Here is a 72,089-nt window from a genome sequence, read left to right as displayed (position 1 = left end):
TCTATCGCCATAGTCACGCCGTGGAAAAAAAAAAAAAAAGGTCGTCGTAATGTTCGTCAAATTTTGTTTCCTTTTTTGCTCTGGCTTTCCTTCGAATTACCTGCATATGATAAGGCATTCTTAGTAGGAATTTTAAACAATAGATGGGAGGTCAAATAACTTATATTTGTATATTTACAGGGTGTGGCATTAAACATTACCCATTTTCAGAATGGGATAAAACACCTGATGTACACAGCAATCAATGCAACTGAATATGTGAAGTAAGTCAGTGTCTTGGACTTACGGTAATGTGTACAAGAAGAAGAGTTAGACGTTTCGCAATCTAGTTAAAAATTCCGCAACGAATTTGTAGAGTTTTTAGAGTTTTGTTAAAGCAGGAAACGTGAAAAAGGTGCATTTCCCTCGCCGGGACTGGAACCTGGACTTCTTGAATACGTGCCGAGTGTGCTACCGTTACACCACAAAAGCATGCAGGAAGGAGCAAGAAACTACTTAATAACCTATTTCATTTATGATTGTCATATGAACCCTTGCTGCAAAAATTTGTTAAAATGCCAGAAGAAATGGCATTTTAAATGTTAATGTTATATTCAACTATGCTGTTTTATAATATCCAAAATTATTAAAGGATTCTGATCGTAGTTGTTTGGCAATGATGTGTATTTGCAATGATGTATTTCTGTCAGATACAGTTTTACCAAAATTAGAAACAAAAATACATCGCCGAAGTGTTAAAAAAATGTTAAAAGTGTTAAGAAAAGTAATAACGCTACTTCTCACTGTGAATAATGTAAGAGCCTAACGAAGCACAAACTTGTGCGCCATGCAATATTTTATGAAACACTAGCAGTTTCGCTGCCAACCTTCGTCTGCCTTTTAAATGTACCGGAAAAAATGGCTGAAGGGAACACCAGACGTTAAATTTAAAAACTGCGTAGAATTTTACTCTGCAGAACAACTTCATGAAAAAAAGTTATTACATATAACACAATTACAATGAAATAAGCAATATCCCTTAATACAAATATTAATTATCCTAATTAATAAATTAACCAACTTCCCTTTGCAAAATCTTAAGAACTCAAATGGTATAAAGGAGGTTAAGAACTTTGTTTCCTAAAAAATCACTCAAAACTTTTCAGTATCTTAAAAACAGTGAAATGAGGAATAAATAACATAAGAGAATACAAAAAATTCCGAAAAGCAAAGTATAATTCATGATATTTTATCTTATATTTTCAAGAGAAAAAAATTACAATGAAATCTATATCTCTTAATACAAATATTAATTATCCTAATAAAAAAAATTAACCAACTTTCCGTTGAAGAAACAAAATCATGCAAAACTTTTCAATATCTTACAAACAGTGAACTAACCAAAAAATAACATAAAGCAATTCAAAAAACATATAATTCCGCGCACAATTTTACTCTGCAGAACAACTTTATCAAAAAAATCAATAAAAATGTATTTTATATATAAATGACAATGAAATATGCCAATCTTTTAAAAACAGTGACATAAGAAATACGATGAAAAATTGTTGCCAAACCCATATTTCTAAAAGAATGAAACTATTCAAAATGATGCGATTTCATCAAAAATCTATCAACAACAATAAGAAAGGAAAATTGTTGCCAAAATCACATTTTTAAAGATGTGAGAAGTGTACTCGGAAGCTTCATGTAAAAAATTTTTTTTAAATACCAAATATTATCATTTTTCCAAAATTCTTTTTGTAAAAGCAGTCGCAAAGATGAAAGTTTAACGTGTCCAAAAATTAAAGAAAAATAAACTGTACATTTTTAAAAATAAAGTTTTTTAGAAAAAATCCCGTTGAAAAGGTGTTAAACTCCCTTTGTTAAATAAATTCGTATTGAATCGATTTATTGAAACACGAAATTTATTTTAAGTTCGTAAAATAGCTAAGTGCCTACGATTCATGACGATGTGAAAATGGAGTGTGTAGAGTAAAATCACGCTTTCCTATATCCCATTATGTCTCAAAATGACGCGATTTCGTCACAAAACATAAAATAAAAAAAATTCTAATTCTAATTTCGAAAAAATCGCTTCGAGGTGCACTGGTTCTTGTCTAGATGCACCTATGCACCAAATTTCGTAGCCGTGGGTCTATTAGCTTACGCGCTGCGCGAACGAAAGACACACAGACAGACTCTTTCTTTTATTATATGTAGAGAAGGTAATAGTGAATAACCCGTAATGCCTGAAATTCTTCCAGCATATGCGTGTCTGTTGATAGCTTTTTTTTCCCGTCGGGATGACATTAATCCGTTAGGCACCCAGACTTAGGTCGAATGTCATCTCGACGACGAAAAGTATCCTGCAAGTTCTGCGTTAAAAAAGAATATTATAAAGAGTACAATATACATTTTAAACTATTTCGGTAATTAGAAAGTAAAAAGAACTCAAACTGGCAAATCAAGCCTCCATCAAGATAAAATGCCAGAAATAAAACAGGTCGTAAATTAAGCAAGCTAAATATGGTAATTATCAGTTCAGAATTCTACCACCATTGTATTTTCCAAAATTAAAATTCTCTAAACGTTTCAATTTTTAATCATATATCGAGACACTTGACTACAATCAGGAAAATTTATACATCGGGAAAACAGCGAACCGCTATTTCGTAAAGCAAAGCCTTCTGAGACTGGAACATTTTTCTTTGCGTGAGAATTTCTCCCTAACAGCAAGCACACTGGCGTGGAGCAGAAGAAACTGTGGAATTGAAACAATAGAATGATTTGGTTTAATGAACGCCACAGACGCTTACTTCCGAGTCTTTTTTTTTAATTCGTTTATTATTATTATTGTCTTTCTCGGTTGCTTTGCGCGAAAGATCCGTGCGCGCAAGCACGTGACCGCCTGAATCGGGAAAAGAATCAACTGCGATCTGGGTCAGCGGGTTGCTGTCGGACTTTCCAGCCCTGTGGCATCAGTATCTTTTCAAGAAAGACAGGCACGCCAATGGAAATCTTCCAAACGATCCGCTTCAAAAGATTCCTTCCTCCTTGCCAGAACAGGTTGAAAACACGCTCAGGTGGTTTAATTAGTGATGGAAACAGAATGTTGCAGGTGGTAGAAGCAATACCAAGTTTGTATCTCCTAAAGCAGGAAAAAATAATCTTCGGCGACCAGCGGTTGTGTCCACAGATGGGTAATCAAAGTTCTAGGGATGATCAACCTTTTCCTAAATATAAGCTACTCTGCCTCCCTCCTTTTTTTAAGCTATGATCGCTCGTCACATTTTGCGAACTTGTCCGATTGGATTGTCTTGCTCCTTTTGGTACTTCTCTTCTTCCCCTTATCTCCGTTTTCTCATCTGAGATTTTCTCCACGTACGGATTTATTTATGTTAAGTGCCCTTGGGCTTTAATTCTGGAACCGGCAACATTGCTCTTCGCAATAGCTCGGTCAATTATAGAGTCTAAGTCCTTTTTTTCACCCTTTGTGAGTTGCCGATGCATGAAAAAAAAATATAAAACAACAATAGAATGTTTAGTTATTATAGAAGTTTAATTTTCGATCAATAAGTTATAATGGTTGGTCAAATCCAGGTGGTAATGAATTATTTATCCACCATAGTCGTACGCTACTATGAAACTATTAGGTTCTTTGGAGCATGTAATACAAAAATTACCTATACCTTCTCCAGAATTTGATCTCAGAATTTCCCGACTGCTAACCGGACGGAGTATCACTTACGCCTGAGAGCACGCATATGGGAAAGTGATAATCATTGATAAATATTTAAAGAATTATGGCATTCTCCCGGGCGTGCTCTCGCTGTGTAAGCGGTTAGTACATCTAGCCGGTAATGGAAGACTTTGGGTTGAATTCCGATGAGAGCTCGCTGGATTCCTGATGTTTCTCGATTCCAATAAGCATCATGGTCTTTGCAGTGGAATGAGAACTAAAAATGTCTTAGGCAATAACTCGTCGCTGTCTGGATTTGGTTGATAGTATCTCCTGCCTCACCACAGCAACCTTTGAGCCATTAGCATGTGCAGTTAGGTGCTCATGGTTTCGAATCTCGTAGGAGAACACAGATGATTTTCCGTGTTAATTGCTTCGGAAAATCTAATGGGCTGTACACTGCAAATCAGCATATTGTGAAATTAGCAGGAAACTATTTCATAAATGCACAAAATATTGGGGATCTTTCAATTATTGAAAACAATTATAAGTACATTAGAGATTTAAACAATAGATACTTATCAGCAGGTTTACAAGTACCCCATAAATACATGGGGTTTACATATGCTCTTATATATATATGAATTCTAATCTTTCATATGACTACTGAATAAAACCTTAAGACCGTTATGTCTTTTATACATATTCCTTCTGTTAAGCAATTAAAAAAAAAAAAAACAACGTAATAGCAGGGTTATTGTGTGACATCTAAACTCAATCTGAAACATTCTGCTCTACAAAAGATTCTCATTGATAAGACTGCTGCCTTATTGTTATGGGGAGATATGTTACAGTATCTAAATATGGTGTTATACTGCATTGAAGGAATGTTACTTGATTATTATTTAAATATATTATAAATAACACGAATAACTAAATGTTCTGTAAATTACCTAAATTATGGATATTAGAAATAAGATAAAGATCTAAATTATCAAATATATAAATAAATAAATAAAAATATAAACAAAAAAAAATCTGAAAGGTTTCAGGTTTTTACATTACATCCAAAGGCGCGTTTTTTTTAACGTTTTGTGTGTTACCTTTATTTATTAAATGTCATGCTCTTCGCACTTAAACCATAAAATTCAATTCAACAGCAATATCGCCAAATAGTGTTAAAATGAGCATAGCTATAGAATTTACGATACTAGATTTCGAGCGCTAAAGATAAGAATTTTTTTTTTCGTACCGTGTTGCCACTGCTCGCTGAACAAATTCCAAATTAGGACTTCCAGATGCCCATATTCGGTGGAGGATTACGTTATTCAGGATGGCTCTACGTACCAATTTAATCACAATGCGAGAAACATACATACATTCAGGCAGATTCTTCATTATTTACTTTCTTTAAATAAAACACAGGTCTGTAATATTTGGTGGCAACAATTTGAAAAGTGAAACGGACATTTAAAGTTTTCGACGAAAAATGCCAAAACGAAATTAATAGGCTTTTAGACAGTTTAGTTTAGATGCACTTAAAAATTAAATTAAAGACTTTAATGCACATTTATGAAAGCTGCAGTTATTCCAAGTCGTGTGAAAGATAAATGAAAGATCATAGTTATCCTAGAACAGAAGAACTTGCTAGGCCATAAAAATGGTAAATAGCCTGGGAGAATAAAGTAACAAATCTGACGGCAAGTATATGAAACGGAAAGACTAAGCTATCAATGCTTTTAATTTTAATCCGTAAGAATGATTTGTAATAACGATAAACTTCCTCTTCCTTCTTTGTTTGGTAATCCTTTTCATATTTATTTATTTATTTATTTAGTCTTTTCACATTGAATTAAATCCTATTAAAAGGCATTTTTATTTCACCAAATTTCATTACTGTACTACTGCGTCACCGTAATATTGGCGTAATTACAGACGAATAACCATTTTACTTCCTTCAATCAACGCTTGTTTTATTTAGCGGTAAAAAATTATTTTGATGATATACAAGTAGTGGCATGTCTTACAAAAAAAGTTCCGCCATTAATACTTCAGAAATTACTGTGAATGTATTACTTCCATTCAAAAACTAAGAAAGTTAGAAAACTGAAACCGGAAAAAAAGAGTTGTATCGAACTTTTGATTTTTATGACAATAAAAAGGAAAAGAAGAATTGCAATATTAATGAAAAAAATTTCATTGTACTTCGCAACTAAAAAGAATCTAATAAAAACATAGCAGTAACAGAGTTTTTTACATATTGCTTGAATGTCAGAAAAAAATAAAATATTTGGCAATGAATTCTTTATTTTTTTTTTCTTTACGTAAATGGTACTTGTCAGCCAATTAAAAAAAGAGATACAGTTCTTAAAGCAATTTATTACTTTTCCCCACCATTCATTTGGATCCAGTCGTTTTTTAGGTTCAGAATATTCATTAAAAATAAATTTCTTTCGCAGTTGAAAGAATTTTTTCCCTCTTCGCGTTTATTCTTTCCTGTCGAAGAAAAGTAACAAGAATCTAAATCATGTAATAGTTATTTCAATTGCCTTTATTTTTTAATTTTTTGAGTTTAAAATCGTACAATGTGGCATAAAAATTCTTCCTATCTATCTGTTACTTACCGTAAGTAGGATTTAGGACTATTTTTCTTCCTTTTAAGGGGACTCATACACCTTAAAACCCATAAGATGTTCGAATAGGTGACTGTTGCAAGAATTGGGATAACTTAATTATTTTAAAAGCAATTACTACCAACTTTTTACAGCTGACTACATAATATAGCTGCTTTCTGAAATAGTAATCAGAAAGTTTGCGTTGCCACAAATATTTTTATAATTTAATCCGCTTTGTGACAACATTTTTCGTCATGTTTCCAAATTGCGCGCAGTTTAAAACATTCTGTTTCATAATTTAATTCCATATTTAATATATAGCTTTTATAACATTTAAAAACTACTGTGAACCTCAAATTCTAAAAATATCATGTTAAATTTTTATTTTATTTTGAGTTGAGTTTATAAAATGTATTTTATTAAAAATTTTTTTAATGTTTTCGTCCATAAAATTTTTCAATATTAAAATATTCTTCAGATTGTTGGTTCAGTTAGAAAATAGTGCCCATATAAAGAATTCCATGAAATTTCAAGTAGGTACCATTAGCCATTTTTAAAATATCGTGCGCGCAAGGTGGAAACATGGCGAAATATTTTGTCACAAAGAGGATTAAATTACAAAAATATTTGTGGCAACACAATCTTTGTGGTTACTAGTTTCCAAAGCAGCTATATTATGTAGTCAGCTGTAAAAAGTTGGAAGTAATTGCTTTTAAAATAAATAAAATATCCCAATTCTTGCAACAGTCAGATATTCGAAGATCATGAGGGGTTTAAGGTGTACGAGTCCCCTTAATGTATTATATCGATTTATTGTTTCTTCTCTTTCGTAAAAAATTACGATGGTTATTAATAAGCACTTCAACACGAGTATTATTGTTTTTGCTTTCAATAATATCGAATCCAACGTTAATAGACGTTGTTGCTCTTCGATGATGAATAAGATCTTCTATTTATATTCGATAATTCATAGAACATGGTACTGAGTATAGCATTTAATCATTTAAAAGGTCATTTTATCTGAGTTAATTAAAATTTTTAAAATTTTAATTAAATTTTTGCAAATTAAATTTTTGCAAAAAATTTTTTAATTTTTGCAAAAAATGTTTTTTTTTATTTTTTAAAAAAAATTATAAATAATTTAAAATTTTTGCAAAAAAAAAATTAAATTTTTGCAGAAAACCTCATTTACGAATGTCATGAAAAAAGGGGATTCTAGCACTTTATGATTGAGAACAAAATTTCTGATTTTACTTTTTGTATAGAGCATCGTCCTCATTAAAAATAAAAAAAAGCTAAGTGTTTACGAAATTTGTAGTAACAAATAGATTTTAGGCCTCTTTTAAAACTTTTTTACCGGGAGGGAGTTCAAACAATAATGTGCGTTATTAATATTTTTATATTTTTTTATTGCCATTCTGCCTTTGAAAAAATGCAGAAGCAAACGGAAGACTGTAAAGTTGAATTCTTAAGTAATTTTGCAGTAAATATATAAGTTTCATAGGTTGACAACAGCACACATTATTTTTGTTTAAAAAATGAAACGAAATAGTTACACGAACGTTTAGCTCTGCCAACGGCTGAGCGGTAAAGTTGCTGAACACTGGTAGTTCGGTTCAAGGTTCGAATCCCAACGAACGGGCTGGCTGCATGGGCGCTTTAGTGGTTTTCTCCACGTGTAACGTGTATACGAGCCAGTTTTCCTTTTAAAGTCTGCCATGAAGGCATCCCACCCGTTACGCAGAGAGCCCTCCTGTGCTTTGCCGTAATAAAATAAAACAAACCAAATCGCGAATGTTTTTCTAACATCCAATTTTTTATGTAATTTCATTTCTAATGCTAACCGTTTCTTCTGCTTCTGTACTATACTAAAGTTTGAATTTTTTAGACAGCAGTTTTCTTTTTATTTATTTTCAAATTATATTTAAAAATAGAGCAGTTTTTAGTTTTCTTGAAAATTCAGTTTTCATTTTCAGAAAAACAATGATTACATTTCAGTTAGGAACAATCCAGTTCCTTTTTCAGTCTAAACTATGCATGTCTTAAGACATGCAGTAGTAGTAGTAGTGCACAAAGTAGTGCAAGTTATGACAATAGCCTGGACGTTCTTGCACAGCAACAAGCCTGCCCCGTAAGAAATCTACACGTTTAAATACTTTATACGTCTGTGCACTGTGTACCTGTGCAGAGCGCACTTTGAGAAAATATATGTAAATTCATACATAAGAAAGCTCCGTGGTCAATAATTATAATTAAATTATAATAATCGCACATTATTAAAGGAGCTTACCCAGTGCGTATGGTTCACAGGTCTCCAGACAGTTACTCCAGCTCTTATTTACTCTCTGTTTTGACTCTTTAATTTTGAATGAGCCTGTATTTGTATAGACGATGGAATCGAAGTCCATCCTTGGCATTCATCATTGTCAACTGCCGTTTTTTATGGTTGTTGTTTTTGTTTTTAGGCATGGAAACATGCATTCCAGAACATGACTAACAAAGTTGAAACGTAATGTCATTATAGGCCGGAGGGTGTGGCCGAATTTTTCGTTCAAAGAACAGATGTTGAATGAAATAGTGCAAGCTTGTTGAAGCGTTCTTTTCCTTTAAACATGGAAAATAAATTCTGACATTAGTTCTTGTTTTGCATTTCATTTTAACCGACTGGAGCCTTTTTTTCTTTATTTCATTTTCTTAACAGCAAATGTTAGATAGACAGATAACGAAAAAATAAAACGAGGATTTTCTCTCTGATCTGTGTGTTATTCTTAAATAGTCACGTAATACGTATTATTTGTTGATGGAAGAACGATGGTGCCTTTCTATAATGTACATACCTCTGCTTCAAGACAACAATCATTTTACGTATGTACCATTTACGTATGTATATCATAATATATCACATCCTAAATGTGTAATGGATCTAATTATATATGAATGCACCACAGTTATTGTATGTATCCCTTCAACAAACATTCCACGCTAAAATTGTTTTGTGTTCGCCACACAAATAGCCAAGTAGAGATTCGAAAATCCAGGCGTTAGACCGGAGTTTAAGTTTCTAGCTGCACAGATTTTTTTTGTGGCTTTCTCTATGAGTTAATGTAAGCCAATTTCCCTAAGAAAGTCCTACACGAAGCTATTCCTTTCCTTAGGCAGATAGCCCTTGAGGGCTTTGACGTAATTGAGTAACCCGGTCCTTAGGACAATAATCACTGCATGCCTTAATCAATGACCCTACTTAGTAAAGTATGGCCAGCATAATTAATGAATTTATAGCTTTTCTTATATCACAATGAATCACCTTTCTTGATCACAATACAATTCTGCGTACAGCATATGGCCAGGACCTCTGTCAACCAGAGTAATAGGGCTTACATGCATTACTTGCACTGACATATGCACTCTAATGCTCTACCATCTAATCTCTGACTGCATAGGGAGCAGAAGAAAATTGAACACCATTGTTATAACCTATTAAATGTTTTTTTTTTTTTTTTTTTTTTTTTTTTTCTTTTAAAAAATGTATGTTATTTCAAATGTACTTCAAATGCCAGATATTAAACAGTTGCCCCTGTATGGCCATGTATCCACACTTATAACTATTAAATAAACTGCAGGGGAGGACGCGGGACATATGCCTGTTAACCTCTGTTAAGCTTCAGGCGTCCCCGTCCTCCGTCACCTGTCACCTGCCTATGCAATGCTGATGGACGGGAGCTCCAAAGACCAAATACTTACTTATTACACCTTCCGCCTTAGAAAAGACATTTATTCTTACATTTATGCTTTTGGAAGCATCAGTTGTTGAACTTTTCAAGGACAGTCTTTTCTCAATATGATTTGTGTACACTATTAATATCAGAACTCAGTTATTTCAGAAAGTCCTCTCAAGCGGTTGATGTTAAAACAAGAGGGGCGGGAGAACCTCGGACCACCCCCCGGGGTGTTCTCCCTCAAAATTGGAGGGGAAAGTTTAACAGTTAGCTAAGTTCAGCAATACCTCAATTACCTGTGGTACTACGGAGGTGCTGGCCTAGCTTCTACCTGTACCTGTACCTGCCTCGGGACGATTCAGGCAAAATACTAGACAGATAGATGACTTCGTCTGTAATCAAGAAACTTAAAAGCTTAATTCGATACTTGTATGTCCAGTGGCCTACTCTTAACTACTCTCTGAAATTATATTTTTAGCCTACACTGCAATTGCGGTTAATGATGAAGTGCAAGGAAAATTTTCATCACTAACCGCAATTCGAAATTAAACGTTTCTTGACTAGAGATTGGATGATCGAGAAGATCATGTCCAAATGGCGTAAATTCTCGTAAAGGCTCTAGTAATTCTGCGGAACCTCGCAAATTTTCATAAAGAATTACTCTGGTAATTTCCCTGTCAATCCAAAAGATTACTTGTGCGGTTGATAGATAAAGTAAGAGGAGTGTAAGACATTTCGATGCCGCTTCCTAAGACATTGTTTGGTAAAAGTAGAGTGGTGACTTAAAATTAATAAAGTAACAACCTTGTGTTTGGCGTAGATTTAGACAAAAAACTCAATCGATTTCGAAGGCAAACAGGTCCCTCTTCATCAGGAGCAAGGAATTAGTAGAAGGAGCATTAGAGGGGTAAGTTTATAGTTGCACACATTGAGCTACAGCTGTGTAGAAATTTTGGTCTTCTGGGTACGAAATCCTGAAAAGTGAGCCGATTTCGCCGGCAATCGAACTCGAGCTCTTTTAGTTTGCTAGCTGGGCATTTTATCGGTTGCATGAAAGTCCACATTACTACAACGCCGGAAAAAATGTCTTTAATTCATTGCATGCCCTCTCCAAATTGAAATGAAGCGCATTCGACTAGATCTAGACGTTCTTGACTTTTTTTAGTTTTATATCTAATTGATATAATTGATATGTATAGTGAAAAATGAGCAATGCCCTCGCCGGGACTCGAACCATGGACCGCTGGAATACCCTTCGAGCGTGCTGACCACTACACCACGAAAGCATGCTAAGAAGGCTGGAGAAATACCTTATATACACCCTTTGAAAGCGCGACTGGGGTTTAGGGAACCCAATCGCCAAATCCTCGTGGTGAAGAATCATCATTTACCACCTTTTAGTTCGGGCGCCACTGTAGAGATATTAGGTTATTTGGAAGCAGTCAGAACAACGAAAGCAAATCTCAACGGAAGCTTATTTGGAAGCAAATCCAAAACAAACAATACTCGCTTAAGCGGGAAAAATTCAGATGTTCAGCTTCGTAACTCGCGAACTGGCTGTTTGGCGCCAAAATATTGCAGCGACATCTAGCTGCAGAAAATGAAAATAATCTACGGATACGCGGCAGTGGAAACGCTGGTACGGATGCCGTAGGCGTGTCTTCAATTGACGCAACGCATTGGTGCGCAGTAGTGGAAACGGGCCTTCAAAAGAAATAGCCATCGAATTAATAATAATAATAAAAACTAGAAAAACTAAAAAAACTAATAAAAACTTTTGTAGAAACAGATTTAGTTGTTGGAAACATAAGCCTGTTACTCTATAGAGACATTAGTTTTTTTTTGGGGGGGGGAAGCAGGAGACATGAAAAATGATCAATGGCTTCTCTGGGACTCGAACAACCGACCTCTCGAATACGCGTTGAGCGTGCTGACCACTACACCACGAAGGCATGCTAAGAAGGCTGGAGCAATACCTTATAATGTAATCAAGAAATTTTAAAAGCATGACCACCATACAATTAGTAAAACATATTTCTTAAAGCGTATATTATATACACAGGTACAGGAAGATCATTTATAATAACACAAAAAAAGCTGTTGCTTCATTCTGCTTCCAAGATGGTCATCATTAAAGGAACTACCATAGGTGGGTAGTACATCTAACTGGCAAGTGGAAGATCCGCAGTTCGTACCCCGCGCTGAGCACTTTTTATGTTCCCGATCAAAGTCTAATCTTTACTACAGTAGTATCCGAGATGAAAAAGTGATAGACGATAATACTTCACCACCTGTATTCTGTCGACTGGGTCTCGTGTTCCTCCCCCGTTTCTTTTTAAGCAAGGGAGAGGGGTTGTAAGGAATTATTGCCTACACTTTGCATTCTCTCATGTTGTAAGTGGTTAGCACGTTGTGCTGGCTACAGGATATCTGAGATTCCATTCGCAGCAAAGTTATAGATGATTTTTCAGGCTTCCTTGTCCGAAATATCTAATAGTTTTTATCACGCTCGCTATCTAGGAATCTACTTGTTCTATAGATGTTACCATTCTATGCCAGAAAGGATCTTTAATTTATCATAAAAGCAGGCCAGACCAATTGCTAATTCTATGAAGTGCTGTCATTTTACGCCACGTAAGATCGTCGTCTTTCAAATTAAAACTGCGCATTGTTTAATACAGTGCTTCGCAACTGGTTTGCCGCGGCACACTGGTGTGCCATGAGTAGGATATAGGTGTGCCGAAATCAAATACATGTATTTGACATTTTGCAATTTTTTATCATGTATTTAATACACAATGACAATTTTTTTTCCTTAATAATGTCTATTTTAAATGTTTTTATATATTTCACTGTTGTGTGGTTGTGTGTGTGATTGTAAGTGTGTCAGCATTTGAATTTTTTCGGCACTTCCTTGATAACTCGGAACTGTTTGGTGTGCCACGAAATTCCAGAAAGATTTTTTGTGCGTCGCAGGTGAGAAAAGGTTGCGGAGCACTGGTTTAATAAACCGGATGGCTTGTAACCCACAGCTTGTTACCATGTATACCTTCATTTTATTTTTAAACATATGTGTCTAATTAATATAATTTATAATGCACGTAAGGTCATCCGTAGTAATAGGTTAAGATGGCTGAGCCATGTTAGATGACACTGAAAAAGACTTAAAAAATCTGAAAATTAAAATTTTGAGAGGAGTCGCTGCAGATAGAAGACGTTGGAAGAAGCGCGTGATTGAAGCAGACGAAGCCTGTCGTGGTCGTGAACAAGAAGAATTAATAACATTTCTAAAAAGTGTTTAATGTTTAATGGACTTAATAAACGCTATTTCTAGCACCATGTTACACAACTAGACAAGAAAAATCTTTTTTCACGTTGCACAAAGAAAGTAGTAAATTGAAGATGCCAACCCAAACCGAGTGATCTTCCGGATTTCGAACACCATAAACCCTTTGACAATTCCCATGTGTTTAAAATCCATCCTTTGACAAGTGAGAAAAAAGTGGCGGAAAAAGTGTATTCCGAGAAACAAAATGACGGGCGTAGCGTTCCATCTGAAGGGACTCCCCCGCAGACAGCGCGCTCTGTTATGACACACATTCCCGAGTCGCTTGACCTTAATTTCTAAATGATATTCGAGAATGATACTTTAAAGTTCATATTTTATTTTTACTCCTTCGTGTCGCAACCCGGCAGCCGCTTAGAGTAAGAATCGCGGCCTACTCTTGACCCATCCGTGTTCGCCAGGCCTTGACACAAAGGGTTCTGCGTGCGCTAGTTTGGGGGGCCGAAAGTAGCAGGAGACGACCAGCCCTGCGAATGACATCGTCTTCTTTTTTTTCCCTTTGCAGTGCACTGCTGTCTGGGGTGAAACCGAAAGCGTGGAAGAGGGCCTTGAACGAGAGAGATTATGCTAGTTATGTAACGGGATGGCATCTGCTGCAACGTCACAAACAATCAGGCAAATAATCGTTTGGCCTCTTTTTTTCCGCTTAAGTGGAAGCAAAACATTTTGAAGTTTCTGAGCAGTGGTGACGTAGTTCAGTTTGATGGATTCTGGTGTGATGATTCAACAAATGTTTCTCGACCAACAATGAAACTGTATCTATTTGGATATCAGACTGATGGGCATTGTATCAGACCAACCGAGTTCTTGAAAATGTATATATAAAATTTTCATTTTCTTTATTCATCATGGGCTGAATATGATTCTTTCCCCTTTTAAATTAAAGCCTTGGATGTCTCGTCCAAGATATTAAAGCTGTGTGACAGTTTAAACCTCCTGTGAAACTTATTACATTATGTAACACAGACACCCTAAGTTTTCAATCTTCATCCGTGCTAACTTTGCTGCCATGAATGTTTTGCTAAATGAAACGTAATTCATCATCCCAGACTCTTTAATTTTTCGTACACTACAGACGCAGAGATTAGCTGTTACCTAAAAGTTCTGAAATGTCTTCTAATATTAATTTCAAATGTAATGATAGCTGAAAATCAGAGACATGTTTGGGAAAAAATTAGGTAATATTTAAGCTCCCTGAAGAAGAGGGATTTGTATTAGATTCCCTCGAAACGCATACAATTTAAGCATAAAATTAATATCAACTCAAAGTTGAATTTTGCTTTATTTTAAAGACTGAGTTAGGTTTTTTAACGCAGCGAGGTATGCCATCAAAAAACTGTGTAAAATTTTAATGTTAACATTCTAAAACTTTGAAAAAAAATTATGGCTTTTAACTATATACTAAATAATGAAACGGATGGATGATATATACGAATATATTATACGAAAAGGCAGTTCCGAGAAAGAACACGATTTTATTATGATGTTAATTCCCCAAATTAAGTCCGATTGAATATGGCTTGATTAACAAGATAGTAAGGGGTATATATAGGCAATTATCGCTTTAAAATTTTTATATTTCTAATTTCTTTCAAGAATATCCCAAAATGACACTTTTTTTTTTTTTTTTTTCTTGTGTTATCCCAAAGCGACCATTTAAAGCAAAAATCTTAAATTTTTTGGAATCCTAAACAGAAAGAATCTCTAATCAACAGAAGGTAAACAGAAGTCAGAAAGGATTTCTAAACATTCGAATCTCGAATGTTTTTGGAATCCTTCATATAAGAATTAGTAAAAGCAGCGGAGAGACCTTGCGAGATCTAGTCGTTTTGGCTATCATGAAATGCAACTAGATCTACTTAAATGTTAATTTTGCGACTTCTCGAAAACAGTACGAAAGGGGAAGGGTGTAAAATACCCTATTATTGAATACAATAGTTTACAGATGGCACGGACTTGCGTTCTTGCAGTCACCGACTACTTGCGGTGTGAAACTTAGAAGATAAAGTAACCCTACATTTAAAGAGTAGTGCAAGACTACACAATTCAGCGTAATCTATCAGATTGATTCAAAACCTACATCGGCAGGCTAATAATTCGGCTGCAAGAATGTAAAGCCGATAGTTATTCAAGCTGGAAGAAATAACAACGTGCGCTTACAATAACGAAACCACGCTCTAACTAAACTTTTTGCTATAGCAGTTTAAATACACTCCTTCATCCTAGCTAATTTATATCCGAGCGAGGAAACGCTAAGGTAATAAGAGAAAGCAGAAAAGGCTGACAAATTAAAATAACTATTAGTCAAAATAAATGAAACCCTACATCCTTAACTTAATATAAAAGATTTTTAACCTGAACAATATTTGAAATATTCGCAAAGTGAGGAAAAAATGTATGTAAATGAAATGCACCAATCAGCTTTCGATTTTGTGGGGTAATATCGGGGATGGAGTTTGGCCTCTGGTTGCGCTTAAAAAAATTAATAAATAAAATAATAATAATAGAAAAGAATCTGAAAGGTTTCAGTTTTAAAATTACGCCCAAAGGGGCGTTTTTTAAACATTTTGTGTGTTACCTTTATTTATTGATGAGGGGCCCACCAGCGGGACCAAGCGGTCAAATCGTTGAACACTGGTAGTTCGGATCCCTTAGAAAGTCCTCCACGAAGGCATCCCTCCCCTTAGGCAGATAGCCCTAGTGTGCTTTGCCGTATTCACAATACATACACCTTTATTTATGAAATATCATGTTTTTCGAACTTAAACTATAAAATTCAGTTTAAGAGCAATATCGCAAAATAATTTTAAAAGGAGCATATCTTTAGAATTTCCGATACACAGTCTCGCGCACTGGAGATAGAGGTGTTTTTTCTGCACAACGTTGCCATTGCTAGGTTTTGAAATCCTTGAGTCTGTTAATCGAAAATTCGTTAAAGTTTTACAAAATATGAAATAGATAATAAAACAAATTCCAAATTTCAAATTTGAACTAGCAGATGCCCATATTAGCAGGAGGATTACGTTATTCAAAATTGGATTTGTCATAAAGCGAGAAACATACATACATTTATGCAGATTCTTCATTATTTAATTTCTTTCAATATAATGCAGGGCGATAATATTTGGTGGCAACAATTTGAAAAGTGAAACAACGCTTGTAGTAAATCAAAGCAAAATGCCAAAACGAAATTAATAGTTCTTCTGTGCAAATTAAACCTTTGGATTTAAAAAAAAAAAAAAAAAAAAAAAAAAAAAAAAAAAACAGGAGATAGAGAAAGAAAGAGAAACAATCCGAATAATTTGTAGAGTCATTAGGTTAATTGGACACAGAAAAGATAAAAAATATGCAACGTCCTTCGCCGGGAATCGAACCACGGACCTCTGGAATACCGGCCCAGCGTGCTACCGTTACACCACGAAGGCACGCTAGGGAAGTGGGAGAATTACCTTATATACTCCCCTTTTTAAAGGGTGACTAGTGTTTTAGGGAACCTAGTCGCCAAATCCTGGATGCGGAGAATCATCATCCACAACCCTTTTAGTTCGGGCGCCACTTGTAGAGACATTAGGTATTTTTTTTTAAAGCAGACAAGATGAAAAATAGCAACCGCCTTCGCCGGGAATCGAACCATGGACCTCTGGAATACCGGCCCAGCGTGCTACCGTTACACCACGAAGGACGCTAGGGAAGTGGAAGAAATACCTTATAAATTAATATCTGTAAAAATGTTGTTAAACAATTTACATACATTTTTAAAGAAGCTCATTTACTAAATTTAATAACTGAATCAGTATTCAAAACAAAAAGTAATTTTTCCATCGAATAAACAGAATTGCCTTTTTCTTTATCTTTAGAGGGATCCTCAGTCCGATCAAAGTGCTGTCGATGATTCAGGACCTGAATACAATTCTAACTTTAATCTTCAGGTTCATTTTCTTAGTACGTTTTGATAAAAATAATAATGCAAGAGTTAAGAATTTTATACATTATTCCATAATCTTTTTAACTCAAAGCAAAAGTAAGGGGGGAAAAGGGTTATTTCAAGATATAAATACTAAAGATGCAACGACAAATTTTCTGCTGGAAATTAAGGATGTGGCATTCAATACACCAAGAAAACGTACTGTTGATTCGATTCTTACCGATATTGCAAAAATTATGTATTTTTTAATAAACTCTTCTAGTGGCCATCAATAAAATTCATCCTTTAAAAGTTTCGATTTAATATACAAAATAGGTTTTAAATTAAGATTCGGACATTTCGTAATGATGAATAAACCATGAAAATCCCGATTTTTGGTATCTTGAATGGTTTTCAGAATCGTGTCATTTGTGTATTTGAATATTCCATCTCCAATAGAAATAGTATTACTGTTGCAAATTCGGGCAAATAACGTTAAAAATTAACTCAGGGGAGAAAATATTTTAAGACATAAATATCAAACATAGAACACTACATTATCTTCAGAAAATTAAACGTGTGGCAGAAGATATTATTAACCCAGTGCAACCAAGCGATGATATTGTTAGCACTTCCTTTTTGTTGTTGCCGTGACTTATGTCACTTGTCTGATAGTAACACCAGAACAAGCAGACGAAATTCATCGTGGCAAGGAATGCAAGATTGCGTCTGCCGTTGGCAACAATTTTGGGCACTACAGAGGCTGTTCGCACATTTTTTAGACGATTTTGGTAGGCTGTAATAAAAAATCGTTTGCTGCAAAAGAAGTAATTGCAATTGTACTATGTTTTTAAAAGTCAAAATTATCGTCTGTGGCTTAAAAATATTGTTTTTATTCAAAATGGCGAATTTAACAAAGCAGTGGTTCGAAGGCTACATTTACGCTCTTTCCGAAAAGAAATATGCATATTCCATTATCCAAAAACGATGTGAGAGTCATGGTTTTGTGATATCTAAAGCGTCGATAGGTAATATCATCAACAAGAAAGGAAAAAAAAAAAAAGTCAAATTGGAGCCTCAAGTGGGACAAAAATTCAAAACAAGTATCCAAGGAAAAAACGGACATCTTGGACTATTGCAAAGGTACGTTGTTTAATGTCATGTTGTTAATGTTTAATGTTTAATGTCTAGTCAAAGGACAGTTGCAAAATCATTAAAATGCTCGGTGTCCACTGTAAACAAAATGATAAACGTTGATTTAAATCTTAAGAAAGCGAAAAAACGCAACGTGCATCGTCTTCTTCCATAAGCATATCGCTCAACGCAGGACACGCTGCAGAATTCTATATGAGAAACACTTATCCAAAGAAAAATGGAAAACGGTTGTCACAATAGATAAAGCATGGGTGTATTTAAATGAAAGTAACAAAAAGAGAGCAATTTATTATCATAAAAGGGGAGAAAAAAATTTAAGTACATGTTTCAAAGAATCGAAAGAAAGTTTTTCTAAGGGATTCATGATTGTTGCTGGTTTTTCTTATAATGGCAAGTTAAAAATAAAGAGAGTGCAAAAAAATGTCAAGATAAACTCCAAATACTATCAGGAATATATTTTATCGCCAATTTTTCTGAATGAAATACCATCGCTTTACCCACAGTGCCATCCATCTGTGAGACTCCAGCAGGACAAAGCTAGCAGTCACACATCAAAATCCACTGTAAATTTCCTAAAAGAAATGGAACAAAAAACTAGTATCAAGGCCATACCCTTCACTGATATCCCTACTAAATCTCCCGATGTGTCACCACCTATGGGTTTTTGTGCTTTCTGACTTTTAAAAACTGCATTATCCAAACGTTGTCCCAAAACCCTAACAGGACTCTGGAAAGCTGTTCGGGAGGAATGGGATAGAATACTTTTTCTGCTACTTCAAAAGGCATTATTATCCTGGAAATTGCGGTGTCGAAAGATAGTTCAGAATAAGGGATGTTAAATAGAGCATTTAAAACACAAGGATTTTATGTAATTTAGTTTTGTGAATACAATATACATCGTCTAATAAATGTGTGAACAGCCTCTGTATAAACAGGTCGCAGTACGACTTAGTTGACTCCGTTCCGCCCTCAATTTTGAAGGAAAGCAGCCCGGAAGACATGTCAGAGCGTCTTTCATTCCTCTTCCCCTACCACCAACCTTTCGAGGGCTCTTTCGGCTCGCCGCATATTTAGTGTACCCCTTTCCGCACAGACATTATACATTTACAAACATCCATGCCTTCTCCGGGATTCGAGCCCGGGCTCCTCGGTTCGGCAGTCAGCTGAGCTAAAAGCTACCCCGGTTGGGTGGTGCCCTTCTTTTTTACTTCCATTTACAAAGTAAAGGCAGAATTGTACTCGTGAAAATTTTCGAGTGTCAGATTTCAACGGAAATATCCAGTTCGCTTTTTTCCAAATCCATTTTGATTATTTTTTTTGCGCAGAATCTGTACGCTTGCATAGAATAAAAGGTTCGTTCCAAAATGGATATGGATTGTAAAATAGATTTCAGAATGGACTTTTTTGGGATGTCTGTACGTATTTCGCATAATTGTATGTGAGACTGCTATAACATTTATTTGTGCACCTCCCCTTTTTATCACAATGCGAGAAACATACATAAATTGATGCAGATTCTTCCTTATTTAATTTCTTTAAATATAAGACAGGTACAGGTAGAAGCTAGGCCAGCACCTCCGTAGTACCACAGGTAATTGAGGTATTGCTGAACCTAGCTAACTGTTAAACTTTCCACCCCAATTATGAGGGAGAACACCCCGGGGGTGGTCCGAGGTTCTCCCGCCCCTCTTTTTTTTTTTTACCATCAACCACTTGAGAGGACTTTCTGAGATAACTGAGTTCTGGTATTAATAGTGTACACAACTCATATTGAGAAAAGACTGTCCTTGAAAAGTTCAACAACTGATGCTTCCAAAAGCATAAATGTAAGAATAAATGTCTTTTCTAAGGCGGAAGGTGTAATAAGCAAGTCTTTGGAGCTGCCGTCCATCAGCATTGCGTAGATAAATGAAACTGTTGGAACATTAAAATGAAATAAAAAAATAATAAATAAATAAAACAAATAAAATAAATAATGAAAAATAAAAAATTATAAATAAAATAAAATAAAATAAAAAAGACAAATATCATTTAGTAACATATGGAGATGAATATAAGACATTATATATTTAAATATAAGACAGGGCGATAATATTTGGTGGCAACAATTTCAAAAGTGATTCGTCGTTTATACTGAATCGATGCAAAATACCAAAACGTAATTAATAGCCCTTCTGAGCTCATTCTCCTTTGGGATAATAAATTTTAAAAATATTAAAAGAAAAACTACACTTATTTATCGCAGAAGGTTAAATTATTTGGTATACTGTTTAAATTTTTGTATCCAAAAGAAATTATTCTCCAAGTAAACTTTGCTTGAAAACGCAGATGAATTGTCAATAGTATTTTTTGTTCATTGTAATATGATTGATTATCCCCCTTTCCTTTGTTTTTTTAACTCTCCTCGGATTAACCGCAATTTTGAGGTATCCATATATGTCGTCCCCTGTATTCCACTGGTAAATTGAAAGCCAATTGTAAATGCAGCCTTTTTTCAGGCCAAAATTCTGGTCATACTACAGTCAAATAGCTAGATGTGTAAAGCCACACATAAGTAACAGACAGCTCATATCCTGTTTTATAAACATTAGTAAATGCATCTGGACTTAGACTTTGAGAAACAAAACCCTATCGCATGAAGGCAATTACAACGTACAAAATAACTATTCTGTTGCCAACATCATCAGGATCTTCATCTGTGTTTATAAATCTGAAAGTCATCGTTCTCTAGGCAAGTAACCAGCGCGAACCTTGAGCGCAAAAGAAGACGTAGATGACGTTCTTCGAACAGGATCCTCATCTTTTTCCAGGTCACGCCGACAGGAAGCGTTTCTGTTGGAAACAATGATTCGCAGATGGATACATTTTTGAAAAGGTAAATACCCGTTCGAGCAGAGGGAAAACCGGTTTCTTACGTTTATTGATACCTCTTCGAGACCTATTTTTGGAGACCCGACCTTCTTTTGAGCCGGCGATGAACCTTTCCAAGAAGAGAAGAGGAAAAAAACAAGTAAATAAAATCTCCAGATGAGATTTCTTTAATTCCGAAAAATATCGTTAATGAGAGGTAAAAGGATTAAAAATTCTAGCCACCACTAAGCAATTCCAGTGCTCAGCGATTTTAACCGCTCGGCCGCTGATGGGCGTCTTTTTTTTAGTTTTCGAAGATTATTTATTTTTTAAAAGCTGTGAGGTTAAAAAATATTTCATTTGAAGTAAGGAAATTATTTTCGGAATCTCTTACAATTGTTCTTTATAATAAAAAAATCTTTAGGGAAACTGAAAAGTGAACCCTCAGTTAGGTTTAAGTATAATTATTACAGTTGTTATTGCAGTTTAAATTTTTAAAAAACGCAAAGAAAATTTATTTGCGTAAAAAACATAAAATGTAATCATCTTATGCTTAAAATTTATAAAATTAAAATTTTTAGTGCCGAATTTCAGTTTGGGGATGAATTCAAATGAACAAATTTAGGGCTAAATTTTATTTTTTAAAAATTAAAAAAATTCTAAAATTTTCTTTTTTTTTTTTTTTTTATTATTTTTATTATTTTGTTTAAACGATAATATACTTTTTATTATATATATATATTTTTCTTTATGTGTAATTTTATGTTCAAAAAAGAAACAAGTAATGTTAAAAAAAAAAAAATTAAGTCAATTCCTACTTAGGTCAACAAAGAAAAAATTTTAAAATACAAAAAATTTAAATTAAAAATTTTAAATATTTTTAATGTGTGAAAAAACTGTATTAACATCAAGTGTCATCCACTACAAGTTTAAAAAATGTATTTGAACTGGAGTGGATGAACAAAAAGTATTTTATTAACGCTTGAAAATTTGAACAAGATACAGGGAGAGTGTGAGCTATAGGAACTTAAAAAAAGAAATGATAAAGAAACTACAAATTTTGAAACTATTTTTTAAAACAATTCTTTTATAGTGTTCTTTAATGTTATTCTTTAGTAAAGATTTAATTTTACGACTTGCAACAGGAAATAATACTTTTGTTTAAGAATTTAAGAACATAACACAATTTATAACTTTTAGATTAAAAGAGTTATATAATTTTAATTATAAGCACTTATTTGGAACGTTAGATTGTATTGAAATTTTCAGATGTCAATTTTTTCCTCTAAGAAAATTTAAAATAAGAATGCAAGTGCAGGTTGACGTAAGGCCGACACCTGTACTTCCAAGTAAGCTTATTAGGTATCGCCGGTTCTTGCTGACTGCTAAGTTTGTGCCTCATGCTGAATCATTGGAATTCTTAGGCATAACATCCACGGGAGGCGATCTGAGGATCTTCTGCCTCTCTTACCGTACGAACTTTTCGCCGTGTATTTTGAGTGTACCTGTGCCGCACATTATACGCTTACAAACATCCATGCCTTCTCCGTGATTCGAAAGTGGGCCTTTTGGTACAGCAGTCACCTTCACTAACCATTTTACCTGGGCCTAACCATTCCACTAACCATTTTGTGTGGCAAAATAACGACAATCCAGTATATTTTAAGATATTTCAAAGACTCGTCTGATAAAGCATTTCATCATGAACTGCATACTGCAATTCAATCTGCAGCAAATAAAGCCATGTCAAATAATTTCAGGACAATGAGAATCTATTCAGACAGCCAATCCGCATTATATGCCCTGAAGGACAGAAACAATAAGAACCAAATGGTTCAGGATGTTCAAAATACAATAAGCGCCCACACAGAAATCCAGTTTTTCCTCATTTGGGTGAAAGCCTACATCGGGAACGACGGCGACGAGGCGGCTGACCTTCTTGCAAAGGATGCATTGACTAACATCAACAGTGAGGTGATTCATGTCCCGTAGCCCAAGTCCCATATAAAATTTACACTGAATGCAATTGTCGACTCAAAGTGGCAAGAAGAATGGGATTCTGCATTGCAAGGCAGAAGTGTCCACGATTTTTTTCCCAAGAACTGACAAAGAAGCACTGCACTATGACCATGTTCTGAATCAGTATATAACAGGCCACGGTCTCTTCCACGCCTACTTCCATGACAGAGGCATGTGCCCCACGGATCTCTGCATATGTGGCGAAAGGGGTGACCCTGATCATTACATTTTTGACTGTAATCTAACAGACGGTAAACATCTGATTAAGCCTAACAACAATCTAATACCATTTAAGAAATGCGCAATAAAGAACAGACATCTTAGGGCCAAAATCAGAGACGTTCTTATACATATCCAAGGACTCAGACTGGATGTTTGTCATATCTAACGCTTAATCATCTCCATATATTGCTAAAATATATTTATTTAATTTTTTAAAATTTATTATTCCAATAATTTCATTTTTCTATGCAATGCTGATGGACGGGATGTCCAAAGACTTGCTTATTACACCTTCCGCCTTAAAAAGGACATTTGTTCACACATTTAGACTTTTGGAAGCGTCAGTTGTTGAACTTTTCAAGGACAGTCTTTTCTCATTGTGATTTATGTACATTATTAATACCAGAAATCAGTTATCTCAGAAAGTCCTCTCAAGGGGTTTATGGTAAAAAAGAGGGGCAGTAGATCCTCGGACCACACCCTGGGGTGTTCTCCCTCAAAACTGGGGTGCAACGTTTAACAGTTAGCTAGGTTCAGCAATACCTCAATTACCTGTGGTACTACGGAGGTGCTGGCCTAACTTACACTTTTACCTGTACCTGTATTTTAAAATATTGAAGGGTTCCGAATGGGGTAAGCAGCCCGAGGGTCTGGTTACGTGGATTAAAAGGTACATAACCTAAGGCCTTAGGAATCGAAAGCACCATATTACGCTATAATACTAGTAAGGGAAGCATCTTATTTTTGTTTTGTTATAAAAACTGACTACGGAAGACTGCACGGGAAAATATTGTGCTTAGGAAGTTACTTTATCTTCATGGATTTTCGGTATTTCAAACGGGGTGCGAATCTACAGGGTGAGCCAGAAATGAGATTTTATGTACGTATTTGATCGCAACGTGTGCCGACGGTACTACGGCTAACGGAAGTGAAGTAATGCAATCGGAATGTCAAGCGTTCAAACGCAACACAGTAATTCTAACCACACTCGTTTCATTGCCTTGAACTGATAGACTGTTTTGAACACTTCCAGGTCTCGTCGATGTTGCTGCCGCTACTAGTCCTTTTATATTTTCTTTCTGGATGTCAGCAGTTGTAAGAAATTGCCCTCATCTGACTTGAATCTCATTTGAAATTTTTATTAAAAATATGTGAAGTTTCAAATTTAACATATTGTTCACCCCTTTCCAGTACGATACATAGTAATGTACTATATAAGCCACTCTGATCGGTAAAGTGGTTAGGGCTGCTTGCTGCCGTATCCCTTACTGGGTTCGGATTCAAATACAGGAGAAGGCATGGGTGTTCATAACGACATAGGCTCGTTGCGGCATAAGCTGCACTCAAAATATTCAGCATGCCGATGGATGGTCAAGGGCGCTAGGATAAGAGAGGGAGACTCTTGGACCCGTCTCCTGGGATGCTCTCCATCCAAATTGGAGAGCTTCGGTAAAGTCGTACTATTATATAGTACTCGATGCCCATGCCAACAACGGATTCTTGCATCTTTTCTGTAGCACAATTGCTGGACTTGTTCTTATTAGGTTACACAGGTGAGAAAAGCCAGCTCAACGCTGTATCAACTCCAGACATGTAGCTATGCTTCTGAAGCATCCTGCATATCCCAGTATCTTCGTTAAGTAAGTAATTTTAGGCTTCCCTGCCTCGTGAACTAAATCACACTGCAGGTCTACTCCCCCTTTGGGCACGTCGTGGAGGTTCAACCTCCACTATTACCCTCCAAGGGAGCAGCGCACCGCCTGGATAAGACACCAGGCAGCACCGGTCGTCTAATGCTCCTACCAGTCGCTTGGGCGAGCCCGTCGCAGCGGGACATTACCCAGCGAACCCGGGGGATACCACGCCGCGCTAGGACGTGCCAGACTCCGAGGCCGGCCAATAAGTGACCTTTCCCAGAGCCTTCAGAACCACCAAGTTCATAAATTTTATACCCCCCGTGGCAGAGAGAGACTGCCTAGGTACAGATCCTAGCCAGTAGCTTCGCAGAGTTCTCTACGTCGACCCCCGGGGGGGAAATCTTCGTTACAAATACAAATTGCATGCTAATTTACTTTGTTCTTTAGTTAACAACTTATTAATAATTCGATATGATTACACGTAGTATGTTTTGGGTGTTCTTGTTATCTTAAAGACAGTTATATTAATATTAATCCTAGACTTGTAATCTTATACTAAATTTTTAGAAGGAAGAAACGCGACAAATCAGCTGTGTCCTATATGAACTCGAACTCGAGACCTCCTAGTGTGCTGGTTAGGTTTACTACAGGGACACGACACATAGGGACATCGCACTACAGGAACACGAGATACAGGAAGAATGCTTTTAATTCTTTCACTCTTCTGTGTTACTACTGTTGATCAGGCCAAAAAATAAAAGATTTAGCTCTAAAATTGACTTTCAGAGAGGGGAAAAATTTGGCATGTTACCAAAAACTCCCCAGATGCTATTTTCTTTCATAAGCTTATTTTGTAACTTATAATTTTTTTTACAAACTGTTACGTTTGAGAATGCATGTTCAAATTCTAGCACGGTTATAAGCTTTGTCTCACTCATTAATTTCATTTTAAACTTATCAGTTCAGACCTTGTTATTCTAAAAATATGCCATGCACCGATATCTCTCATAGCTCTCTATCACACAAATTAATCCTTAACAGTATTTTCTAGCTTCTGAAGCAATGCACGCTGCCATCAACGCAATATCCTGGTAAAACAACCCGTATTCAACATTTCCCCTACAGGGCTGGAAAATTTTCCCTCTTTTTCCTTGTGCTTCGCTAGGTGTCAATGACTGGCTGTCGTCAACAGGTTTCGGCGTAGGTGTCCACAGCGTTAACCCAGTTTCTGTGCTTTCTTCCCCCCTTTCCAAGAAGCGCAGCAGCACTCAAGATGCTCATAGTTGCAAAGTGGTCTCAAAAGCAACAAAACAAGAAAGTAAATAAATAAAATTAAGAAAAGAAATTAAGTCGACGTCATGGGGTGTTTCCCTTCTTTTTTAAAAAAATGTGTTACGCGAGCTAGCTAAAAATAGCACAACTCGGAAAAGTACTTATACCAACTCAACAACTGCAGCAATCGTAAGAGCTCATAAAGAACTTCAGCGAATTTACCTCAGCATGGAGTATGTTTAACTACGGGATAGATGGAACGGAGTAGAGATTCTCCCCCCCCCACTTCCTTCCACAGTCATCGTCCAAAAACCAGTCTTCTCTGAAAGAAGTGCATTGATTTGTGATGGCAGGCTGTCTGTGAAAAGTTTACCTTTATGACATCATATCTTCGCTCGTTTTAGATGTTTTAACCACAATACGAGCTTTAAGCAACAAGTTTTAGGAATAGAACATCCGGGAATACTCGCACAGGACAGCACAGCTTTTTTTTTTTTTTTAATTCCAAATGCAGAAGTTTGTCCAGCAACTGTTACTTCCAATTCATTCGCCTAAACAGGTCGCAAAATCTAAGAATAATCTTTTTTTTAGTCCAAAGGGATTTGAATCCCGAAGGACTATTAGTTTCGTTTTGGCATTTTGCGTCGGACTCATAAATGTCGGTTCACTTTTCAAACTGTTGCCACAAAATGTTAGAGTCCTGCATTATATTTGAAGAAATTAAATAATGAAAAATCTGCATAAATGTATGTATATTTCTCGTATTGTGATAAAACAACGGTACATAGAGTCATCGAATTTTGAATAACGTAATCCTCCAACGAATATGAGCATGTGGAAGACCAAATTTGAAATTTGAAATTTGTTTTATGATCGATTTCCTATTTTTTAAAACTTTGACGAATTTTTGATTAACAAACTCAAGGATTTCAAAGCGAGCAATGGCAACGTTGTGCAGAAAAAACATTTTTATCTCCAGCGCGTGAGTCTCTGTATCGGAAATTCTAAAGATATGCTCGTTTTAAAACTATTTTGCGATATTGCTGTTGCACTGGATCTTATGGTTTAAGTGCGAGGAACATGATATTTAATAAAGAAAGGTAACACACAAAATGTTAAAAAACGCCCCTTTGGAAGTAATTTAAAATCTGAAACATTTCAGATTTTTTTTTTTTTTTTTTTTTTTTTTTTTTTTTTAATTTTATCATCAGCTGTAGTTATTACTCAGCTTTTACTTCATTTCTCAAGCGGACGTATTTTAAAATTCAACTACTTTTTGTCCAGAGGTTAAAAATGAAATAGCACAAAAACATTTCCTCCTGTCATTAGCAGAACAATATTTACCAAATAAATGGCTTGTTATACAAACAGTTTACACTCAGTTTCTAAAGAGAACGCTCGTCAGGAAGACGGGGCAAAAGGCGAGATAAATCATCTTGAGTCTTCTCTTTTACCTAGCATAAATTACAAATGAATCACACTTCAGTTTCATCAACTAGGTAAATCTACGATTCGAATCTGATTCAACCATACATTGCCCACAAACGGCCAAGCAGTTAAACCAGTGAACGATGATAGTTTGACCAAGCTATATGCGAGATTTCATTGTTTTCTCCTTGTATAACGTGAGTACGAGCCATTTTCCTGTAAAACGTCCTCAAGAGGGAACGTACCTTTAGGTTGATAAGTCTTCCGTGTTCTTCTATATTTCAAACAAGCTTGTAACGTCTAGTATTCTTCGCTGGCATAAACTACTACTACACCTACTTAGAAATCCTCTAGCTAGCGACTTATCACTGAGACTCGAAGATGAATACAGCTGCAACAGGGCAAGGATGTAAAGGACCCTTTTATTGAACTCAATTATTTGCAAATGGCAAAGTCTTTTTGCTTGTGGGAACCATACACCATCCATTTGTGGGGATAAAATCCACCATCAACTTGTGGGGATAAAACATCCACTTGTGGGGATAAAACAAAAAATAACGGTAAACTAAACCAAATTTAAAGATAAGCTAGTAGTTCAAGAGTGCACAAACTGATTTAACCGAGCAAGTCGCCTCAGACTACACAGGCATGATATTAAGCTTCGGCGGCGAGACTGCGAAGCCGATATTCAGACTTCAAATCGCTAGTAGAAACAGCAACGTGCGCACTCAATAGCGAAACAGGCTGTGATTAATTTTTTCGCTACTTCAGTTTAAATACTCTCTCGTTCACTCATTTACATCCTGGAGAGAAAAGGGGAGAGAAGCAAGAAATGGAAGAAAAAGCTGACAAATTAAAATATCCATTATTAAAAATAATATAAACCTCAAAAGCTAATCAACAATTTTGTAATACCAAAAGAAAACAAAAGTTAAGGCAATAGTGTAAGTTCTCCAAGAATTTCATAAGGCAGTGCTTGCTCTTGGGGATCTCTTGGTCATTAAGTTTCTTGAACCAGGGAACATAAAAAAATGTGCAGTGCTCTCGCGGAGTTTAGACTACAGACTTCCTGACTGACAGAAGAATGCGCTTTCAGCTAGCACGCAGTAACGAAGAACAAAACATCTTACTACCTCCCCGACTTCAGCGGCGACTGGACAGTAGGAAGTCCAATGGCCAAATCCTGGTGGTGACGAATTATCGTCCACCACATTTCAACTCGGGAGCTGCTACAGAGATTTTTTTGGAGTAATAAACGTGAGAAAAATCTATTATACGCTCACCTGGATTCAGACTCCAGGCCTTCCGATGCTAGCCGGACATGTTCCAGTTGCATCAGAAAAGTATGTGGTAAGGAGAGAATAAACACCTTGCAAGCTTAGTTTGTTGCATTCTTTCGAGTTCATTGTCAGCGTTTCAAAATTATTTAAGCTTCATTAGTAATTAAATTAAGTTAAACTTTGTTTTACATTCCTTTGATTCACGTCGCTTATATTTCCTCAAGGTGTGAAGAACGTGTAAGAATGTTAAACATTAACTGGAATTCATTCCTTGTTGGCACGAAGAGCTGCATTACTATTCAGGCTTTTCTTCTATCGAGCCAGTTGTTGTGCATTGAAAGGGAAAAGGGGGAAAATATTTAGAAGCCCGTCGGAAATCAGCTGTATTTTAACTTAATTTTTAAGTAAAATCGTAATTCTAATAGGAGTTACAAATAGGAGTAGATCTGGAATTTGATTTTTTTATTTAATTCTTTTGTCTTAATTTAATTTATTATTTTTGATTTATATCTTTACTTTTGATTTAAATTTTTATCATAAATTATTTAGTCTTTTATTTATTTGTTTTCTTTTTCTTGATGACTATAGAAGCTCTTCTAACTTTAGAAGTTAGGCCCTGAAAGCAAATATCAATTGTCGAGTCCCTTTGCCGCCCGTTGATGACTCCTTCTACAGAGATTAGCTAAGGATAAAAAAAGCAGGTGTCTTATTTTAGGGAATTTGATACTGATAGTTCAACATTTCGAGATAGTTCGCCTAAATTTTACTTGTAATCATTAGCAAATAATTGATGGTTTAGTTTTCAACTTCTGGCTTTAAATTGATGGTTTAGTTCTTTGAAAGGAGTAGTCAAATAAAGTTTATAAGCTATTTACTCCTTTCTTTCTGCATGCTTTCGTGATGTAACTGCAATATTTGGAGCTCCGGAGTTCGAATTCGGGTGAGAGCATTTCTGAGTTTGACCTTCTTTTGTAGCATTATAAGGTACTTCTCCCGCCTTCGTAGCATGCCTTCGTGGTGTAATGGTCATCACACTCAGCGCATATTCGAGAGGAACGTGGTTCGAGTCCCGAAGAGGGAATTGCTATTTTCTCGACTGCCGCTTCTAAATACCTAATGCGTCTACAGCATAAATTCTCTTAACAGACTTGAAGGGAATTATTGCTCTGTCTAAAATGACAACGGAGTCTTGAAAAAAGTTTTAAACAACCGTTTTACTAAAGCAGAACTTAAACATAAAATACACATCTCGTGCTTCCAAAAACAGCCACTACTTATGGCGCTGTAACTTAAAGTAAAAATTAAATTCAAATTTAAACTAAGCCTGGTAATCAAAGATTACACAACTGATTTTAAATTCGAAGTTATCTCAGAACTTCTCACCGGCGTAACAACTAAATACCGGCAGCAATATTGCAAAGCCGAAAAATTACAGTCTTATTCGAGCTGGCGAAATCTTAGTAACGTGGCCTCAAGAGTCATGCTCTGTTTTACAATCCAAAGACCTCAGCTGAGTCTTCTAACTAATTTGCGATCTGGTGGGGAAAAGGAAAGGAGAAGTGATAGTATAGGCTGAAATTATAAATAACTTGTTAATTAAAATAATAATAACCGTACATATTGAGTTTTAAATATGTTCGTACGTAAGCTGACTGTAGTCAAGGCAATAACGCGCTGACATTTGTTAACGTAACTCAATAAGTCGTTAGAGAAATTTACTAATTTTAAAAATAAAGTACGCAGTAGAGTTATAAGGTATTTCTCCCGCCTTCTTAGCATGTCTTCGTGGTGTAGTGGTCAGCACACTCGACGCGAATTCCAGAGGTCCGTGGTTCGAGTCCCGGAGAAGGCGTTGCTCCTTTTTCATCTCTCCTGCTTTGAAATAACTAAAAAACTAACTAAAAAAGGTGATGAATGATGATTCTTCACCTCCAGGATTTGGCGATTGGGTGCCCTAAAACCCCAGTCGCCCCTTAAAAGGGGCAGTATATAAGGTATTTTTTCCGCCTTCTTAGCATGCCTTCGTGGTGTAGTGGTTAGCATGCTCGGCGCGAATTCGAGAGGTCCGTGGTTTGACTCCCTGCGAGGGCGTTGCTCGTTTTTCATGTCTTCTGCTTCCAAAAAAAAAACCTAATGTCTCTACAGAATTACAGGCTTATGTTTACAATAACTAAAGCTTAATCTATTTCCACAAAAGTTTTTATTAGTTTTTTAGTTTTTCTAGTTTTTATTATTATTAATTCGATGGCTATTTCTTTTGATTTTAAATCTCCAGGCACATATTTTAGAAGATTATATCAAATAGTTCTAAAAAAATGCTGGTTATGAAAAGACACTTATTACTATTACACTTGATCACACTAAAGGTGTAATGAAACATAATTAGGTAGCTGATATCAATTATTTGAGACCAATCTTGTACATATACTTATACAGCAAATATGCATCTCCTTATCAATAAATAATTGGTGATTTAGTGGTGAACTAATACAGTTTTAAATATAGTTAATCTAATATAGTTTTAAAATGGTCAATGTTTAATTCAATAACTTGTAATTGGTAGAAAAAAATATTTTATCAAGCGCTCATTAGTTGTAGAAACATTAGGTATTTTTTGGAAGCAGAAAAGATGAAAAATATGCAACCGCCTTCGCCGGGAATCGAACCACGGACCTCTGAAATAGCGGCTCAGTGTGCAGAACCACTACACCACGAAGGCACGCTAGGGAAGTGGGAGAAACACCTTATATAGTTTCTGAAAAACAATTTATGCTGCAGTTTTAAAAGATTTAAATATGTTAAAATATATTATTTTTTCTATTTGAAGCAATGCTACCAATTATGCCAAATGGTTTACGCGACAATTATCCGAATGTTCAAGACCTACTGGAGTTCGTATAAACAAATATTTGAATAAGTAGGCAAGTAATGTAAAATTTATTCCAGAACGGCACCTCGAGATCTCAGAGGTCATTACTTTATAATTTCAAAGAAGAATTTAAAACTGACTATCTATTCTTTTTCCGTTTCTGATACTACAGAATGCTATTCCTATGTTGCACTTGTATTCTGTTGCCTTATTCTTATGCTCGATACTCATATTAGAAATATCTCCAACTCTGCTCACCCATTTTTCGAGTTCCATACCTTTCACGTTATGATACCAGGGCATTTTCATCCATGCGGTCTACAAGCGGTGCCATTTCAAGAGTTGTAAGATCTTTTTATTTTTAATTAAATCATAAATCATTTATCAGATATCTAGTCTCGGTAGGTTCCCTTTCTCTGAGGTGTTGCCATTCGATCTTTTATTTATCTTTCGAGTTAAAATGGTACAATGCTTAGCTAGTGCTGAAACAATATACTGAATTCCTGATAATTTGCATTAAATTTTATTTTTAATGATTACTTGCATACAAAATAACCGTTTGCGAGCCGCCTAGCCTAGCGGTCAGGGATTCCCAATTTTATTTTGGCATGTACAGAATCATTCAAGAAAACTGATCCGTTCGTTTTCCTCCCTTGTAGAAATTCTTGCTCTTTTCTATATTCCTCCGTTCTTTTAATGATAAAATTCTGCATAAATCGTTCATTAAAGTATGTTTAAACTTATACGTAAAATAAGAATATGTTACGTTAGATTCAAATAAAGTAATCTCTCTAATTGCACATTAGGTATTTCTAATTTAAAGAAATGTTTCATGATACCTCAACAAGAAGTTAACCTCTATCAAACGCAACAATCGTTTCCCATTAATTATGCTTATTTGAAGGAAAACGTTGCATGAATAAACATGAATTGGGAAAATGGGAATAAATGCATACATAAACTGTTACAAGTACGTAATATTACTTCCTTAATGTAGGCTTCCAACTTTCTCTCGGTGTTTTTTTGCAACTTATTAGAAAGTTTGTGTTTGAATATTCTTCAGAGCCTTTTTGGTGTTTGAAATTTATTGACCCAGAATTCGGGTTTATGTGCTGCTTTCTCTTTTAGGTAACCGTGTAGAAAAGGCTTTAGCGGAACGCAGTGAAGAGGTCTCGTGGCTCGTGAGTAGTGATGAGTCGGTACTACCGAACCGGGTATTTTGTAACGGGTACTTAGTTGTAACGGGTACTGAAAATCGGTATATCCAAGTACCCGTTACTTCAGTACCGAAATCGGTACTTTTCGGTATTCGTTACTTCTGTACCGAAACGGGTGCTTTTCGGTATTCGCTACTTTGTAACGAAAATATGCGTCTCTTCTCGGTATTTCGGTATTCGTTACTGGAGGATCGATGAGGGTTCAGCTCACTTCGGTTTTGATACGAGGACAGTAGTATCTGGTTGTATTTGCGAAATGGTGATATGCGCTCCTTGTGTCCATGAATGGCCTGCTCCTCAGACACTTCCGTAGTTGACATGTTTTCTGATATTCAAAATTTTACTCCGTACAGATAAAATGAAACACATGGTGACGTGGCAGAGTTCCTTCAGTACGCAAAATCGTTAGCTGCGTATTTCGGTACTCCAAATCGTTACTAAGGTACTTTGGTACTCCAAATCGTTACTAGGGGACTCCGATACAGCAAACCGTTACTCCGGTATTTCGTTACTTCGGTACTCCAAATCGTTACTTGGGTACTCGGTACTTGAAATCGGTTTTAGGTACTTTTCAAAGTAACGGTTATTTGAGTAACGGGTATTTTGTACCGGGTACTTGTCTGTACCCGTTACTCTCGTACCGGGTACAAGAAAATACCGAAGTTGCCCATCACTACTCGTGAGGGAAGACTACTGTAGAAATTTTAGCACGGTGGATGAAAGGCAAAATTAGCAGGTAATCGTGATTAAGTAACAAAAATTCGTGAAATTTCATAATTTTGGGTTTAAATTAATAATTCCGCGAAATCTGACGGAATCTAGGAATTTACATTAAAATTTTGGAGATGATGATGGGCAACAAAACGAAGCAATAACACAAAAGAGTGTTATATGATTAAATTAAAACTATATTGCTAATTTTTAATTGAAATTTGCCTTTATAAATCAATCAGACTTCCGGAAGTTGTTCAACACAGTTAATATGTTACGGTGAAACACCGAAATCTGGAGAATGTCGACTTTCACCGGTGAATGTCAACATTCACATAGTGTCTTGGTGTATGTCCGAAATATTTTCCAAATACTCTTATTTCTGACTTACACCGGTCAATGTCGACATTCACCATGTACTAATGGTGAATGTTGAACATATAACAATATTATATTTTCTTCTCCGTAATTCAGTCGCGAATAAACGCACTTGAGACTTGAAATAAGAACTTAAGAACATGAGAACCTGAAACACACAGTACATTCAGAATGAAAAAGGAAAATAATAGAAGTTAAAAACTTACTTAATTATACAGTACGTTCTAAATGAGAAAATAAAATAACAGTAATAAAAAACTTACTAAATTATGTGATTCAAATCTTATTTATTGCAACGACTTAAACTATTATGGCACTTTATAACCTCTCTTTTCAACTTTCACCGGAGCATATCTGTGATTGTCGACATACACCGGTGAGAGTCCGAATATACAAGAATGTAGTGCAATATTCGATCTTTCACCGACGTATTTGGTGAATGTTGACATTCTCCGGTGAAAGTCGTCATTCTCCAATTTCGGTCTTTCACGGTAACAAATACATATCAAAGATAACAGTTAATTAGAGAATTTTTTTAAACATAATGCTGCATATGCATATATTTTCTTTCCATTAAGTAACACATTTTTAAAAAGGAATCCTTCGGCATCAGAACCGTTTGTTGGCATTGAGAGACAATGAAAGGCGACTCGATGTAATTTTTGGCAATTTTTTTTTTTTTTTTTTTTTTTTTTTCGTATTCAAGATTTTACTGATGTAAAATTGAAGGTAATGTAAAGTTAAATCTTCTAGTATGGATTTTGAAATAGGATTATTCTGCAGGGTAGTTTTGGGAAAATTCTAATTGAAGTTAATATGAAAAGCATTTAAATGTTAAAAGAAAAAAAAAAAATCTGAAGGCGTTCAGATTTTAACGATCGCCCAAAAAGATCTGTTAAGGTTTTTTATGCTCTCGCTGAGTACGCAGTCTATCAGTCTGCTGTTGCATTAACTATAGCTAGCTTTATTACTAAGCACCATTTTCTTCGCCATATGCGAATTAACACAAAATTACAAAAAATTTAAAAGCAGTAGAATAGCGTATGTTTAGAATTCCCGATGTAGTGTTAAGTGTTGCCATACGTTTTCTGTTTTTTCAGTCTTTTATCAGTTCATCATATCAATGTTCAGTTTTCTTAATAAGATGGTTTACGAAACGTTTTTTTTTTTTTTTTTTTTTTTTTTTTTTTTTTTTTTTTTACTGTTTCTAGTGTTAACTTTATTTATTAGATATCACATTCTTCGCATTTACATCACATGGACTTCAATTCAGCAACAAAATTACAAATATTTTAAAATAGCATGTCTTTAGAATTTCCGACAGGGAGCGGAGATAAAACTATTTTATTCCGTACAGCGTTGCCACTGCTCGATTACAAATCGTTGAATTTGCTTATAAAAATTCATTAAAATTATACATCAAAATCGATTAAAATTTAAAATATGAAATATAAAATTCGCAAATCAAAATTTCGGGTTTCCAGGTGCACATATTCGGGTGGAGGACAGTGTTATTCAAAATATGCTGGCATTAGATACTATCGTTTTCCACAGTGCGAGAAACATACACACATATATGCAGATTCTTCATTATTTAATTCCTTCATACCGAGAATGTTTGGTGGCAACAGTTTGAAATGTGATACACCGTTTATAGTTATTCAACGTAAAATGTTATTTCGACACTAACGTCTCTTTTGGACTAATCATATTAAAATACCATCCTTTTGGAAATACTCATATACGTGAAAACTTATACAGATTGCTCATACTTTTCAATCACCATTTTACTGACATTTTTGTACATAACGTAGACTCCTGAATTTGAGAAAGCCTGTCAGCGAATGGTAAAATCGCTGAATATCCCGTCGAAAAGGCTAGCTGCATGAGAAATTTCATGATTTTCAACATTCGCATAGGGAATACGAGCCAGATTTCCTTAAAAGTCCTCCAAGAATGCGTTCTTCAGCTTACGCAGTTAGGTACTGAGTGCGTTGCCATAATCCAATCACAGTGGTAAGAAGCGAGCATTTTCAGGAAGAGTTATGTATAACTTTAATAATTTTGAGAACGGCAGTTCTGAATTAAATTATCTTCTCTACAGAAACCCGTGTTTATTATACAAAATTCACTGATGATGTGACTTCATTTTGCTCAGCTAGGCATTCGAATGACCAGTTTAGCAGCAAGAATTTTCTCCCAACGAACAAAATTCACATGGTATGACGTTTTAGCTAGACAATTAGGTATGACGTAACAGCTTCTACAAATGCAGGTTATTACGATTTTCTGTCCTTCAATGAAATCTTTTACTTTCAAGAGGACAGAAACGTATCTTCAACTTCTTGCCATCAAGCAGGCAGATACATGGATCTCGTCTTCAGAATATCTTCAGCTTCTTGCCATCAAGCAGGCAGATACGTGGATCTCGTCTTCAGAATATCTTCAACTTCTTGCCATCAAGCAGGCAGATACATGGATCTCATCTTCAGAATATCTTCAACTTCTTGCCATCAAGCAGGCAGATACATGGATCTCGTCTTCAGAATATCTTCCTTCAACTTCTTGCCATCAAGCAGGCAGATACATGGATCTCGTCTTCAGAATCGGAAATTCAAGCTGGGAGGAGGGGGTTGAAAGATCACTTGCGAGCAAATGTGTAAGGCTGTTGAACATTTGCAATCCTTTTCCGGTTCAAATCTTGGTGGACGGATTGACTAGGTATTTTCATGTTTTTCTCCAGGTGTAAAGCAAATTCTTAAGTAAGTAAGGCAAGCAGTTAAGTTCTTCGTGAAATCATCCCTCTTTCAGGTAGACAGCCTTAATGTGCTTTGTTGGAATACAATTCCTCCGCGAATACTATTTTCTCTAAGAAAGTCTTCTACGATGGGGTCTTCCGTGAGACAGGTACCTCTTGTAAGATGTGCTATAATCAAACAACTAGAGTATAAGGATATTTCCTCCCTTTTGTGATGTAATTAGAAGCATACTCGACGCGTATTGAAGAGGTCTAGGGTTTGAATCCCGGCGAGGACATTGCACATTTCTCATGTTTCCTGATATTGAAAAATCCTAATGACTCTACAAGGAGTGATCGAACTAAAAAGTGTTCGTCACCACCAGGATTTGACGAATTGAGTTCTATAATCCCCACTCGCCTTTTAAAAGGATAATAAGGTATTTTCGCCCTTCCTTCCGCTTGCCTTCGTGGTTTCATTGGAAGCATACGCCTAAATTTAACCTCCTAACTTCCTCCCGTTGTATTAATTACATGCTTTTAAAGATGTCACCTTTTATTTTATTTCCGTTTTTCATAATTTTGTAACTCCTTTCATGTACATTTCTTTTTGTCATTCAGAATACTTAGATTATGAGGATACACAACTTAAATTGTTCAGGTGGTTGTTTAATATTTCCCCCTTGTTTTAGCTTTTGCCTTGATATAAAGCTACGTGCATGATACGTTACATGTGAACTTGACCGCTGTGCCAGAATGTCTTACGGAATTTACTTCTCATAAAATGAATCGGCAAGGAGGTATTCCATTATTTATTTTTTTTTTACACCCATAATTACTTTAAATCTAGTAACGCAGATCTATGACACCACAAGTCCAGTAAAATTTTATTTTATGCTGACATTCTCCTGTTTTAGAAATGTGTCAAGACAAAATAAGTGCTTTGTGTAACTTTCATTTCCCTTCCTCTTAATTGAATTTTTTTTTAAAATAAGAAATAGCTTTATTAAAAAAGATAATTTTAGCTTTGAAGAATTTGCCTTAATTTTGACGTGAGTATTTTTTTTTTTCAATGAAGATTTTCTACTTGAGTGCAGTGTTTTGTTCCAAGACTTAGCATAGATTTAAAAATTTTGAAATTTTGAAAATATAATTATTGATGAGCTACTATGCAAGTTCAGGAGATTACATTTATCATCTTGTAGAGATAGGTATTCTTTGGAAGCAAAGAGATGAAAAATTAGCAATCGCCTTCGCCGGGAATCGAACCACGGACCTCTGAAATACCGGCTCAGTGTGCAGACCACTACATCACGAGGCACGCTAAGAAGGCGGGAGAAATATATATATATATATATTTCTTATATATATATTAGAAATATATATATATATATATATATATTTCTTATATACTCCTTATCTACTCCCCCTTCTAAAGGGCGACTGGGGTTTTTAGGAGACCCAATCGCCAAATCCTGGATATGGAAATCCTCATCCAACACCCTTTTAGTTCGGGCGCCACTGCAGAGACATAATGTATTTTTTGGAAGCAAGAGAGATGAAAAATTAGCAACCGCCTTCGCCGGGAATCGAACCACGGACCTCACCTCTGAAATACCGTCTCAGCGTGACGACCATTACACCACGAAGGCAGGCTAGGAAGGCGGGAGAAATATCTTATAATCTTATGAGGTAGTAATATAAAATATTTACTACATATACGCAAGTTTATAACATAAATGTCTGCACTAAAGCTTTCCTGTTAAGCTCGTGTAAATCCACGAACAAGAAAAATTTACGTTGAGTTTTAATAATTTTATATCGCTAACTTAAATTTCACACAAATACGCACAAGCCAGGAAGTAAAAGCATTTAACAATGGAAGTAGATTCCTAAATTTGTGAATGGTAAAATAGGACAAAAACAATCGATGAGTTTCGAAACAGTTTTACGAACAAAATATGCAAAGGTTAAAAAACATCATATTTCACTCACCGCTGCTTTTCGGTGAGTTCTGGCGTTTGCCTAACTTGATATGGAGCCACTTCATTAGTGTCTAATTTGCTGTTTTATTTGTATATTTAAAGTAATGTAGTATTCTCAGCCCAAAAGAAACAATTATTAAGCTTTGTGTATATTTTTTGTTTCGTAGCTTCAAATCACAAGCAATCCTTCAGTTGGTTTTATGACTGTGTTCTTCCCTTAGTGTTCATGGATTCTAATGTAAAAAGAGTCCATAATTTATTTATTTATTTTTTGCTGTCTAGGAAGATCAAACAGATGTTTAAGTTAAGTTAAATTAGGTTTCATCTTATAAACTTTTTATTGCTGTCGAACACTTTGGCCTGAGAACTAACGACAGCATCGCAAAAATTCTATTTGTAACAGCCAAATCTTCTGTTAAAGATCGTAACTGTGACATGGCAAGATAAAGCAAAATTGTTACATGGCAAGGTAAAGCAAAATTGTGACATGGCAAGATAAAGCAAAATTGTGACATGGCAAAATAAAGCAAAATTGTTACATGCAAGGTAAAGCAAAATTGTTACATGGCAAGGTAAAACAAAATCATGACAGAGCAAGATAAAGTAAAATTATGACATGGCAAGATAAAGCAAAATTGTGACATGGCAAGGTAAAGCAAAATTGTGACATGGCAAGATAAAGCAAAATTGTGACATGGCAAGGTAAAGCAAAATTGTGACATGGCAAGATAAAGCAAAATTGTGACATGGCAAAATAAAGCAAAATTGTTACATGCAATGTAAAGCAAAATTGTTACATGGCAAGGTAAAGCAAAATTATGACAGAGCAAGATAAAGTAAAATTATGACATGGCAAGATAAAGCAAAATTGTGACATGGCAAGGTAAAGCAAAATTGTGACATAACAAGATAAAGAAAAATTGTGATATAGCAACATAGAGCAAAATTGAGACATGGCAAGAAAAAGTAAAATTGTGACATGGCAAGATAAAGCAAAATTGTGACATGGCAAGATAGAGCAAAATTGTGACATGGCAAAATAAAGCAAAATTGTGACATGGCAAAATAAAGCAAAATTGTTACATGCAAGGTAAAGCAAAATTGTTACATGGCAAGGTAAAGCAAAATTGTGACATGGCAAGATAAAGCAAAATTGTGACATAACAAGATAAAGAAAAATTGTGATATAGCAACATAGAGCAAAATTGAGACATGGCAAGAAAAAGTAAAATTGTGACATGGCAAGATAAAGCAAAATTGTGACATGGCAAGATAAAGCAAAATTGTGACATGGCAAAATAAAGCAAAATTTTTACATGGCAAGGTAAAGCAAAATTATGACATAGCAAGATAAAGTAAAATTATGACATGACAAGATAAAGCAAAATTGTTATATGGCAAGATAAAGCAAAATTATGACATGACAAGATAGACCAAAATTGTGACATGGCAAGATAAATCAAAGAGTTCGAAATCTGTGCTTTCAGAAAACCCCCGTTAAACGAAAGAGATTTTAAATACCCCTGACACTTGTTTTTAAAATCCCGGTGACTTCCAAATCGTTGTGAAATTTTGCATAAAAACTTGAAGTATGCGTAGACAGGTAACTCACACAAAACTGTATGTAATATACCTTTTTATTATACAATTACAACTTTACGAGAGGCAATTGCCCATGCGCGTTTAGTTTCAGGTTCGCGGGTTTTGATTAGATTCGTTTAAAGAAGGACAAAGAAACGATTCCATACACAAAACTCATTTTCTCAAGGTGAGAAAAGGGTTGGAAAATCACCCAGCCAAATGAAATTTTTTCACGTTTTTGTTCCACTGAAATTAAGTGTGTTGCTATTGCAAGAAAGAACAAAAAACTGCCAACGTGGAGTTAAAAAAAAAAAAAAAAAAAAAAAAAAAAAAGGGAAAAAGTAAATACGCGAAGTAGCATGAGATAATGACATAATAATATGAGGTAATTGAAAGGTAGTAAGGAAACCGTAAATAACAAAAGCGAAGGAAAGGAACAGTGAATCAAGTAAAGGAAGAAGGAAATCACAAACATGGAACCATTTTATTGGAACTTGCTTTGAGATCCTTTTAAGAGCCATCCGTTGGTTGATGAGTTTTAGATGGCAGAATTCGGGAGGAAAAAAAAAAATGTTTTTGTGGAAGAACAGGGAAGGGAGAAAGAAATTTTTGGATTAATCTTTATCTAGAGAGCATATAACTATCGTGCTGTTTAAATAATCTAAATTAAGCAGAAGTTCCTATATCTATTTATTCATAATTCTTATTGTTACGTTATTTTCTTTCTTCACTCCACGTTATCTACGTTTGCGTTATTTTCTTCCTTCACGTTCGTACGGGGTTCGTAGATTTGGAGTGAATAACGACGTCACTTGATGAAGTATTGAAACACACTTTATTTAGCCAATATTAATCAGGACAGTTCCAAAGTCACGTTTTACAGTCGTCGAAGATCTACTTATACACTCGCTGGAACAATCAGCGACACAGCCTTCAGGTTATCAGGTTATAACGGGGGAGACAGCTTCACTGTAAAGCACCAGAGTACAGCTCTCGACTCTGCTCGGTCGTTCTCGGAACTCCACGTACTCTCGAGACTCTCCACTCTGCAACTCGCGATGCACTCGACGACACACAGAGCACAGCTCCCGACTCATCGGTTCAGTCGTTCCTGGAGCTCAACACACTCTCTCGACGATGCACTAACCGCGATGTACTAAGGGACTTTTCGATGCACTCGACGACCCACTCGGAACTCTCTGACCGACTGTCAACTCTGCACGGACTCACTAACTGACTCGATAGTAAATATTTCGCACTGACTCTCCGCGTACCAGCAGGGTTTATATAGCTTTTCGCTTGTGTTCGAGAACATTCTGGGCTAAACCGGTAAGAATTCGTTCCAGAAGGTTCTCCATCCGTCCATGGCATACCACCAATTTTGTCGCCAAATGAGCGATTTCTCGCCAAATGTGGCAACCCTGTCGTCCCTTGCCATTTTACGGCAAAACAAAACCTGCTTTGCGGGGAAGCTATCTTACCGCGCTTGGACATTTCGTAATATATTAGTAATTTCCCTCTAACATGAACAAATATTGTTGTTAATGACAAATCTAAGGAGGGAGCCTTCTCGCTTGAACATTTTGGGATCCCATGCTCCTAAGACGCAAGCTATGTTTTATGATTTTTAAGACTTTGTAGGGACTGCGCCTAAGTGTAACTTCTGATAAGTCCTTGAATAGACGTATAAGCGACTTATTGCTATGTCTAAGACGAAGCAGAACTTAAAAGGGTGCAAAAGACCCTTTTATTCAGAACTCAAACTAATTTAACTGAAGGTACTTCTTGTACTTGCAAATCAGCCAGCATTTATGGCGTAACTCAGAAGATAAGAAATACAAATTTAAAGCAAAGTTAAATCTTAAGTTAGCCCAAAGGCTACACAAGAACAAATAACGCACAAGTTGGCTCAACCTTATCTTGGTGTCACAAATAACGTAGTTTACAGTAAGTAGAACACGCTTTTAATCAACAATCTAAAGCTTCCCTTTAAATAATATCTCTTTCTAACTCATTTGAATCCGCTGGAATTTAAAATTTGCATTCCGGCAGAAAAACGTAAAGGGAGAATGACAGTAAAGCTACTTAAATAAATGGTTAGATAAAAATAAATTAATCGTTAATTTTGGAGCCCTTGAAAATGCGAAGCCCATTGAAATTGTGACATGGGTGACCCTACAAATACACGTCAAATTGTTGTGTCTCTCTTGCTTCTTATGCTCCTGATCTGAATCATAGTCTGGATCTAGTCTGCAAGTTTATCATGGCCAGGAGGAAGGGATGTTATTGGCCAAAGTCTTGGGTATCTCATAAGTTGATAACGCTATGAAGCCCAGCATCATCTCAGTTTCGATCAACAATATCCTGGAGAACAGAATCCAAGGGCTTGTTTACCTTTCCATCAATGTCTTCGTGTGACTTTCGGCCCGACGGAATTTTAAATACCGCTGCGCCGCAAAGATATACATTTACAAGCATCATGCCTTTCCCAGGATTTAAACCTAGGCGTACCCGCCATAGAGCCTACATCACTAGCTGCAGGAAGGCGTATAAACAGATATCGGCAGCGAATATCAGTTCTTTAGGACCATCACCTCCAGAGAAAATCAAAATAATTTAAAACTACGAGCTGTGATAAGGTGGCATAAAGGTTCTTTGCCTAGGATGAGTGATTTCAGAGTGCAATAGTTTTCATATCAGTGGTGAAATCTGTGCCTTTGTTAATGATTCCGGTTGCAGCCTCGAGGGTCACTCCAGTGGACAAAGAGGTAAAAGAAGTCTTTTCATCAGAGTCAGGAGATGGACACTGATGAAATTAAAGTGAAAGAATTATCCCCTCCTCCGGGGAGTTCAGCGCGAGTAAATACAGGGAGGCATATAAGATGGTTTCCTGAGAAGAGGGGACAACTTTCCTGTTTGGAGCTATGAGCATGTTGGCCTGCTAGAACGATCATTCCTCGTGTATAATGCGATAGGACATTTTTCCTGTAACAAAATTCTGAAATTGCGGGACTAAATATATCCAAGTTCATATACTGTCAAGATATGCAACTGTTAAGGTTTTCATCTTATTAAAATTCATGTTATTGTTAAAAACTTGAGTTTGAAGTTCATTTCAACCCTGTGTCACACACAACCCAGGGTTTGCGTAGCGGTTTCGGCCACTACACCACAGGGCGGTCTTCTCATTACTTACATATTCGCTACAATAAAATTAGCGAACAATTTATTTGTATGAATTATAAGAATATTTCATTACGTGACTTTGCGGTGCGTTAAGTTGTGTTTAACGTCAAAAACGCGTATGAAACTATTGCTACGGATTTAGTGAAGTTTCAAGTACTTCTCACAGTGCAAATTTTCGAGGTTTCTTTGAGAACAAATATCAGATTCGGAATGTTTGGTGACCTGTGCCTAAATGAGAAACTTCCGAGTCAGTTCATCAAATGGCATTTAAATGATTGTGAAACAAACAAACAAATTCACAAACAGCGCTTCATTTATTTTAGGTTCATATTAATGATATCCCCAAAATTTAAGCAATTCTATACATATATTCGAAACCGAAAGAATAATGAAACAAAATTTTAACTGGGTTGAATAAAAAGGAGTTATATGTAAGTGGAAAAAAGCATGCTGATATTTGAATTTGTAGACTCATTAGCATTTCTTGGGAATGCTAATGAATTTTTGAGACGGGAAAAACGTGCATTGCCCTCAACAGGATTCGAACTCCGGACCTCCCGAATACGTGTCGAGTGTGTATCCGGTTACACCCCGAAGGCATGCGGAAAGAAGGAAGAACATACATTATATATATATGCCCTTTATTTCAAAGAGCGACTGCAGCTGAGAGGACCCAATCGCCAAATACTGGTGGTAACGAGTTATCGTCCACCACCTTTTTTAGTTCGGGCGCCATTGTAGAGTCATTAAGTTTTTTGAAGCAGAAGACGTGAAAAATGTGCAATGTCCTCAACCCTGAACCTCTCGAATACATGTTAAATATGCTTCGAATTACACCACGACGGAGAAAATGCAACAGTTATTTTTTAGCCCAAAGGGCTATTTATTTCGTTTTGGCATTTTGCGTCAAAAATTTTAAAAGTCTGAATCTCTTTTCAAATTGTTGCCACTAAATATTATCACCCTGCTTTATATTTAAAGAAATTAAATAGTGAAGAATCTGCATAAATATATGTATGTTTCTCGCATTGCCATAAATCACCGGTACCTAGAGCCATCGAATTTCGAATAACGTAATCTTCCACCAAATATGGGAATCTGGAAGCCCAAACTTGGAATCTGGAATTTGTTTTATTATCGATTTCATATTTTGTAAAGCATTTATGAGTTTTTGATTAACAAATTCAACAGTTTCAAAGAGAGCAATGGCAGCAGTGTACGAAAATAAAAACATTTTATCTCCAGGGCGCGGGACTGTGTATCGGTAATTCTAAATATACGCTCTTTTTAAATTTTTTTGCGATATTGCTGTTCAATTGAATTTTATGGTTTAAGTGTGAAGAACATGATATTTAATAAATACAGGTAACACACAAAATGTTAAAAAAAAACGCCCCTTCGGGCGTAATATAAAATCTGAAAGCTTTCAAATTTTATTATTTTTTATCTTTTTTAAATTACTTTTATTTATATTATTATTATTATGTTTCGTTTTTTACTTCCTTGTACGAAGTAAAAAGGAAGTATTGTAATCGCGAAAAGCTTCAGGCAGTATATTTCAACGAAAATATGAACTTTGACCGCTTTCGAATGCAATTTAACGATGTTTTTGCATGATATCTGTACGTAAGGACAGAATAAAAGATTCTTTTCCTCCAAAAAAACTAAAAAACTGCTTTAAAATTAATTCTGAAGACAATTTTTCGTGGCGTCTGTACAAACGTACGTGCCAACCAACGTACGTACGTACGTACGTACATATCTCGCATAACTCAAAAAAGAGTAGCCTCAGAACGTTGAAATTTTGTATATAGGACTGCTATAACATGTAGATGTGCACCTCGTATTTTGGTTGCAATCGGCAGCACCAAACGTATATAAATATACTTATATATATATCCACTCTATTACTCGGCTCAGTGATCTTAGTTTCTTTACTCTTATATGTTTGTAAATTGTACATTTTTTTGCTTTAAAAATGATTGAATTACGTTGTTCTTATCTTCCGGTTAAGGTTTTTATGCCTTTAAATCTGTATGCAATATTTTTAGAATTATCAACAATTTTAAAGTTGTTTAAGTGCCGCTAGGCCTAATAATTTTTTTGATGGCGGCCATTGCTGGTTTACATTTGAAACAGCACAGTAGTAGATTTGTTGCCAATCTAGAGAAACGTAGCTTCGCAACGACAAAAATAACGCCTTCATTTATTATTGCGAATTAAATCATGCTTAATCCTTTCTGGAATTTTTTCCAGGAAATAAGTGTTTAAGATTTGTAATTTTTAATACAGTTATTTTGAGTTTTTATGTATTTTTGCCTTGTCCCGAAGTGAGAGCTGAATTAATTGAATGAGAAATACTCAATCGTCTGTGAAAAACTGTTGCTTTTTTGTTTTGTTTGCTTAATTTCTTTTACACATCGTTCTAGCTTTATTAAAGTATTTGAATAGAACATGTGGCAACGATTAGATAATTCTCTTTTTTAAATGATATAAATTTTGTGCATTATGAGTTATAATATGAACGAAATATAATACTGTTAAGTGAATCTAGCGCCAGAATGTCGCTATGGTAAACACACACTACAGTGAATTTTAAAGAATGCATTTATTCTATTGCAGTTTATGCGGTGTCGGCGAAGTAGATTTAATTTAATCTAATAAGTTTAGATGAAATACAAGAAAAAATGCGTATAATTTAACATTCCGTACAAGGAAATCATGTGGTGTACACATCAGATTTTTACAGTTTGTTTTAGCTTCAAATTTAGAATTTTAATTCGGCAGCTCTTCGTCCCGGAAAATATAAACATGAAGCCTGGAGAATGCAAGCATTGTTTATGCGAGAAGAAAAAAAAATTAATTTGAATATTTTGCTTTTTGAGTTATCTGCTTACATTTAAACAAGATGGCGTAAAAAAAAAAAAAAATGTCGAAGTTCAAAGATCCCCCTTTTTTTGGTATTTTGTAACACGGCTAATCGCACCTTTGGAGATACTGTCAGATAGAAAGTGAACTGTAGAAAGTGATGATGGTGATAACTCAGTTGTTTTGCGCCTTAATCACTCAAGTACACTGAACTCGTGACGAGAGACTGTGCGTACAGCGGCAATCTCCGTTATCTTCCAGAATGGCAAAGAAGAGTAGTCGTATTTTAGTATCTTCTCAGGAGAAAAAAAAAAGAACTAAGCAACAAAACGAAAAGAAAAGAAACAGATATCGTGGAATGAGAGAAAAAAAATGTGATAATATTCTAATGAAAAAGGAGAACTTTATTAAACTCTTTCTTCGAGTCAAGTCTGCTAGCAACAATATATAGGGCAGTAATTTTATCGTGCCGCGAATCTCCCATGCCATTTTCGAGAATTTTAGGAGAGATTTTCAAAGATTTCTTGAAAGCAGGAAAATTCCTTGAATAATATCACTTTGTACGGTTTTTATTATTTAAATTAACCAGGTTGTTTATGATTTGGATCTTTACTATAACTTCTACTTCCAACTTTCCTTTCCAGAACATAAATGAGTTAGCTAGTATTTAAATTGAGGTATTGAGTTGTAAATGAGTTAGCTGGTATTTAAATTGAGGTACGTTTAAGACAGAAAGTGTTTTTGGCTGTGCGGGAGCGCTACGTTTAGTTTCTAACAACTCTGATAGCTGTAATTATTCGGCTTTGCATTATATCGCTGCCGACGTTTGATTTTGATGCTTGGGTAGTGGCACTGAGTGCATTTATTTTGAAATTTCTATTTTTTAAAAAAGGGTATTAAAACTTTTATCGTGATTTGCCGTTACTACAAATCTAGCCACAATTCGCTTCATATCTGGCGCGGTTATTATTTCCAGATCAAGTATAAATTTCTAATTTACAATATAACCGTCGAATTTTTTTTCCAGATTTAAATAGTTTTAAAACTTCTTTTATATTTTACTGTAAAAAATGTACTGTAGAATAATGTATATACATCCCAAATCCAAAATTTTCACTAAAATTGTAAATTGATAACCAAAACAAAAATACAATTATATACTTAAGTTTTAAACGGTTTTTATTATTAAATTTAGACTTTATACGGTCTTCATTATTTAAATTAACCAAGTTGTTTATGATTTGGATCTTTACTATAACTTCTACTTCCAAATTTCAAATTGTATAAAAATTTTCACTAAAATTGTAAATTGATAACCAAAACAAAAATACAATTACATACTTAAGTTTTAGACGGTTTTCATTATTAGATTTAGACGTTATGCGGTTTTCATTATTTAAATTAACCAGGTTGTTTATGATATGGATCTTTACTATAACTTCTACTTCCATCTTTCAAATTGTATACGGTTTTCATTATTTAAATTAACCAGGTTGTTTATAATTTGGATCTTTACTATAACTTCTACTTCCAACTTTCAAATTGTATCAAAATTTTCACTAAAATTGTAAATTGATAACCAAAACAAAAATACAATTATATACTTAAGTTTTAAACGGTTTTTATTATTAAATTTAGACTTTATACGGTTTTCATTATTTAAATTAACCAAGTTGTTTATGATTTGGATCTTTACTATAACTTCTACTTCCAAATTTCAAATTGTATAAAAATTTTCACTAAAATTGTAAATTGATAACCAAAACAAAAATACAGTTATATACTTAAGTTTTAGACGGTTTTCATTATTAGATTTAGACGATATGCGGTTTTCATTATTTAAATTAACCAGGTTGTTTATGATTTGGATCTTTACTATAACTTCTACTTCCATCTTTCAAATTGTATACGGTTTTCATTATTTAAATTAAGCAGGTTGTTTATGATTTGGATCTTTACTATAACTTCTACTTCCAACTATCAAATTGTATAAAAATTTTCACTAAAATTGTAAATTGATAACCAAAATAAAAATACAATTATATACTTTAGACGGAATTAAGGAAATATAGTGAAATATCATGCAAAGACTACCTCTGACATTGTCCACTACTTCTGATCGCATAAATAAACTACGATATTAAATTGACCTCTGTAAAGCGACCACAACCACTGAAGCTCAGAGTCGTCTCTAAACATAGGAAGTTTTCTTAGAAAGGGTTGTAAAGTCATTAAGTTATTTTGAAGCAGGAGCGATAAAAAATGAGGAATGCCCTCGCCGGGAGGACTCGAACATGGGCCTCTCTAGTACGCGCCGAGTGTGTTACCGTTACAGCACGAAGGCATGCAGGAAGGAGAGAGAAAATATCTCATAGGGTTAACTGCAGTGCTCGCGATAAAGACTTTTGTGATGATATTCTAATTTAAAAGAAAATGTTTTTAATGGATACTTCGATTTCACGTTCAGAAATTGCTTAACCGAAAGCTTGGGGAAAGTAACAAAGAAGAATTTGTTTTTTAAAATAGCACGTAGAAGTATAACAAAATTTTATTTTAAACCTTGATATCATTCAAATGCTGTGAATCCTTTCATCATAACTGCTTTCCTAAGATGTCAACCTCTGAAAGTGATTAGTATTTTTAGAAAATAAACAAACATTGGAAATGAAATTCTTCTGTTTAAGACGACCACTTCCCAAAAGATTAAAATCCTCTGAAATTCTCAGTACCGACTGGAATACTGTGAATCTTAGAGACGATTCGAAGTATCATTCAATTTAAAATATAGGACTTCTGCGCAATTGTGAGAATATACTTGTTGCATAAATCTTAAACTTTGTAACTTAAAAGGGCAAAATATTGTCGTCTTTAAAAAATACCTCATGAAAATTCTAAAAACTTTTTATTCATTACAAGTCGCTTCCGCAGCTAGTCTTCGATCTTGCATGTTACGAAAACTAGACCGAAGACTGGAAACTCAAGAAGCTAGTTAAAATTTAAAAATAAATAATAATACAAAAAAAAATCTGAAAGCATTCAGATTTTATAAAATTACGCCCAAATTGGCTTTTTTTAATGCTTTGTGTGTTACCTTTATTTATTAAATATCCTGTTCTATGAACTCAAACCATAAAATTCAGTTCAACAGCAATATTGCAAAATAATTTTAAAATGAACATATCTTTAGAATTTCCGACACACAGTCTGAAGCGCTAGAGATAATTTTTTTTTTTTTTTTCGAACAGTGTTGTCATTTCTCGCTTTGAAATGGTTGAGTTTCTTAATTAAAAACTCTTTATATGTGACAAAATCTGAAATAGATTATAAAACAAATTCCAAATTAGGGCCTTCAGATGCCCACATTCGCTGGAGGATTACGTTATTCAAACTTTTATGGTTCTAGGTACCGTCGGCAGTACGAAAAACATACATACATTCATGCAAATTCTTTATTATTTAATTTCTTTAAATATAATTTAGTGGTATTTGGTGGCAACAATTTTAAAAAGATTTACCGTTGATAGTGAAACGACACAAAATGCCGTTTTGAGATTAAGAGCCCTTCTGGGCTGCCGCCTCTTTGGGCCAATAAACCTTGCAAACTTAAAAGTTATTTTTATACTATGACTTTTGAGTTTGTAGTTCAAAAATTTACTCGAAATTGCTTTTAATGAGGAAAGTGAAAAAAGAAAAGGATGACTAAATGGATGACAAATTCGAGAGCTATTTAATTACCAACTGCTACGGTGATCCCGATTACTTTTTTGTCAGCCATGTTTCAGCAAATCATTCCGTTTTGTAAGAGTCATCCATCTTCGGGCATGTCAGTCTTTTTCCTTGATTTTGTCACACTTTAGGCATCCGCTTGTTGCAGAATAACTGTGCATACTAACTAACGAATGAGGCGATGAATTTGATTTTCTTGGTGTTTTTTCACACAGTTTTTACCTTTTTCCAAACCTTTTCGAATGGTCATGCATCAACACCCTGAAGACGTTTAGTCTTCGATTGTGTGAATGGCCTTTGTGTTTTACGCTTATTTTTAAACTCTATGAGTCAAGAAATACTTAAAACTTTCGTAATCTTAGACATAGTAATTAGGTAATAATACACAAATATGTTTAAGAAGCTGACTAAATTTGAGATGGTTTGTAACAAACAGATAACAACTGCATCCCGATTTAAAACATCACTCACTTTTCCTTTGGGGATTTGTAAAGGACACTCTCTCATCAGCGGCAGAAAGGTAAAGTTGTTGAAAACACTGTTAGTTTCTACCTGGGGATCGATTCCACGGCTGGCTTCGTGTGCGTTTTCGTGGTTTTTCCCATGTGTGACGTGAATATGATCCATTTTCTATTAGAATGTCTCCACGACGGCATCCCTTCCCGTAGGCAGATAGCTCGAGTGTGCTTTGCCGTAAGCTCCATAAACCAGACTTTAACAGATCACTCGTGAACAGCAATAGAATTCGGTAAATCGACATTGTTTATTAAAACCAGAGACACTAAAACAGATATACTAATGAGCAATGAAGCACAATAATGATAAACTTATCTTATTTAGATTTTAATAAAGTTAATAAATGAAAAATAATTTGCCTAAAAAATGCAAAAATTAAAATTTTTAAGCATTTATATTTATCGAGGGAAAAACCTGGATTAAATTGATGAATTTTTTTGAAAGTTTTATTTATTTAATTTTCTGTTTGAATTTTTAAAATACCTTGAAGAGAGGTAATTATTTTCATTAGGGACGAAACAGAGCTTGGCGTAAATAGATGTTGTCGGTCAGTAATGTATAGGGTTTTTATAAAGTCCCGGACCATTTTGATGTTTAATAACTCATAAAATAATAAAGATAGATTAAAATTAATAACATAAATGGTTAGATAGACTCAAAAAGTTCCATTACCCTTGTCAATGAACAAATATCAAAAAGTCCAGCGGCGTTATATCAGGAGTTCTGGGTGGCCAAGGAATTGGACCTCCTCGCCCAGTCTATCTTCCTGTAAAAAGGTCATTCAAAGAACTACGAATAATGGTACCCTAATGAGGTGGTGCACCATCTTGCTGCGAAACGTCATGCGGCTGAAGCTCTTCTAGTTGTGGAAATATGAAGTTTTGCAACATGTCTAAGTATACGACTTAGGAGACCGTCTTTTCTGTGAAAACGAAAGGCCTAATGACTCGGTCGTGCATTAGTCCACACCACACATTAACCCATATAACGTCGCTGGACTTTTTCCTTTGGGGATTTGTAAAGGACAACGTTTACAGGAGGAGAGAGTCGAACATGGATGACCTAAAAGCCAGAATTACAACCGCAATAGCCTCTGTAGATGTCGACATGCTTGTCGGTACCTGGCGTGAAATTAAATATCGACTTGATATTCTTCGTGCGAAGGGGGCACACGTGGAAGTTCATTGACAAGGGTCATGAAACTTTTTGAGTCTATCTAACTATTTATGTTATTAATTTTAATCTATCTTTATTATTTTATAAGTTATTAAGATGGTTCCAAAATGGTTTCGGGACTTATATAAGAATCTTCAGTTTTCTGCAATTGCGCTGTTGACTACAGCTTTAAAATATAAAAAAAGTCATTTTATTCGAACTTCTTGACAACATTTTGCAAAAAAGGCGGACTTTCGGGTGCTTTCAATGGCATTTCTAATCGGACAGTCCCTTTTTAAAAATAAAAGGATCCAAGTTCATTTGCCAACTTACCGCCGACAGACTGTACCAAGTGAGCCAAAAATATCGAGTTAGAAAAATGTATTTGCGCACAGCTGTCAATATATAATGCCAAGTATGTGACTGTAGAAAACTTTTTTTTCCTTCTGCATGTAATCCTATGGAACTGAACATGTTCAAAAGTCTTAAAGACCTAAGAAATGGCGATAAGGAAACATTCTTAAAAGTGACACTCATACCTTCTAAAAAAAAAAAAAAAACTGTCATGACAGATAGGATTAACATATTACAGAATCAGTTTTCTTGGATAAGACATGTCTACTTAGTAAAAATGAATTCAATGGAGTTGACAGAATGTTATTTCAGGGATAACTTTAATTTACATTTTGATTGCTAAAAAATGCCTGAAAATGCACTAAAATGTTAAAAACATGCACTAAAAAGTCAAAAAATGCGCTAAAAACTTAAAAAATGCTTTAAAAAAGAAAAGAATTTTTAAAAAATGCATAAAATGTAAAAAAATGCTTATGCCACCAAAATCCGAATCTTTATCATGAATATCATAAATAAAATAGGCTTCTCACATCTGCGCAAAAATCTGAACTCTGCTTCTTAAGAATACGATAGTGTTCATTAAAATAAAATCTAATGTTTATACTGAAACTCGTTAAGATTATAAAAGTCTTTATACATTTCTTCTTAAAATTTTGCTCAAATGGTAAAAGCATTTTTTAATATTTTGATATTTTTCATTTTGTGCCGTTTTGCATTCCAAAATAAAAATACAGAAACAACTATCGCGACTGTTAAAACTCAGATTCTACTTGTGTTGAGTTTTAATAATGTTCACCTAAAATGATCTAGTTTTAAGAATTAGAAACAGAAAAATATATATGATTTTTTTATATATTTCCATTTTTTAAAAAGTTTTGATGCTAAACTCGCATATAAGATCTTAAACTGTTATCTGCAGGAAGAGCATCGAAGAACAACATTTGTTGTATTTCTTCCTGATTGCCAACTTTATAGTAGTTACTGTTCGCTTTAGTGGCGAAAGAATGTGCCCCAAAAGTTCATGAATAGCGTCAGCAGATACATACTGATGGGAAAATTAGCAGCTTTGTGAAATGCCAAAGGCATCTTCTGATGAAAATCCTGGTTTGTTCCTCCCTCCCCAAATCAGTTATTGACTGACTGATATATCATTTTATTCCATGACTCGTTTGCTAATCTGAGAATAATGAATTCAAATGGCGTAAATCATTTCGTTTTCAGATCTTTCAGTATTTTCCTGATATTTATTTAATTGGTTGATTTGTTTCCATGCGAAGAGGCCGTAATGGTTATTGGTGGTGGTAGTGATTATGCTAAGACAAAAAAAAAAAAAAAAAAAAAAAAAAAAAAACTGTCTTAGTATTTGAAACTTAGACCTGAAAATATGCGAACATAAGCATTTTAAATAAAAAGCTGCTAAATGAATCATTCTTTTAGAAAAACATTTAATAATTCAAAGATGGAAAGATTTAAAAATTCTTTATTCCGAATTATTTAATTCGAAAATTTTAATAAAAGTTTTTTTTTTTTTAATTTTGAATTATTTTATCTTCTTGCTTATATCGTTGTAGGGTTTATATTTATTTTAACTAACATTTATTTTAAGTTTAAACTATCTTTCCTGTCAAGCCTTACTTTCCCCTGGAATTGCCAATGCCAGAGTATGTAAATTTTAGTAGAACGCGCAAGGATTCAAATTGTCAGCGGAAGTAATCTGAGTTAAATAGAAGGGAAACGAGTTCGAAAGTGTGCTTTCTTGCTTCACGAGCGTGGAGGTGGCTAGTTAGAAATTGAAGTACCACCCGTTTCGGCCTGTGTGCTTGCCTCGGTAGATTGTTGAATCTTTCAACGTAATATTCAGAAATTTGCTGAATTGTCAGCGGTATCTCAGAACGCGGTTAGGTTAGTTACGTGTAGAGAGCCTCGTAGTTAGTCACTTGTTATTATTCTCTTTTTAGTTTCTTATTTTTATTTTACCGCCGGGTCGGCGTAGTTTGTGAGCGTCAAGTGCACGCATCTGTAACTTCTAAAGCAGAATAAAAAGGGAGTTAAACCCTTCTCAAGACTTTGTATACTTTCCAGTTCATAGCAGTCACCACTATTGTTGCGTGCAGGTTGGAAGCGCGCAACATTACATCGTAATATACAATATTAACTACTAATGCACGCAATTAATTAATATAATTTTATGCACATCAATGTATACATAATATTAATTACATGCAATTAATAACATTAATTAATTAATTAATGTAATATTATATAAAAAATATTTTTAAAAGAGTGGTTGATGTTTCTGATTTAGTATCTTAGCAACTGCTATCTGCTATCTTGTTGAATCTGACGAAGGAAAAAGACACATCAGTTTTCAGTTATGTTTCACAGTTTCTTCTTAATCTTTTTTTTTTTTTTTTTTTTTCTTAAGTATTATTGGAAATTACCACTCTTTAACAAGCTTCCTATTGTAGTTAGTACTTCCAGCTGGCAGCTGGAAGACCCGTAGCTCGAATCCGAGTAATGAAATAGCTGATTTGTCTTATTTTCTGGCTTCGAAAAACTAATAGTCTATGAAAGTTGGCAGTACTGAAGATATAAAGAAGCTATATTCCAGAAACATCATATAATGACAGAGAATACATGACTGTTTCAGCAGGTATTTTATTGGTCGGGTTATTTCTCGAGAAAAAGACATGACCACTAAGTTCTCCATTCTTACCAGTGCAAACTATATTTCTTAACAGCCATCAGAATACTCAATTGTATATTAATTAACCTGTAAAATTAACGAAAGGTAACACTGCAAGAAACAGTTACAACTATCATGATCATTATAGTCCAAACATCGATGAACACCTGATTGAAGGATTAGTTTGTCCAAAAGGCGAAAACGTTTGAAATATTTGCTGTTCAAACAATAATAAATAAATAAATAAAAGCTGAAGAGAGGAATGACTCTAATACAGTTAGTTAAACTGTATGTGCAATTATATCGTAAATTATGTGAGTAGCATTTCACAGCGTTGGTTTCACCCTCAAAGTCCTCGAAATTTCAGTAGCCATCCTTTTGGAATTCCAGTAAGCATCCACTTAAAAAATTACTCTTTATTTCAAGAAAGTTTGTAGAGACATAAGGATTTTTTTTGGAAGCCAGAGAGATGAAAAATTAGCAACCGCCTTCGCCGAGAATCGAACCACGGACCTCAGGAATACCGGCCCAGCGTGCAGAACCCCTACACTACGAAGGACGCTAGGAAAGTGGAAGAAATACCTTATATACTCCCCTTTTTAAAGGGCGACTAGGGTTTTAGGGGACCTAGTCGCCAAATCCTGGGTGTGGAGAATCATCATCCACAACCCTTTTAGTTCGGGCGCCACTGTAGAGACATTAGGATTTTTTTTTTTTTTTTTTTTTTTTTTTGGAAGCCACTGTAGAGACATTAGGATTTTTTTACCGGGTCAGCGTGCAGAACCACTACACCACGAAGGATGCTAGGAAAGTGGGAGAAATACCTTATAAGTTTCGCTATTTAGTACAGAAAGATCTTCATTTCTAAAATATATACGGAATCTTTATGGAAGAGCAACAGAAATAACTGAAGACAGAAAAGTAAATGTGCAGTAAAAAAAACAATCAACATTAAATAAAATATAGAGGTAAATAAGTAGTTAATTTTTTCATGACTAGATAAACAGAAATTTTAATAAATTAAGTTAAATTATGATAAATAAATAAACAACAAAGTAAAATGTATTTCATCAAAATTTGAGAAATGAAATAATAAAATAAATAAACAATGAGTAATTAATGTTAGCAAGATTATTTACTAAGAGAAAAGGAGAAATAAATATCTCGAAGAGATGTTCTTAAAGGACATATAAAATCGCTTTTTCATTTCATTCTCTTGGTATAACCACGAACTCAAAATTGATTGGGTGCAATCTATAGATATTCCATTTTCTGAAAGAAACCAATTTCGGCGTGGGATTTTTCTTCATCAACCGCTCCACGTTTGTCATATGCATGCAGTACTAGGAGCAATATCAGTTTCATCAAGTTACTGAACGAAATGCTGCGTGCAAAATTAATCTCTGAGTAGAATTGTCTTCTGATGTTCCGATAGAATTTCACAAAAATCGGAGGAACTAATCTCATACGGACTCCGGCTGAAATTGCGATATATCTCAAAAATTGAACAGCGGTGGAGCCGGGTGATAGTCTTCGGATGAATTTTAGGAGTGCGGATGGAAAACATAAATAGAACATATATTCCATATGTCCATCGTCATAGAAATTTTATACACTCTGTTTAAAATAAATCGTCTTATATATAACCTACAGATCCGGTATACGCTGTCACTCCAGTAATGTAATTTCGATGAAATTAAGAACAGTCTGACGACTAGTTTTGAAGGATTTATTTTTGCACTGTAATCTTCGGGATATAAATCAAGTCTTAAGAGATATCCCACAAGTCAAGTGGTCTGGTCTTCAAGAGGACCCTTCAATATTTACCGCTACACAAGTCCTGGACCTACTAAGGCCTAGACCGAAGTTGGTTATCAAAGTTTACGTTCGTGGATTTACGGGACATCTTGTTAATAAATCTTACCCTATTTTTATGGAATAAGATTTTCTGCAATAAATTTAATCTATTAGACCACATTCCTCTTTGTTTCATTTTAAGATTTATGCTTGAGGTGTTGCTATACCTTCTTTGACAATGGTGCTTCTGACGCTAAATTCCCTGTTACAATGGTCATTGATTCAAGAAAGCTATAATTTTACCTATTCTTTGAGCACATTGAGAAAGGTTGCACAGAGCGTTTTAGTTGAACCAACTGCCATTCAACTATACACGATCGCCCCCACCGAAAAGAAAAAAAAAAAAAAAAATCTTCAGCCATCATAACAACGCAGTTCCCAAGACGTTTATGATGCCGAATAAAAACGCTCAAAAGAGGGAGAATATTGAATATTCGGCTTGTTTACAAAATCACTGTGACCGTGGCGTTTCAGTGAATGGAGAAGAGAAACGCATAGCGTTGGTACATCTCAGTTTGCTCCGCCTTAACCCTCAAAAAGAGCACCCAAAGAATACTGAAGATTATCAGTTATGACAGGCAGATATGACTTTCCTTTAGTTTGCTCCCCCCCCCCTCTCTGTGTGGTGCTTCTACGCTACTTCCCCACCCAAACTTTTGTGTGCGGGGCCAAACCCCAAAGTCAATTGCCCGTACAATGACAGGGGTGCTTTCTTAAGGGAAGAGATTGCCACAAAAATCTCTCGAGTGGTTTAAAGGGCAGCTGCCACCAGCTAGTCTTTATAAAGTCCCCAGCCGTGTTCCCGTTATGTAGAATCATACCAAATTTTTGATCCAGTTTGCTTCAGAGATATCTTTTACGGGGTACTTAATTTTTGTTGTGTACATTTTGAATGGGCACCGCATTCGTATAAAAATAGAATGATCCGAGGGGGTAGTCGCACCTCATTTCCCCTCGCTGTATAAGCATGCAGAAGGAAGTATCTGAAACAGAGGTTGGCTGACCTAGTGGCTGCCGAGAGTCTCTTGAATACACAGCAGTCTATAAATACTGGATTTATCTAATTGAATAACGATAATCAATTAAAAGGTTTTATGACTATTAGCTCAAAAACATACGTCCATTTTACTTGAAAGTAGCAAATCGAAAAAGATAGAGAGATATTTTAAATTTTATCATCGTATACTACTTAAATTTCATAAAAACGACCTCCTGTATGTCCAAGTAAATTTGTGTTTCCATGGAGATATCGCCTCAGAGAAAAGTGTTACCATTGATGTGTTTAGCCTTTTTTTTCCCCCAAGAATTACTGGTCAGTTTCAGGCACCAAGAATTACCGTCGTTTAAGGCATATCTTGGATTTCAGCGAACTTTCTAATGTAACCCCTTTTTACCTGTCGTTGTTCAAACCCGCCAGCGGACGAGTGGTAAAGTCACATAATACTGATATTTCGGTCCAAGGTTCGGAACCCGCGAGCGGGTTGGCTCCGTGGACATTTTCGTGGTTTTACTCATGTGTCAGTGGAGTAGCGAGCATAACTGGCGCCCGGGGCAAAATGCCTTTTTAGAGCCCCCCACCGAAAAAAATGCAGTGATATAATGAAAATCTTGTTTGGAGACCATTTGGCTTGGCGCCCCTCTGCGAGCGTCGCCCGGGGCATCATACATCACCTTGCCCCCCTCGCTACGCCACTGCCATGTGTAACGTGCATAAGAGCCAATTTCCTTTATTCCTCCACGAAGGCATCCCTTCACATAGGCGGATAGTCCTCGAGGCTTTGCCGTAATCACATCATCTTTCGCTGTTCCATGTACCTAAATCTAATGGTTATGTGAATAAACTCTAGAACCCTTTTACCTGTTGATATGCCTCGTTAACTTGTATTTAAATTTAAATTTTAAAATATTAGGTGCCCCTCAATTGGGGAAGTTGGCCTTTAAGTCTGCTCCTTAATCCGGAGCTGACCTAAGTTTAATGTAAGCTATAATTTTTTATTTAAAGCATTCAATTTTTATTGGATTATCAAAAATGTATACGTAGTATTACTAACTCATAAATTTTGATATTTTATAAAGTGAGATTTTTCTTACATGCTTCCATACTTTTCACAGCATATGGTCAATTTCTAAAGGTCAAAGGATTGAAAAATCTTGGAACTTCTGCAGAGTAGCGAAAACGTTAAAAGTGAAAAGAATGAATTTAAAATAGAAATATCAGGAAATGGTCCTCAACTCTCTCGACACATCACGCGTCAGAAATTCCGAGAATTTTCTTTAAAACATCCCGGGTGACGTTCCTTTTTGAATTTTACTTCAGAAAATCGAGAAAAAATAAATACATTCGGTCACTTTTAAGATATTTCTGTCGTTTAACGTAATGTAGAACTTATTTTATTTCCCGAACATATCGTCTGCTCGGATGGTGATGCCAGATTTGGAAGAAATAGTTTTACGGAATGATTCTTTTGCGATGGAATGCTTTTCCAGGACGACATTTTTATATTTCTGAAGTCGGATTTGCAGAAGTGGATATTCTAAAATTCCTAAGACGTGAAAGACATTTTAAGCTGAGTCCTGGACAATGATTTCGTTTTAATCCTTTTAGTACAATATTAACTAGGCATTTAAAAATTATATTTTTCTTTAATTAATCTGTTTTGTAATAATTAATAGTATTGATCTGTTTTGTAATAATTAATAGTATCAAAGTATGAAATGCATTGCACTTAAAGTGATATTAGTTTTATAAGAAAAGCAGTGATAGTAATGCAGAGCTTCTGCAGTATATCTCTAATATCAGTATATTTCAAGTATCGCCATACATTATAGGTTTTCTTACATTTTTGTTTGTATTTCAATTACATCCTTTAACAGTCTAATAACTGGAGATTTTCATTCCCTATACTTTATTTTATTATTAGCCTAAAGAGACGTTAGACCCAAAAGGCTATTAGTTCCAAAACGGCGTTTTGCATTGTTTCACTTTCTGCGTTGGTTCCTTTTTCAAAGTGTTGCCATCAAATATTATCACCATGCATTATATTTAAAGAAATTAATAATGAAGAATCTGCATGAATGTTTCTGGCATTTTGAAAAAAAAAAGTTATCTAGAGCCATTAGGTTTTGAATAACTTAGCCCTCCAACCGAACAGGGGCACTTGGAAGCCCTAATTTTGAATTTCGAATTTGTTTTATTATCTTTTTCAAATTTTGTAAAACTTTAACGAGATTTTGATTAACAAACTCGATAATTTCAAAAGAGCAATGTACGGAAGAGCCACTGTACAGAAAGAAACATTCTTATCTCCAGCGCTCGAAACTGTGTATCGGAAGTTCTAAAGATATGCTGTTTCTAAATATTTTGTTATACTGCTGCTGAATTGAACTTTATGTGGTTTACGTGAGAAGAACATGATATTTAATAAATAAAGGTAACACTTAAAACGTTGAAAAAAAAAACGCCCTTTTAGGCGTAATATAAAATTTGAAATCTTTGAGATTTTTTTTAATTTTTTAATTAATTAATTAATTAATTTAATACTTTTTAAGTTTTCATTTTCTACAGGCAGCTAGTTCTCTGATGGAAATTGGTTCTACATCTTAACACATCTGAATCGATAATAAATTTGAATGAATTGATGCGACAGAATCGATTATAAATCGATAATAAATTTAGTGAACGAAGAGAGATAAACACGAAGTAAGAAAAAAAAATTGATAAAGGGAATCATCTGTTTTCAAAGCTCGGAACTCGGTATTTTATTGATATACATAGCAAATATTATATTATTTTAGTTTATTTATTTGTGATAGAAAATCTTAAAAGTGCTTTAATCATAGCGGCTTGCCGCTATTTTAGAGTAAGGTACTTAAAATACTAAAATGGCCCAGCTTGCTCTCCACTTTTCCTAGCTGTCAACAAATAGAGAACTATTTTCATCTACCCTCTAACATTTTCCTCAGAGTTTTTGTCCTGTGGCAACAGTACATAAACCTTACATAAATATAAGAATTGCTAATTGGAGGGAAATTGGATAACTAACTGAAAGGCTAATCGCAGAATATTCTTGCTTCTGAAGTTGGGTGATCTATGTCTGATACATTCGAAATCGCTAAAGCTTCATTAAAAATTTACCTCAATTTCCTCCCCGCTTAATTTTAAATAGGGATGAATTAATTTTGAATTATAGAGAGAATTAATTTTAAATAAAAATTTTAAAGACTCCTACTGTGGCGAAATAATTGCAGAGGAGGGATAAGTGAATGCGAATCTGTTGCGAAGGATTAAAATCAAATATCCCCCAGGAAATCCCAGTTTTAGGGAGAAAGCTATGGGGATCTCAAGCAACCGGTACTACATCTATAGGCATGACAAGCCTGTACGGACGAGAATTGTTCCATTTTTTCCTTCTTTTCACGTTCCTAAGTACGTGTTCGTGCAGATATGGAGTGAATAACGAGAATAGCATTTGATGGAACATCGAAACACACTTTATTGGCTAGTATTTTTCAAGACAGCTCCAAAATCACGTTTTACAGTCGTCGAAGAAATACTATAAACACGCTGAAACGATCAGCGACACAGCCTTCAGACTATCAGGCTGTACCGGTGGAGACAGCTTCACGGCAAAGCACCAGTACAGCTCTCGACTCCGCTCGGTCGTTCTCGGAACTGTTCGTACTCTTGAGACGCTCCTCGCTATAACTCGTGATGCACTCGACGATACAAAGTGATAGTGATAGTGACGGAGGACGTGGCCACCCCCCCTTTGCTATTAAGTTAATTAGCATATAGGGCCACGTCCGCCCTTATCCAGAATAAAGCCAGAGAGGCCACATGGGAGGCTTGCACAAGGCGCCCGAACCCAACGCCTGGACCATCCGGTTGGCAGTTCCGCGAACCAAATGCCACCGGATAGACACCCGTCCAAAGTGCCCGGGTCCAGTGATTATCGAATCTTCAAAAAATAGCATTCTCGACGATACACAAGCGCACAGCTCTCGACTCCTCGGTTCAGTCGTTCCCGGAGCTCAACACACTCAGACACTTTCGATGCACTGGACGACCAACCTGGCACCCACTGACTATCAACTCGATAGATTCCGCACGGACTGACTGACTTTCCGCGTACCAGCAGGGTTTATATAGCTTTCGGCTTGTGTTCGAGAACATTCTGGGCTAAACCAGAAGGAATTCGTTCCAGAAACTTCTCCACCCGTTTAAGGCATATCGCCAATTTTGTCTCCAAATGTCGCCAAATCGGCGATTTCTTGCCAAATGTGGCAACCTTGTTACCCTTGCCGTTTTATGGCTACCCTAAAATTGCTTTGCGAGGAAGATATTTCACCGCTCCTGTACATATCGTAACAATATATAGGTTAAGAATTTTCATATCCGAAGGCTTTGCTGAAAGTTTTTCATTTGCTGTAATTGTCTCTTTCTGCCAAGTTTATAAAAGAAACCATATCGTTTCTTACTTTCTTAAATGGATCTCTAATATACAGGATCAAATTTAATTAACAAAATTGAGCTATTCCCATTTTTAACTTTTATTATCTTCATCACTACCAATTTATTTTAATTTACAATTTAAATTCATTAAACTATCATCCAAATTTTATTGTCTCTTACATCCAGTGTCTGAATAAACATAAATGAACACCTTGCTAGTAATTATAGAAATGTTGAATGTTCTTTTGAGGGAAATTCTTTTTACCCACTATGAGAAATGATCAGCGATTACGAGTAATTGGCCAATTCCTAATTCCTTGGGGAATGTGGCTTTTACCCTATTTAAGTACCCGGGCTTTTACCCTATTTAAGTACCCGGGCTTTAATTAATATGGTTAAATAATTGCTAAGTGTTAGAGGACTTGACATACTCGGTTACAGATCTTTGTAGCTGTGGAAACTAAACAGCTTCCCTTACCTCTGCACTATTCTCCTTATTCCTGGCCCACCAGCGGCCGAGCGGTAAAGTCGTTGAACATTGGTAGTTCGGTCCGAGGTTCGAATCCCGCGAACGAGCTGGCTGCATGGGTGTTTTCGTGGTTTTCTCCATGTGTAACGTGTATACGAGCCAGTTTCCCTTAGACGGTCCTTTCCTTTAGGCAGATATCCCTAGTGGACTTTGCCATAATTAAATACACCACACACCACACCTTATTCCTGACAATGGCATATTATGCAATTCCTTCAAAATATATATCATGGTGTTCAAACTGGTCGGGATCTTTTCAATGCGCATAAATATTTTTAAATTATGGCTCTGTTTGGTAGTTCTACATTAGCTGTTTCACAAAAATCTAAAATTTTTTAAGTTAACATACTTCATTTATCACAAAAATCAAACTAGATGATGAGAGTAACGAACTGAAAATAACACTCTTCTCTTCGTTCCTCTCACAATGCGCTGCAGCATTTGATGCATCTGTGGAAATTCCTAATTTGCCATCTGCTTCAGGAAACCTTCCATGCATACGAGTCAGTTTCTCTTAGAAAGTCCTCCACGAAGGCTTCCCTCCCCTTAGGCAGATAGCCCTCGAGTGTTTTGCCATAATTAAATAAACCAAAAAACCAAAAACCTAACCGGGAAAATTTCAAGAAAGGAGCTTGAATTAATACCACTTTAAGTCTTTCAAACGCCGCTTTTGCTTCTATACGCTCTCGGTATCAGTATACATTCTTTGAGTTCGGTGAGGTATCTGGCTGAAATAGGAAAACGGTTGTCCTTTTGCATTAGTACGGCTTCCATGTCAAAATTTGACTCATCTGCGGTGATTTCTAATTTGCCAACCGCTTGAGAAAATTTCAAGACCGGTAAGTTGAATTAAGTGTTTCAAAGGCCGTATTTGCTTCTGCCGACCAGGTGAACCTGACCTTTTTTTACCGCTACAATTTTAGAATCTTCTATTTCGATTCCGCGTTGAGATAGCTCAGGCAACGAAGCTCTTTGGCCCCAAATTTACATTTGGCTGCATTCATCTTTAAACTTGCTTCGCTAGGAAGCGAAAATTCCTATAAATCCCGTATGTGTCCGTCACTTGCCTGGCTAGTAATTATCACATACTGTAAGTAAATAAACGCAGAATTTCAGGACGTAGGACAGGTCTTAGAATAATATCTATAGCTCTTTGAAACGTAGCGGGTGATCCACATAAACCGAACAGCAATCTAAGGGAAACATAAATTCCTGATTTGGGTATAAGGTATTTCTCCCGCCTTCTTAGCATGCCTTCGTGGTGTAGTGGTCAGCACGCTCGGCGCATATTCGAGAGGTCCGTGGTTCGAGTCCCGACAAGGGCATTGCTCATTTTTCATCTTTCCTGCTTCAAAAAAAAAAAAAATAATAAAATAAGTAAATAAATAAATAAATCTGTGAGGTTTCAGATTTTAAATTACGTAGAAAGGGGCGTTTTTTAACATTTTTTGCTCTATTAAATATCATGTTCTTTACAATTAAACCATAAAATTCAGTTCAAGAGCAATATCGCAATTAATTTTATTTGGGCTTCCAGATGCCCATATTCGCAGGAAGATTAGATTATTCAAAATTTGATAGCTCTACGTACCGTTGTTTTATCACAATGTGAGAAACATACACACATTTATGCAGATTCTTCATTATTTAATTTCTTGAAAATATAATGCAATGCGATAATATTTGGTGGCAACAATTTGAAAAGTGAAATAACGCCTGGTGAATCAACGCAAAATGCCAAAACGATATTAGTAATCCCTCTAGGCAAATTGCCTGTTTGGTCTAAAAAAAGAAATACTTAATAATAAGTAATACTTAATAGGTTAAAAAATTTTATTACTGTAATTATTTTAAAAATTAAATTTAAAAAAATTAAAACTTAAGTTGGTATGTCTTGCAGTCAAAAATATCAGATAACAATTGCATATCATTAGATGAGAGAATCCTAACGAAGTTTATAGAAATTGAATGCTTTCCTTATTATATTATAATAATAAACCAATTTTACTTGAGTCGGACACACATCCTAGGATATAGTCTTGCTGAACCTGGGCGAGCTTAACCGGAAACGTTCTCAAGTCTCCGTCTGACCGTCCTACACCTCAAAATCTCGATTTTACTCGGGAGCATAATCCCCCGTTACTAACGGACCCCCTGTCATTCACTCACCTGTCTACCCCACCCCGAAAATTCTCCCATCAAAGTAGGGGCGAGGAGAATTTTATGCGTGGGAATATATCCACAGAGTGGAAAAAGAAGAGCAGTAACCAGTATCTGCCCCTCCACCCCTCCTAACAGATGGGAGATGAGTTCTCTCTCTCTACAGTTCGAGACAGACAATTTCGAATGGAAAGATGACACACCAAGATGGTTGGTGATGTTTGGAGGGGAGGGGGCGTTTTCTTCTCCAGCTTAAACTGATCCCTCGGGAAGAAGATTTCCCAAACCGCAATGAATCTTTCTAGTACCGAAAGAAACCACAAAGTATTAAAAAGAACCTTAAATACGGAGTTTTTTTATAATTCCGGGGCACAATTTAAAAATTCATTGAGATAAATTCCAGAATTGGTACGAAAATGTATTCTATTTAAGGGGTATCAGAAACCCCTATACCGACAATGTTAAATTGGCCATTTTCGATGTACCTTTTCTTAAAATCTGCTGTAGATACAAACTTGAATTTTTTTCTGTAATTAAAGTACACCTATCTAATTATACTGAAATGAGCTTTTGAAACATTTTGAATTTTAGAGTAAACTACAGAATATTTTGTTAGGCATAGTAAAATTTAGCACTTTTCTCACACAAAAAAAAAAAAAAAAAAAAAAAAAAAAAATTAAAAAAACAATTTTTTTCTAAGTTTTTTACAAAAGCCTCATTTCAGTAAATATTAGGGAGCCTAATAAATAAGCCATAAAAAGTTTAGATACCTGTGAGCAGTAGTTCCTGAGAAAAGGTACATCGAGTATAAAAAAATCACGTTTGGAGAAAAACGCGTTTTTATTTAAAAATCCTCATTGATCAAAGCAGTAGATGACAAATTAAAACTAGATTTTTTTACAGTTCTAATTTTCGTAGAGATTAAAGAATGGTATTTTTAGAAAGATAAAAGTGTAGAGAATTTGAAAATACAAAAATCCGAAATCACAATTTTTTGAAAATTTTGGAGTTCCAACACCCCTTAAAATAAACCCAAGATTTTTTAAAAAATTATCCCTATACCAGAAATTGTCCGTTAGTCTGCATTTGATAGCACGGGACAGTTAAGTGACCAATTGTTTCGTTCCACACCCATACTCTACCAACGGTAATACAGTTCAGAAGCTCCTGAAGATAAGCCGGAAAAGAAATCTTATTGACAAAGGCTCGTAAAAACGTGCACATGGGGTTAAATCCGAATACTGAAGTGGCCAACACTTGAGTGTATCATCTCCCTGTCCTCTGCATCTTATCCAACTTAGCGACCAATTTTCATTAAGATAACTCTCGCAAATAGTTTCTGTCTTTGTGGCAAATGTTCACAGAGATACTCTCTTAAAAACTCATTGTCTCTGTGAGAAGGAGTGAGACAATGAATGTTGGTCAAAGGAATAACAACCATTGTTTGTGTCCAAGCAAATCATCCTGATGACCGCAGCTTAAACATTAAGCAAAATAAGCATGTGCTTAGGAACTCAAGGAAGGGACTTTATCCAACAAGTTTAATTCCAGGCAAATGGGCTGGATGCTTGGGGGGTTTATGTATTTTCCCCCGTGTTTATACGAGGCAGTTTTCTTTAGAAAGTCCCCCATGAAGGCATTACTTGCCTTAGGTAGATAACCCTAGTGTGCTTTGCCATAATCTGCTAAAACAAACCGTTAAACGTTGTGGTGTTCAAGACCTCTAAAAGGCTTAATCCGGCAATGCCAGCGGTGCATAGGGACTATCAAAGATGGACACTTAATGAGTTTATCTGCATTTCAATAAACTTAAATTTGGTATTAATTACTTAGCTCTTTTGTTAAGAGTATTTAAAATATTTCGCAGCTATATGAATAATCTTCTACAAATTTCACATACGAACAGCCAAGAAGGAGAATATACCGGGTTATAAAAAAGACATAAAAGATCACTTAAATTCAGCCCAAACTTGCCGCATTTCTCAGTACCGATGGCCAGTGTCCTGTATGAAAAAAATCTGTTATGTACACCACATGACTTCCTTGTACGGAATATTAAATTATACGCATTTTTTCTTGCATTTTATTTAAACTTATTAGATTGAATTAAACCTACTTCGCCGACAGCGCATAAACCACAATAGAATAAATGCATTCTTAAAAATTCACTTTGTTTATCATAGCGACACTCTGGCGCTAGGTTTACTTAACAGTATTATATTTCATTCATATCATAACTCAGATGCACAAAATATATATCATTTAAAGAATTATCTAATCGTTGCCACATGTTCTATTCAAATACTATAATAAAGCTAGAACTATGTATAAAAGAAATTAAGCAAATAAAACAAAAAAGAAACAGTTTTTCACAGACGATTGAGTATTTCTCATTTAATTAATTCAGTTCTCACTCTGCCAGAAGGCAAAAATACATAAAAACTCAAAATATCTATATTAAAAATTACGAAGTAAATTTCAAACGCTTATTTCCTCCAAAAAATTCGAGAAAGAATTAAGCATGATTTAATTGGCAATAATAAATGAAGGCGTTATCTTTGTTGTTGCGAAGCTAAGTTTCTCTTGATTGGCAACAAATCCACTAGTCTCCTGTTTCAAATGTAAACATCAATGGCCGCCATTAAAAAAAGGCTTAGCGGCACTTAAACAACTTTAAAATTGCTGATAATTCTAAAAATATTGCACACAGATTTACTAAAGGCATAAAATCCCTAACCGGAAGATAAAAACAACATAATACAATAATTTTTAAAGCAAAAAATGTACAATTTACAAACATATAAGAGTAAAGGAACTGAGATCACTGAGCCGGGTAATAGAGTGGATATATATATAAGTATATTTATATACGTTTGGTGCTGCCGATTGCAACCAAAATACGAGGTGCACATCTACATGTTATAGCAGTCCTATATACAAAATTTCAACGTTCTGAGGCTACTCGTTTTTGAGTTATGCGAGATACGTACGTACGTACATACGTTCGTACAGACGCCACGAAAAATTCTCTTCAGAATTAATTTTAAAGCAGTTTTATAATTTTTTTGAAGGAAAAGAGTATTCTATTCTGTCCTTACGTACAGATATCACGCAAAAACATCGTTAAATTGCATTCGATAGCAGTCAAAATGGATATTTTCGTTGAAATATGCTGCCTGAAACTTTTCGCAATTACAATACTTCCTTTTTACTTCGTACAAGGAAGTAAAAAGAACGGAATTCACATGAAGTAGGAATTTTGAACTGTGCTATTCTTTTCGAAAATTTGAGAGAAATTTCGAACATTAGCTACAGTATATTTAGACATCCAGCATTAATGTCGCAGGACAAAAGGATGCGGCGTTGCATTCTGGGCGAAATTTATGAAGATTTGTTCAAGTTACGACTTTGTAAGTTTTGTGAAAGCCTTCGTAAAATCTTCTTTCAAGTCTTTAGTTGCTTGACTTTAGTTTAGTCTTTAGTTGCAAGTCTTACTGTGATATTGCTTCTTTAATAATGCCACGAAGGGCATCATCAAATGATAAAGATCAGTTTCTGTCAGGGTATTCGATCATTATAGAAGCATGTGCCTTCCATTTGAAACGAAACTAAATGCAGTTTTGTCAGCTATCAATCGATTTCAGTCATCTGAAGTGAAATATAGACATGGAATACATATATGGGTAAAGAACGTGGAGGGGGGGATGACAAAACTTCCGAGCCATCTCTCTACACTGTCATGATAATGCTGCATTGTTACTTCCTTGTACGAAGTGGATAAACTATTGTAATTGCGAAATATTTCGTATATTATATTCCAACAAAAATATCCATTTTGACCGCTCTCGAAAAAATCATTTCAAAGATTTTTTGCGTGACAGCTCTAGGTACAGACGGAATAAAAGATTCTTTTTTCAAAACAGATTATAAAACGGATTTAATTATATTTTTTATTATATAATCTATATGATATTTATATATATATAGATTTTTCTTGTGCCATCTGCATGTACGTAGGTTCATACGTACGTATGTATCTCGCACAATTCAAAAACGAACAACCGTAGAATCTTGCTGCTATAACATCTAGTTGTGCATCCCCTCCTTTCCTTGCAATCGACCGCAGCAAATATTAATAATAATATATATATGTAATAATAAAATTCCATAGTCAAGAATACACTTAAAATTCTAACTGTATGTTCTTTTCGTTTTTAATGGCGACGTTCTCTTATTTGAAAGTACGTGGAATTAAATCCACAGCCCCGTAGTCAAGTTGTTTTTTCCCGCCTTTTCTACACGTACAGTTTTAGAATGTTCTCGAAATATTCCAAGCGAACTGGATTGGCTGACGAGGCTGACGTCATTTCTTGGAAGCTCCGCCTTTCTAGAGGCTATAAAAAGACTCGCAGAAGAATATCGGGGCTTTTTCTTAAATATCACGATACGGTAAACTTCATGCAAAAAGTTATTAGTAATTCTTTTTATTTACTCCGGATATCTGATTTTGTAACTGCTATTTCTCCTGACGAATAATGAATGGATCCTGTTTTTTAAACTTATCGTCTGATAATTTAAGCTACGAGTACATCTATGATTCTTCACCAATCTATTTATTCCGGACAAAAGCTGGTACATCACATATATATATAATTATCATTAAAGACATAAAGTACGAAATTTAGAACTAACATTTCACAAAGACCAGAAATTGAAATTCATAACTAATAGATTTCAAATAATCATATAAATGCAACAAAGAATTTAAAAATGTTAAAACCAAAACATTTCAAACAAGCAAAACCCTACTTTAAAAAATTAATGAAATTTAAAGAAAAATGAACAAAAACAGAAAAGAAATTCAGTCAGCCTCATTATCACTTCATCCGGGGGGTGAGGAACATTGAAATTAATTGGAATCTGTCTTCTATAAAAATCCTTTGCTTTTCTATATCCAAAATTAGCCGATGAACCATTTCAATGCATTTTAACTGTAATAATTCACCCGAAAATTTTGGCCCTTCCCCAAATCAAGTAATAAACGAAGTAAATTCTAATTAGAATAGTCTCAAATAAAGAGAACTCTACCCTTTTAAAAGAATTGAAAACGAAAGTGGAAAAATAAAATACTTCAGTGAAAATTTCTAAATCAAAATGTTTACCTTTAAAGAGATAATCCAATGAATTAAGATGTGAGTGAATTCATAAAACAACTGAAAAAAAAAACCTAATTAAAACACACAAAACGTAAATAAGAACTTCGATTACTCTCATTAGACACCAGTCTAATCTATGAGATGCGAAACAGGAAGGAAAGTACAGGTAGGCCATTTTTTCTAAATTTCTTACTTTATGTCTTTAATGATAATTCTTTTGCAGATTAATGCGCGAAAATACTAGGGATGTTTATATTTTGTTTTCAAAAGAATTGTTTTGTATATATTTATATTATATATTCTCACTTTGTTATCCGGCTCAGTGCTAATCTTTTGCTTTTAATATGATTGAATTATATTGTTGTTATGTTCCGGTTAAGGTTCTTATGCCTTTAATTAACCTGCATAGTTGTAGAATTATCAACAGTTTAAAAGTTTAAGTGGCGCTAGGCCTAACGAGGCTGGAATTTGTTTGCATTTGAAACTCTTACCAGAATTGTGAATTTAGTCAGTTGATGCACCAATATCAGTGTGCTTTTGCATGGTGAGGCCAAAAGTTAACTTTCAATTTTGTGCACCAAATATTTTGTCTTCCTGCCCACTGGCCGAATTGCTTGTTTTGGCATAGCAACTCTATTTTTTAAACTGTTTTTAATTGTATTTGTTATTTTAGGTTTTTCTGCATTTTACAATTTTTAATAAAGATGTGGGTTTTTATGCGTTTTTGCCTTACCGCAAAGTGAGAAGTGAATTGATTGAATGATTGAATTCTCTAATGATCTAATGATTGAATTCTATAATGAAATTCGAGTAAATAAGTTTAAATGAACTGCAGCCAAAAAATATTTATAATTTAATAGGCCGTACAAGGAAGTCATGTGGTGTCCACATTAGATATTTAAGACACATGGAAATTAGAAGGTTCTTTATATATATTTTTCTTTTCTTAATTTTGTCCAAACTATAATGCATCTTATATACATATATTTATATTTAAATTTAAACAAATTTAAAAGTAAAAAAGCAAATTAAAGTAAAAAAGCATATTTAAAGCCAAAATTAAAAAAAAAAAAAAAAAAAAGCAAATTTAAAGCCAAAATAATTTTTAAAAAATTTTTTTTAAAAATGTGCAAACATATAAAAGATTTAATTCTCGAACTAATCTACAATATCATTTAAATTCAGAAGCATAAGCAAATCAAGTGCAAAACCAATCCATGAAAATAAATTCACTAATTTAGCAAATTAAAATTAATCCAAACAATTTTTTTAAAAATGCATAAGTGAATGACTTATTTTTAAAAATGCATAAGTGAATGACTTGTGCATTTTTAAAAAAATTCTCCTGAGCAGGCAGGAGACAGACTTATCAAGGGGAAGTTGCCTCCAAACCTAACTCTCCAATCATTCAATTTGTGTTTCGTCATTCATGCAGGCAAGGGTAAAAGTCAAAACCAAAAGTAAAAAGTGAAGAATGTCCAAAAAGAAATACCAATAAAGCCTTAGAAATTAGCATTTAAAGTTCTAAAAGAAAAATACTAATTAAGTCTTTTGAGAAACAAGCAAGTAAAGTCAAGTATTAAATTAAACTTTTTTAAAAAATTAAATTTTTTTTAAAAATTAATTTTTTATAAAAAATAATCTAGAAACCAATATATTTTAGAAACCCTTGTCTACAGAAACCTCCCCGACACGAATATGCATATCAATAAAAAGAAACTAAAAAAGAACTAGACATAATCCATATAAACCAATAAGAAACAAAAAGAACTAATTCTCAATTTTTAAAAAACAAATATATACTTAAAAATATAATTTCATATCTAGAAAATACTTTTTTAAAATTTAAGGAATTTTTGAT

Source organism: Stegodyphus dumicola, chromosome 5 (assembly GCF_044657685.1).
Source record: "Stegodyphus dumicola isolate Sdum_Otavi_A_Nest chromosome 5, ASM4465768v1".
Classification (NCBI taxonomy): domain Eukaryota; kingdom Metazoa; phylum Arthropoda; class Arachnida; order Araneae; family Eresidae; genus Stegodyphus; species Stegodyphus dumicola.
The sequence above is the reverse complement of the archived record's forward strand: the minus strand, read 5'-3'. Positions refer to the sequence as shown.